This window comes from Hemicordylus capensis, chromosome 2 (genome assembly GCF_027244095.1).
Source record: "Hemicordylus capensis ecotype Gifberg chromosome 2, rHemCap1.1.pri, whole genome shotgun sequence".
Lineage (NCBI taxonomy): Eukaryota > Metazoa > Chordata > Lepidosauria > Squamata > Cordylidae > Hemicordylus > Hemicordylus capensis.
The window spans coordinates 157,759,738-157,820,685 of NC_069658.1; the positions used below are offsets into that span (position 1 = coordinate 157,759,738).

The window sequence follows — 60,948 nt, forward strand, 5'->3', positions numbered from 1 at the left end:
CTGATGGTTGTGAGGATAATAATCATCATGTAAAAATACGACGATGGATATTCATATATTGCTTTTCAACAGCAGTTCCCAAAGCGATTTACAAAGAGAAATAAAAATAAAGATGGATCCCTGTCCCCAAAGGGCTCACAATCGAAAAAGAAATCTAAGGCAGACACCAGCAACAGCCACTGGAGGGATGCTGTGCCTGGGTTGGATGGGGCCTGTTGCTTGCCCCCTGCAATGGTAAACCCAAAGAAAACCACAGGGCTCTGTGGGCGCCAGGAGTCAAAATTGACTTGACGGCACACTTTACCCTGCCATAGAAATATATGGCACTGTCTATATTGCACTGTCCTCTTTGCCTTCTCCATACTCCATAATCTTAATCTTGACCAATCCCAAACTGAAAGAAGTGTGCACACAAATTCTAAACTTCAGACAAAGATCTTCATAAAGAGAAGAATAGGCAGCAGACACTTACCCATTGTTCCAAGAAAAGAGGTCAATCTCTCTCTCTCTGTATTAAGATTAAGAGAGGCTAGAAAACATCCTGTTCCTTTTTACCAAGGCCCTCTTCATAACGTGGAGACTGGAGTAGCACAGGGCCAAGAGGCTGCACTAGCAGTCTGACAGCCCCCACTGGATGCTGCCTCTATCAGGAAAACCCCAGGGCCTCAGGCTTCCCATCTGCCAGAGGGACTTACCTACCCTATAGGGTTGATTTGCAGATTGAAACAAGAGACACTCCACACGATTCTCCTTCCCTCCCTGCAACTCCCATGGGCCTCCAGAGCATCTCTTCCCCACACCTGCTCATTTTGGTCCCAGACAGGGATTGCACGGCCTGGCTCAGATAAACCCTGTGCAGTAGTCCTGTTCAGGTGTTACATCAACCGTAGATGCTGAAACCAAGATGTACTGGTTTCAATACTAGTACTGGTTTCAGTGCTAGATGTACTGAAACCAAGTACAGCATCCTCTAGAGCAGAGATTCTCAACATTGGGTCCCCAGATGTTATTGGACTTCAACTCCCATAATCCCCAGCCAAAGGCCACTGGGCCTGGGGATTATGGGAGTTGAAGTCCAATAACATCTGGAGACCCAACGTTGAGAATCCCTGCTCTAGAATATGCTCTGTCCCTCACGTCCACACTCCATCCCCATACTATCCATGAGTACAACATTCAGATACTATAGTCACAGATTGTGTGGGCTAAAGAACACGTCAGTGTGAGGATGAGGTGTGCTACTGGAGAATGCTGTAGCTGGGTACAGCATCCATGCTTATATAAGACCTGTACAGGGCTAGTGAATACAGTACCTATGATGCAGAAACTGGCACTTACCCAGATCACAATGGAATGTGGAGAATCCATGCATCTTTGATTGTGTTGAAAATTAGGATATCCCCATGGAGATGGTGGGCTCTGCACTACTTCCTGCACATTGCTACATCCCTAAGGATGCTCTGGACACTGCTCTTAGACCCATCCAAAGATATGTTCTTGCCTAGAAATCCTGACAGTTGCATTTGTAAAACAATAGCAACAGAGAGATGGGAGGGGGGATAAGAAGAATGCCTTAGCTCAATGCTTTATCTGCAGACCTCCACCGTAGTTAGGGTACAATGTAAAGGGACTGAAGTGAAACTTCATTTACATGTCAGAAATGTGGTACTTCTCTAGGCCATGACTGGACACTAGGAACCAAGCAGGAATCTCCCACAGCTTATTTGGGGGTTCTCCTGTCAGCCTGCACAGCTTTTCTGAGGGAGAAGCGAGGCCGATTTTCTCCTCGGAAACAAGGGCTTTTCTGATTAGGGCTATCTCTAGCTGGGAGGTTTTTTTCATGCGAGTTTGCGTTAGCTTATGCAAGGAATGGCACGGGGAGACAAGACTAGGGCCCTATACCTAGCAGTCCTTGCACTGGTTTATCCCACTATGTTCTGTCCACACCAGGGCAAGGTGTAGGGAGCTTCTTGGGTTGGGGTTGCTCACCTGCTCCTCCCTTTGAGGTTTAATCTTTTAAAATTGAGGTATCTTGTAGGTAGGGATGTGCACGGAACCGCCAAACTGCGGTCTGGAACTGGGGTGGGGGTAGCTTTAAGAGCGGCGGGAGGGCTTACTTACTCCTCCCGCCTCTTTCCCGCTCTGGCGCCGTAAGTTTAGTAGTAATTGGGGCGGCAGGATACCTCCCTGCCGCCCCTTCCCCGCTGTTGCTGTAAAACTCCCAGGAGTCCTTTGCATGCACACGCGCACATTGTGCGCGCGCTTCACGTCTCTGTGACGTGCACGCGCGCAAAGGACTCCTGGGAGTTTTACAGCAACAGCGGGGAAGGGGCGGCAGGGAGGTATCCTGCCACCCCAATTACTCGTAACATTACGGCGCCAGAGCGGGAAAGAGTCGGGAGGGGTAAGTAAGCCCTCCCGCCGCTCTTAAAGCTACCCCCCCACCTGAACCGGAACGCCAAGGTCCGGACCGTTCCGGGCCCATCCCTACTTGTAGGGATGTGGATGAATCAAGATCTGTGCACAGATTCACAGCACCGTTTTGGCCCCTTTAAAAGGGAGGAGAGAGCAGGTGTCTGCCTATTCCTCCACCTCTCCATGCTGCTTCCTACTGCGATGGCGCTCCCCCCAGTCGCCCTGGCGCAGCGGTGCAGCAGCACAAGCAGCACACACATGGCCTCTGCACATCTTGGTTTGTGCACATCCCTAGTATGTTGCTGCCCCTGCTAACTGAGGAAAGAGGCACCACCTTTTCAAGAGGTGACTTGGTCATATTGAGCAGTGGGTGGAGCAATTCTTCCTATCCAATTCCAGCATAACACCCCTCCATAGTAGTAAACCACTATGGCCTGGTTTACACAGTCATTTGAAGCTAGGTTTAATGTGGGTTACCAGCATTGAAGTGATTGTGTGAACCAAGGTGTTAACCTGAGATTCCCACCTTGACATGGGTTCATGCAATCACACTAATGCTGGTAACCCACATTAAACCTAGATTCAGACTATTCTGTGAACAAGCCATATGTTGTTGTTGTGTTAAGATTTTTTTTAAGATTTTGAGCCCTTTGGGGAAAGGCAACCATCTTTTTCCTTTTTTCTATGTAATAATAATAATAACAATAATAATTCAATTTCTATACTGCCCTTCCAAAAATGGCTCAGGGTGGTTTACAAAGAGAAATAACCAACAAATAAGATGGCTCCCTGTCCCCAAAGGGCTCACATTCTAAAAAGAAACATAAGACACACACCAGCAACAGTCACTGGAAGTACTGTGCGGGGGGTGAATAGGGCCTGTTACTCTCCCCCTGCTAAATAAAGAGAATCACCACGGTAAAAGGTGCCTCCTTGCCAAGTTAGCAAGGGTTCCTTTAAAACCCTTGTTGCTCTTGTTGAAAAGTGATATAGAAATATTTGACATTGTAGTTGTTGCTGTGGACTTCTGGTAGTTCAGCCAATTTTGTTGCTCGTCTAGTCATCATGGTGGATGATTAGTGCTCGATTGTCTCTTATTTAGCCAGTGTCTTCATTATTTCCCCACTTTTATTTCCATTTTAGCAAAACAGTGCAATAGTGACTAGAACTCCCAGCATCATTTTCTTTTCTTTTTTTAATGTAGGAACAGAAGAAGCTGCCATATACTGAGTCAGACCATAGATCCATCTCTCTCACTATGGTCTACACAGACTGGCAGTGGCTTCTCCAAGGTTGCAGGCAGGACTCTCTCTCAGCCCTATCTTGGAGAAGCCAGGGAGGGAACTTGAAACCTTCTGCTCTTCCCAGAGCAGCTTCATCCCCTGAAGGGAATATCTTGCAGTGCTCACACATCAAGTCTCCCATTCACATGCAACCAGGGTAGACCCTGCTTAGCTAAGGGGACAAGTCATGCTTGCTACCACATGACCAGCCCACCTCTCTGTAGCTGCAGGATGTGTGGATTTGGATAGGGGCCAGGGTGCAGAGGGATGGGGATCCAGTCTTCTGCTCTTGTGCCAATTACCAGCTTAGATCTCAGTATTCATCACGGAAAGGAAAGCTTATGGGCATTTCCCCTTCAACAGCTAACAAATTCTGGTAGCAATTAGCATTAGGGCTGTGGATTTGAGGGGAAGCATTATACCCCTCCTGCACACTACAAATGTCATCCAAATCAGCCCCTCCCTTTGTGGCTTGCTTTATTGGAGGGAGGAGAGGGCATTAGGAGTTCCATAGAGATCCTGAAATACAGTCCTTCTATGTTCAAATACACCCCACCCATTGAGTATTTATCCTGTCTTGAGATTCAAGGTATAAAGAGAGTCTTTGGTCCTAGCAAAAATACATAATTTCTCCCTACAATCAGGCTCTGAAACTACAGGCTGCTTAGCTTAACTTCTGTGCCAGGTAAATTGATGGAAAGCATACTTAAGGACAAAATTGTTAAACAAATAGAAGACTAGGCCTTGCTGAATGAGAACAGGTTCATATGTGGTCTGGTAACAGAAGGCAGGAATAAATGGGCAGTTTTCACAATAGAGGGAAGTGTGAAGTGGGGTCCCCCAGAGATCTGTACTGGGACCAGTGTTATTCAACTTGTTCATAAATGATTTAGAAATTGGGGTAAGCAGCTAAGTGGCCAAATTTTCAGATGACACTCAACGATTTAGTGTAGTGAAATGCAAAACAGATTGTGAAGAGCTCCAAAAGGATCTCTCCAAACTGGGTGAGTGGGCGACAAAATGTCAAATGTGGTTCAATGTAAGCAAGTGTAAAGTGATGCATATTGGTATTTTAAAAACCCCAACTTGACATATACACTGATGGGGTCTGAGCTGTCAGTGGCTGACCAGGAGAGAGAGCTTGAGGTCATGGTGGACAGCTCATTGAAAGTGTCCTCAGTGTGCGACAGCTGTGAAAAAAGGCCAATTCTGTGCTAGGGACCATAAGGAAGGGGACGGAAAATAAAAATGTTAGTATTATAATGCCCTTATACAAATCTATGGTGTGGCCAGATTTGGAGTACTGCGCACAGTTCTGGTCACCGTCTTTTAAGAAGGACATTGTCGAACTGGAAAAGGTGCAGAAGAGGGCAACCAAGACAATCAGGGGCCTAGAACTAGGGGCATATCTAGGGGAAATAGTGCCTAGGGCAAGCACTGAAATTGCACTCCTGTCCAAACAGGGATGATGGGACTTGTAGTCAACAATATCTGGAAATGCCTGTTAAAAGGAACACTGTACCATCTAGAGTAGAACACTGTACCATCTAGACATGGTTGTTGATCAAAACCTGAAAACATGAGCCATCTCTGTAAAAGACTTAGAACAGCAGTCAGGAGTTATGTGAGGATTCCAAGTTTCATTTTCGGTCTCATCTCATGCTTTAAAAAAACAAAAAACAAAACCGTGACTTTGTCCTAGAGGATCACCTGCCCAAATAGCCACTAGCAAAATAGGGGAAGAAGAAGGTGTTGGTGGTGGTGGTGGGGTGTCTATAAACCAGTGAATGATTCCTGCCAGCCTTTGTCTTGTGATGACTGTTGGCTCATGATGGGGTATATGTGCATTCACCACACTAGTGCTTACTTTGGCACCAGGAGGGAGGAGGATACATTAGTTTGCCACACGAGACAGAGGAATTTGCATTTGCAACAGGAGCAGACAGCCAAGTTCTGGCAGGGCCAAAACCAGCCCCTGCCAGACTAAGAAATCATTGTCATTTGCCCCTTCCTGTCACAAGCAGTGTGCTGTTCTTTTATTATTGACTCTAACTCTCAGATATCCCAGTCATGGATGGAAAATTCAGGGTCAATTTACAAGAGACACATTTTCTACATGGAAGTTTCTTCTGTGCAGGTGTTGTGCAGAAAGTTTTGTGTAGTGACCACCAGGGGCATAGCAAGGTTGGAATGGGCCCAGAGATGAGATTTTAAAATGGGCCCCCAGCCCCTCAAAGTCCAGGGCCTCCACACATCCCAGGCCCCCAAGGATTAAGTCTGATATTTCAAAATAAGTATGCTGCCTGGAAATACATTTCACTGAATACACACACGCACACTTCACAGTATATAGTGATAGACATTGAGTACTATATATTTGTGCTACTTTTAATGCCTAGAACACACCAGAAACACTAATTATTAAAATGGCCTCCTCGCTGCAGATTAGCAAAGGAGACTTTCAACCATGCAGGGTGAGCCTATGTTTGTTTTCTCAGAATTCTTGAACAAATTCAGTCAAGTTTGATTCCAGGAGGTTTTTCACATGAGGCTTTTAAAGCCCTTTAACACACACCTCCTCTGGAATGGAGGTGCTGCATTCACATGTTGGCCAGATTTATCCTGAAGTCCCTACAAGTTATTGGGGAGCAGTTCACACGCAATTCAGGTTTTTCCACTGCTCGTTAGAGTGCAGCCTGATTGATATCCAGAGTATGAGAAGATGCTCTTATACAAAAGTTCTCATGTCTGAGCAAGTTACAGTCTTCATATGCTCATTGTAAGAGAGCAACTAATCATTGGTTTGACTCATGCTGTAGGACACTAAGTAAACAATTGAAGAGTATTTACAGACAGTATAGATCGGGCTCAGAACACTCCCACCAATCTATTTTTCAGATAAAGAAAACATACAAAAGCCATCTCAAATTTGCTAAACATCAAGCCTCACAAAATGACAATGGATATTCATATACTGCTTTTCAACAGAAGTTCCCCAAGCGATTTACACAGAGAAATAAAAATAAAGATGGATCCCTGTCCCAAAGGGCTCACAATCGAAAAAGAACCCTAAGACAGAAGCCAGCAACAGCCACTGGAGGGATGCTGTGCTGGGGTTGGATGGGGCCTGTTGCTTGCCCCCTGCAGTGGTAAACCCAAAGAAAACCACAGGGCTCTGTGGGCGCCAGGAGTCAAAACTGACTTGACGGCACACTTTACCTTACAAATGCCATCGGTATATAAATATCAGAGCATCAGCATTTAAAATGGTGTCTCTTTGCTCAGTTAGCTGGGGTAGCTGCTAATTGAGTCAAGTTAAGTAGCTAATTGCTAAACTTTATTTTCTTAAAACTACTTGCTTTCATAAAACTCCCCTGCCTTGTCTAGCACTCCTCTGTGTATATGGAGATTGTAGCAAATCCTAAGAGATCAAAGGTAAAGGTAGACTGTGCCGTCGAGTCGGTATCGACTCCTAGTGACCAGGAGTGGTTTACCATTACCATCTCCCATGCAGTACGAGATGATGCCTTTCAGCACCTTCCTGCTGCTGCCCCATATAGGTGTTCCCCATAGTCTGGGAAACATACCACCAGGGATTTGAACCGGCAACCTCTGGCAGTCATGTCATTTCCCTGCTGTGCCATTGAGTAGCTCCTAAGAGATTAGCAAAGCATAAAAAATCTTTCTCTATTTCACAGTGTTGAAGAACCTCTTGAATTTGTCTTCCCAGAAGATGGAGAGGTAAGTCTGACTCCTACCACCTCCAGAGGCCAGACTGTCAGAGAGCTACATAGGAAAAGACAGCAGTCCACAGATATCAAAGGTGTTGAAAAAGGAGCGTACTTCCTCTCTGTTGCTACTGAGCGCAGCACTGAACGCTGCCAATACGAGAATGCAGGTTTAGGCTAGGCAGTAGGAATGCTTTCCCAAATGGGAGAAGGGTTGCCAAGGTCACCTCATAGAGTCCTGGGCTCCTCTTTGCTGATGGTTTTCAGACAGAAGCCAGATAACGATGATCTCCAAGGAGCCTTCCCACTCTAAAATGCAAAGATTCTGCTGTGATCGTCACATTGAGTCTGCAAGGGATCTGCAAGTCCCGCCCCCCCGACACCCAGACTGATTCTATTTGCCCCCCAAGTTGACTGCAGTTATGAGGAAGCAGATTTAAGCTAAGCCTTGAGAATAATTTCCCACGGGAGAGATGTCTGCAGAGGCACACACAACCATCCCAAGTACAGATATAGATAGTATAGAGGTACACTCGCACATATACTTGTGAACACTTTTTTAATGTCAATAATTGGTAAAGAGGGACCAGTGATGCATGGATTTATTTTTCTGATTGAATCCCTTCCCTTGATGGGAGTTGCAGCCCAACAACATCTGGGACCAAGTTTGAGAATCTCTTGTCTGTTGGCTTCCCAGAGGCATCCAGTGAGCCCCTATGGGGAAACAGCATGCTGGATTAGATAGGCCTTGGGTCTGATCCAGCAGGGCTGTTAGGTTCTTAACAGTCAGGTATGATGGGAGTTGTAGTCCAACTTCTATTTCCAGTCATTCTCTTCAGCCTGACCTACTTTACAGGACTATTGTGAGGATAGAAGAATTGCATATTTGGAGGTCCCGGCAGTAAGGGCAGATATAAATTCCAGAAGCCAAGGGTTCTTAAAATTGGGTCCCCAGATGTTTTGGGACTAGAATTCCCATCATCCTCAGCTACAAAGCCTTGCAGGAGTATTGCATGTCTTGTTTATCAAAAGGGAATCATGCATGTTTGGAATGGAAGGGTCCTTGTAAGAGCCCTGAAAAGTTAGATTACACAGAAGTTATATTAGAAGTTACAAATATTTTAAAGTTGATGCTTATGCTTTATTTTAAAAATATTTATATATTTCATATTGAAAAGACTCTTGGTTAAAACAACGCAGGGTTGTGTACAGCCCATCGGATCCCTCTACTACCTCTTGGTTTCTCCCAAGACGTGCTCAAGAGAGATTTCCATAGAGATCTGCTTGCACAGACATGACACTTTCATCTTGCTTCTGAATCCTTGCAATAGCTGCCACTTGAAGCACTAGAGGGGTGGGGAGGGATAGCTATTCACAGCAATTAGCCAAGAAGCTAGGGATGACCCACCTGTAGCTCAGCAGCTGCTGTTGGACTAGAATTAGCATCATCCCCAGCTGCTGTGTTGAGACTACAGATGATCACCCCCATCAAAACAGGTGGCTGGGGATGGTAGAAGTTGTAGTATGGTGGGAGTTGTAATCCAACACAGTGATAACAAATATAGTCCCCTGATGCAAATCCATGGTGAAAAGCATCGTGAAAGAAAGCATCAGGGTTTGGGCAACAGCTTGTATAAGGGGGCTGGATAAAGAAATCAACATGAAAATAGGAAGGTTGAAACTAAGGGCGAATAAGGGAAGGCCATTAAAGTAACACATTGATCTGAATTTAAGATGCTATTACCCCAAATGATTTGATGTTAAAACTCAGGGTCATGACGTAAATTCAGAATCCTGCTGTTTTAGGTAAGTAAATGTTTAACATATATTAAACTGCCACCCATTCCTGGAGGGCCATTCGCCCGTTTGGCGTTCCCCCCTCCTGCCGGACCCCACAAGGCTTGGCGTTCCCCCCTCCTGCCGGACCCCACAAGGCTTGGCGTTCCCCCCTCCTGCCGGACCCCACAAGGCTTGGCGTTCCCCCCTCCTGCCGGACCCCACAAGGCTTGGCGTTCCCCCCTCCTGCCGGACCCCACAAGGCTTGGCGCTCCCCCCTCCTGCCGGACCCCACAAGGCTTGGCGCTCCCCCCTCCTGCCGGACCCCACAAGGCTTGGCGCTCCCCCCTCCTGCCGGACCCCACAAGGCTTGGCGCTCCCCCCTCCTGCCGGACCCCACAAGGCTTGGCGCTCCCCCCTCCTGCCGGACCCCACAAGGCTTGGCGCTCCCCCCTCCTGCCGGACCCCACAAGGCTTGGCGCTCCCCCCTCCTGCCGGACCCCACAAGGCTTGGCGCTCCCCCCTCCTGCCGGACCCCACAAGGCTTGGCGCTCCCCCCTCCTGCCGGACCCCACAAGGCTTGGCGCTCCCCCCTCCTGCCGGACCCCACAAGGCTTGGCGCTCCCCCCTCCTGCCGGACCCCACAAGGCTTGGCGCTCCCCCCTCCTGCCGGACCCCACAAGGCTTGGCGCTCCCCCCTCCTGCCGGACCCCACAAGGCTTGGCGCTCCCCCCTCCTGCCGGACCCCACAAGGCTTGGCGCTCCCCCCTCCTGCCGGACCCCACAAGGCTTGGCGCTCCCCCCTCCTGCCGGACCCCACAAGGCTTGGCGCTCCCCCCTCCTGCCGGACCCCACAAGGCTTGGCGCTCCCCCCTCCTGCCGGACCCCACAAGGCTTGGCGCTCCCCCCTCCTGCCGGACCCCACAAGGCTTGGCGCTCCCCCCTCCTGCCGGACCCCACAAGGCTTGGCGCTCCCCCCTCCTGCCGGACCCCACAAGGCTTGGCGCTCCCCCCTCCTGCCGGACCCCACAAGGCTTGGCGCTCCCCCCTCCTGCCGGACCCCACAAGGCTTGGCGCTCCCCCCTCCTGCCGGACCCCACAAGGCTTGGCGCTCCCCCCTCCTGCCGGACCCCACAAGGCTTGGCGCTCCCCCCTCCTGCCGGACCCCACAAGGCTTGGCGCTCCCCCCTCCTGCCGGACCCCACAAGGCTTGGCGCTCCCCCCTCCTGCCGGACCCCACAAGGCTTGGCGCTCCCCCCTCCTGCCGGACCCCACAAGGCTTGGCGCTCCCCCCTCCTGCCGGACCCCACAAGGCTTGGCGCTCCCCCCTCCTGCCGGACCCCACAAGGCTTGGCGCTCCCCCCTCCTGCCGGACCCCACAAGGCTTGGCGCTCCCCCCTCCTGCCGGACCCCACAAGGCTTGGCGCTCCCCCCTCCTGCCGGACCCCACAAGGCTTGGCGCTCCCCCCTCTTGCCGGACCCCACAAGGCTTGGCGCTCCCCCCTCTTGCCGGACCCCACAAGGCTTGGCGCTCCCCCCTCTTGCCGGACCCCACAAGGCTTGGCGCTCCCCCCTCTTGCCGGACCCCACAAGGCTTGGCGCTCCCCCCTCTTGCCGGACCCCACAAGGCTTGGCGCTCCCCCCTCTTGCCGGACCCCACAAGGCTTGGCGCTCCCCCCTCTTGCCGGACCCCACAAGGCTTGGCGCTCCCCCCTCTTGCCGGACCCCACAAGGCTTGGCGCTCCCCCCTCTTGCCGGACCCCACAAGGCTTGGCGCTCCCCCCTCTTGCCGGACCCCACAAGGCTTGGCGCTCCCCCCTCTTGCCGGACCCCACAAGGCTTGGCGCTCCCCCCTCTTGCCGGACCCCACAAGGCTTGGCGCTCCCCCCTCTTGCCGGACCCCACAAGGCTTGGCGCTCCCCCCTCTTGCCGGACCCCACAAGGCTTGGCGCTCCCCCCTCTTGCCGGACCCCACAAGGCTTGGCGCTCCCCCCTCTTGCCGGACCCCACAAGGCTTGGCGCTCCCCCCTCTTGCCGGACCCCACAAGGCTTGGCGCTCCCCCCTCTTGCCGGACCCCACAAGGCTTGGCGCTCCCCCCTCTTGCCGGACCCCACAAGGCTTGGCGCTCCCCCCTCTTGCCGGACCCCACAAGGCTTGGCGCTCCCCCCTCTTGCCGGACCCCACAAGGCTTGGCGCTCCCCCCTCTTGCCGGACCCCACAAGGCTTGGCGCTCCCCCCTCTTGCCGGACCCCACAAGGCTTGGCGCTCCCCCCTCTTGCCGGACCCCACAAGGCTTGGCGCTCCCCCCTCTTGCCGGACCCCACAAGGCTTGGCGCTCCCCCCTCTTGCCGGACCCCACAAGGCTTGGCGCTCCCCCCTCTTGCCGGACCCCACAAGGCTTGGCGCTCCCCCCTCTTGCCGGACCCCACAAGGCTTGGCGCTCCCCCCTCTTGCCGGACCCCACAAGGCTTGGCGCTCCCCCCTCTTGCCGGACCCCACAAGGCTTGGCGCTCCCCCCTCTTGCCGGACCCCACAAGGCTTGGCGCTCCCCCCTCTTGCCGGACCCCACAAGGCTTGGCGCTCCCCCCTCTTGCCGGACCCCACAAGGCTTGGCGCTCCCCCCTCTTGCCGGACCCCACAAGGCTTGGCGCTCCCCCCTCTTGCCGGACCCCACAAGGCTTGGCGCTCCCCCCTCTTGCCGGACCCCACAAGGCTTGGCGCTCCCCCCTCTTGCCGGACCCCACAAGGCTTGGCGCTCCCCCCTCTTGCCGGACCCCACAAGGCTTGGCGCTCCCCCCTCTTGCCGGACCCCACAAGGCTTGGCGCTCCCCCCTCTTGCCGGACCCCACAAGGCTTGGCGCTCCCCCCTCTTGCCGGACCCCACAAGGCTTGGCGCTCCCCCCTCTTGCCGGACCCCACAAGGCTTGGCGCTCCCCCCTCTTGCCGGACCCCACAAGGCTTGGCGCTCCCCCCTCTTGCCGGACCCCACAAGGCTTGGCGCTCCCCCCTCTTGCCGGACCCCACAAGGCTTGGCGCTCCCCCCTCTTGCCGGACCCCACAAGGCTTGGCGCTCCCCCCTCTTGCCGGACCCCACAAGGCTTGGCGCTCCCCCCTCTTGCCGGACCCCACAAGGCTTGGCGCTCCCCCCTCTTGCCGGACCCCACAAGGCTTGGCGCTCCCCCCTCTTGCCGGACCCCACAAGGCTTGGCGCTCCCCCCTCTTGCCGGACCCCACAAGGCTTGGCGCTCCCCCCTCTTGCCGGACCCCACAAGGCTTGGCGCTCCCCCCTCTTGCCGGACCCCACAAGGCTTGGCGCTCCCCCCTCTTGCCGGACCCCACAAGGCTTGGCGCTCCCCCCTCTTGCCGGACCCCACAAGGCTTGGCGCTCCCCCCTCTTGCCGGACCCCACAAGGCTTGGCGCTCCCCCCTCTTGCCGGACCCCACAAGGCTTTTCCAGTTGTTTTCTCAGGAGTGGGACAGGACTTCGCTAACTCATGAACCAAGGTTGTACCCAGTATTATTTCCTTTCTCATTTTGTCTTATTTTATTTCAATTCTTGTGTCTGTCCTTCGTTCCCTTTTCTTGTTTCCCCTGGAACTGTATTCGGTGCCCTTCAACTTTATTTGGGCAATGTCCCCCAGAAGTTTTGTATGTGAAATTTTTGTACTTTTAAATTGCCTCTCTCTTAAATGGTATCTTTAAATTTTTGTGCAGCCTATTGGATCCCTCTGCTGCCCTTTGATTTCTCTTGGACCAGCTTGACAGATGTTTCCATAGTAGTCTCTTTCCACATGTTTCATGTTTCTGCTGCTTGTTTGCTGTAGCTGCCACTTGAGCCCTCATGCTAAATATGCTAAATAAAATAAATGTGTGGTTTTGTGGGGCAGCGGGTGGGGCTATCTATTCACAGCATTTAGGCTCTGGCCGGGTGGAGTTGTGGTGTCAAGAGGGGGCAGGGCAGCAAACTGATTCTCTACAGAGCAGACATCCAAAAGCAAGAGAAATGGCACAGAGGAAGCCGAGAGGCTAGAGATTGCCCGACGCTCCCCAGCTCTTGTTGGATTACAACTCCCATCATCCCCAGCTTCTCTTGTTCAGGACTACAGCTCCCATCACCCCCTGCCATAAAGCTTGGCTGGGGATGATAGAAGCTGTCCTCCAATCACCCCCAGCCCCCTTGTATTGTGGCATGAGTTGATGGGAGTTCAACAACAGCTAGAGAACCTCAGGCTGGCCACACCTGCAATAACAAATACAGTCCCCTGATGTAAATCCAGATCTTCTTATGAAGAGAACCATCACGTTTTGAGCAATGGCTTGTTGGGTGGGGGGGCGGATAAACAAATCAACATGAAAACCAGGCAGTTGAAACAGAGGGTCGTGAAGAAAACACCACTTAAGTAGCTCACATTTGTTTCCTTTTTCTTCTCTCTCGGCTATACCAGCAAAGAAGAGCTTCCCTTTCAACATCTAACAAAGGATCCCATCCTGCTTCTGATGCACTGTTATCAACGCGAGTGCTGAGGGTTGCCTCGGCCGGGTAAATATGCATTGACACAATGACAAATCTCTCCGGTGGCTGAGCGGAATGGTGGGCCCTAGAGAAGGCAGGAAGAGGCTGAGGAGAGCAACCCCACAACAGATGCCCATTCCCTTTTTGACTAGGTTTGCAAAAGCCTCGTGTACACTCAAGGTCATGAGGCTTTTGCAAAGAGGGGGCATAGTTTCCCGGGAAACGACTTCACCCCAGGAGTGGAATCCACACCTTAGTTTACAGAGCTCCCTTCAAACTAGTTACTGAAGTTGCAGCCCAGGTTTGCACCTGTTCCCTCTGTCCCATCTCTTGATTCCGAGTCTGGGTCCCCAACCCCCCCTTCCCCTGGCTCCACATCCAGTGCGGGGTGCAAATGTCACGTCCAGTCCTGGCAGGGTGCAAGAAACAAGGCTGGACCCCACAGTGAACCATTCTGTAAGGCCAAGCAGGGGGGCAGAGGGTGCGCTAGTGAAAGCGATCCCCGCCCTCTCTTGGCCTTCTGCAGGGACACCTTGGCATCCACTCACCCCCCTCAGGTGACAGTGTGGGATTAGCCGGTCGCCATTTGGGGCCGAGTAGGAATTTTCCCCATCCACCCGGATTGGCCTGGAGGTGGCTGGTTTTTTGCCTACTCTGCACTGTTGCACTGGAAGGGATTTCTGATCTGGCGGATGTTAGGAGTGGTGCCGCTAAATAGTGTAGCCCCTTGGTCACCATGGCAGGTCCGAGGAGGGGATGTAGTGCCCCACCCCATTGGTGGCAGGTGCGATTTCCCCCAGCTACACTCTAGTTCTCTGCTAAAATGAGTCAATAAAGTGATGGCCCTAGTTTCAACCCATTTCCTGTGTGCTGTCGTTTATTTCTGGGTGTGGGTGCAAAGGGACTTCATGGCAGAACGCTTGCAAGACAGTCTCAAGTAGCATTGAGTGTGAGCTATAGATCCACAAAGGCAAGCTTTACAAAGAGGCAGAATCCGAAATTCAGGAGAAGCATGAGTTGCTCCTTCTGCTCTAGACAGGTCTTCTGCTCCTCCAACTCCACAAATGGGAGTCTGGTTCATACTCACACAATCAAGTGGCAAAGCTCTGCATAGACTGTATCACTTCAGGCTGCAAGTGGAAGGTAGGGTTTTTAAATGCTCTCCCTCATAATAGTTTTTTTTAAAAAAATAGCATGTTGGGAACAAGTGTTCAACTCAGGGGTGCAAACAGAGAAAAAGCTTAAGGAGCACCTCATTAATTTTATTTTGTGGATAGGTATGGGCTATTAGAGGCACAGTGGGGAAGTAACTTGCCTAGGGAGCAAGAGGCTGCTGGTTCAAATCCCCGCTATTTCCCAGTCTATGGGAAACACCGATATCGGGCAGCAGTGATATGGGAAGATGCTGAAAGGCATCATCTCATACTGCCGGGAGATGGCAATGGTCAACCCCTTCCCAATTCTACCAAAGACAACCACATGGCTCTGTGGTTGCCAGGAGTTGGCAGGTGGTGTGATAAAATGCAGGGGAAACTGCTCAATTGGTTAAGGGTGATGTGCACTCTTGGTTCAGTCTAACCCTTTCCCTTCAGAGCTATTTTTCGATGTGCAGGGATCTTCTGTGGGGAGGGATGCACAAATCACACATCTGCAGCTTGAAGTGATACAATCCAGGAAAAGGTTACTCAGTGATTTTGCTGAATGTTTCAAGTATTGTCAGCAGTCTGTCTGTGAGCACAGCAAAAAGAGAATCTGGTGTTTAGTAGGTGCCAGCATGAATTTGTCACACTGGAGTAATCTCTCCTCCTCTTTTAACAGAGTTACTAGTTTGGTAGAGGACAGGGATGCTGTGGACAAAGTGTGCCTTGATTTCTGCAAAGCATTTGACACAGTCCCCACAATATTCTCCTTGACTTCTGTGGAGAATGGGGCCAAAAACTCCATGTTGTAGGTTTGCTTGGTCTTTATTTTGATTTATATTTAAAATGGCTGTCCATTCCCCACTTGCGTTGCTGGAGTAGATGAAACCTTGACCTTTTCTCTACCCCAGGGTTGTCTTTCTGGCTGGTGTTCATCCCTGCCCCACCCCCCCTAAGTTCTGGTTTGTGTTTGCCCTGATTGGCTAATGCAGGGCGCTTTCCAGATTACACTCTGAAATTATGCAGGGATTGTGGTGTCACAACACAGGAAGTATGGAAGCACTCTGAGCAGATCTGGAGTGACACTGTTGTAGGGTTTAATCTGGAAAGCGCCCTCAGGAGGTGGGCAGAGTTCCAGGGATTCAAAGGGGAGGTTGGAGCAGTTTATGGAGCAGGAGAGCAGTTGGAGGAGCTGAATCGCAAAGAAGAGCTGAAGATCACACAGAGGAGCTGGATTGCTCTTGGAGCAGCTGGAGGAACAGATAGCAGCAGAACCAGACAAGGCAGCGCTGAGCAGAGAGAGAGAGAGACAGGCTTGCAGGGAAGCCAAGTGGGCTGACGAAGAGCTGCTGGTGAGGTGCCTCTTAGGGCCAGCGTGGAGTGTCCGATAATTGCTGGATGGGCTTATCTCATTTTCTTCTTCTTCTTCTTTTTTGCTCTTATGGTTGTTAAACATTGCAAAAGCTACGTTCAAATTGGTATTTTTCCCTCTCAAGTAAAGATTTCACCTCTTGATTAAATTCTGGTGTCGTCTCTGTCTGTGTTCTCCACCCCAGGCTTAAATGCCACACCACCCTGCCTAGATTGAGTGAGAGACGGAAGGCTGATGGGCTGCCAAGTGGAGACAGCCAGGAAACATAAGGAATTCCACTTGGGGTCAGCAGCAGTAAAGCTGGTCAAATCATGGGGCTGGTTGAGACCAGACCGTGACAATCTCTCTCATAATCTGATCTATTTAACCTAACTAGCCTTTGCCTGCTGCTGCTCCTACAATTATACTGGATTCTCTGGATAAAGCAGAGTGCAGCAAAATCCCCTCTAAAGCTTCCCTGAGAATTACTTGCCGCTTTCTGTAACAATTCTCTCTTTCAAAAACGGAAGACCAGAATGGGCGAGGTCTATTGGTATAAAATAGCACATGGTTTCCATAGATGGTGTGTGTCTGCCATCAGGGAGCATTTATGGCTCTAGTCTGGAGAGTGCCTTCAATAGGTGGAAAGGAAAAACACATCCACTCACTCATTTCATTCCACCATTAGTGGAGATGATTTTGTCTCTATGGCAATTACTACTGACTAATAACTTACTCCAGAGCAAGTGCACATAATGACATTCGTACCTGTAAGCCTAAATTTAATACCACAATTAGTGAAGAAGCTCTTGAAAGTTAGTTGGGTGGTAGAGCACATGTGCGAGGTAGCTTCAGACTTCAGTGTCTCCAATTCTGCACTCTCTCCATGCCCATAAAAGTACGGAGGCACCTTCAGATGTGATATTGTGCATATTTTTCAGTGTTGAGAGCCAGTGTGGTGTAGGTCTTAGGGTTTTGGACTAGGAATAGGGAGACAAAGTTTAAATTCCTATGCAGCTGTGAAATTCAGTGGGTGTACCTTCCAGGCTCATTGTGAGGACAGACATAACATGTACTCTGCTCTGGGATCCTTGGAGGAAAGCCGGAGGTGGGGGTGGGGGAATAAAAGTAAAAACATTTGCCCATCTTATCCATCTAATGTTGTATGCCTACAATAGCCCTGTAAGATAGTTTAGTATATTGCCAGTTGGGGGAGCCATGGCTAGTGGACAATGGGCTGCCAAAGGTCTGCTTCATGACTGAGTGGAGATTGGAACCAAGCAGTGTTCCCTAGAAGAGGGATTCCCAGATGTTGTTGACTACAACTCCCAGAATCCCCAAGCAAAAGCCATTGCAGCTGAGGATTCTGGGAGCTGTCAACATCTGGAAATCTCTCTTAGAGGGAACACTGCAGCCAAGGGTTTTTAGCTTGTGGTTGGAACCACGACGCTGCACCAATTCTTCTGCTTGGGTCCTGATTAGTACCTGGATCATCTGAGAAGCCCATACATGTTGCTCCAAGCTCTGAAGAGGTGGTCTGTTTTGGTATTCATTCAAGACTGAAAGAAGACGCCACGTAGCAAGCATAGGATGAAAGAAGTCCTGTGGAATGTGCAGGGCTTTGGGGAGTAGTGAGGGCGAAGGGAGGCAGGCCAAAGCTTAGGCTCGAGTTGAAGTGATTCCATCAAACAGGGCCAAAGCAAATTGGATTGCTCCCCTGAAGCATCAAACTGAATTGAGAACACATCTGAAGCACCAAGGTGATCCCCAAATCAAATCAGTGCTGATTAATTTGGCCCTGCTATCTAGCCCAGCATCCTGTTGCCCACCATGACCAACCAGAAGTCTACAAGCAGGAGGGAGAGGCTATATGCTATCTCTAGGCTCAGTAGGGTGCTGAATGGCAGTTGTGGGGAGAAACAGTGGAAGAAGGGAGGTATGCCTTCAAGACCAATATCCACGGATAGATGTGTCCTCCATGAATTTGTCTAATCCTGTTTTAAAGCCATCTAAACTAGAGACCATCAATACACCTTGTGGCAGCAAATTCCAAAGACTGATTAAGTGCTGCTGTGTGCATGAATACAGGGAAACCTCTCTATCTGCAGATCCAACACCCATGCTTTCGTGTCTCTGCTGTCAAGTCATTGACAGCCGACCTCGGCTTACGCAGGGAAAAAAGGTGAAGAACGGGTTTATTTTGCATGTCCAGGGTGGCTGGAAATGATCCCCAAAGTCATTTCCGGCTGCCATTTTGGGAGTAGGAGCCATTTTGTGGCTCTTTTTAAAAAAGAAGACAAATGGCCAATTTGGGACTAGCGGAGGGTGGGGGTGGCGGTTTTCCTGGAAGGCTGGAGACTTTGATAGGGCACTTACTTTTGCTATTTCCCCTCATTTCCTGCCATTTTTGCCCTTTCCCCAGCCTCCAGGAACCTAAGCCCCGGATTCCCATTGCCACAATACGCCGCTATCTGTGGATAATGGGGTGCACCTGTAAGTCCTTTTGTCTGTCCTAAATCGTATGCCAATCAGTTTCATGGAATGACTCCTGTTCCATTTTTTCAAAGTCCAGCAGATGGAAGTCATTAGAATAATGTTTAAAAGGATACCATTGCTCCTGTGCAGCAGGCCTTTTAAAATTGGAATCAAAATCTGGGGTCTCTTCATTCTCAGCAGACCAGACCTCACTGGGTAATGGAATGACATCTCTTCTTTGGAGGTGCACAAAAACAGCTGCTGTGCAGCCAGCTCAGGATCCAATACCCTTGAAGTAGATGGTTTTGCATTTCACTGAGGAGGACCCAGCTTTGCTAAAAGCAGGCCAAGAAGTCCTGCACAGAGAGGAGAATTGGGGGAATGTAGCTTCTCTGGCAACCAGTGGGTGGGACAGCAAGAATGATAACAGATTGCACGCAATATCGTCAGACAGAAACCAGCTTCAAAAGGTGGAAGGCAATTCAGCAATCAAGAGAAACTCCAAAAGCCAGAAGGAAACCAGAGATGTGAAGGGGGAAATCCATGGCTTGCCAGGGGGACAACTTTCATGAAATTCCAGTTCAGCAAGCAAAACAAATAGGAATGAAAAGGAGTGTCTACCCAGTGTGTGAGAAAAGCTTGAATCGCACACCAGACTTTAATGCCCATTGGAGAATGCACACAAGAGGCAGTATAAATGCATGGAATGTGAACATTTTAATTATTTTAATTATCAATCAATGTGTACACACAGAAAAGCCATATAAATGTCTGGAATGTGGAAAGAGCTTTTCTGATCAATCATATCTTCTTAAACAGCAAAGAATCTGCACATGGAGAAAACTAGATCAATGCTTTTTAAATTTTGTATTATACACTACATTTATAGACCACCCCATCCAAAGGCTCTGGGTGGTGCACAACAAATTTAAAAAGACATAAAACACCATCTAAAACACAGTACTTAAAACAATATAAAAACAATTGAAAAGCATTTAAAATCAATTAAAACACGCCCAAACAATTTAAAAACCTTGGAAGACCAGGCCAAACAAGTTTTCAGGGCCCTCTTAAAGGCCAACAGCGAGCCTAAATTGTGGCTATCTGCTGGGAGTGCATTCCATAGGCCAGGAGCAGCTGCAGAGAAGGCCCGGTTCTGAGTCGCCACCAGACGTACCGGTGGCAACAGGAGATGGAACTTTCCAGATGACCTCATCGTGAGATAGGGATCATACAGAAGAAAGCACTCTCTAATGTAACCCAGACCCAAGCCCTTCAGGGCTTTAAAGGTAATAACTGGCACTTTGTATTTTGCCCGGAAACATATCAGCAACCAGTGCAACTCTTTAAAAACAGGCATAATCTGGTCTCTCCAGGTTACCCCAGAGACCAGTCTGGCTGCCGCATTTTGAACTAACTGAATTTTTCGTACGAGTGTAAGAGATTTTTGACTCCCCCAAAACTCCTGCAACCAGGAATAAATGAGGGCTCCAAAAATCCCCACATTCATAGACGTGGGTCCTTTCTGATGGTACTGGCTGCCAAGAATCCCAAGACCCAAGAAGACACGAGGAGAAGTGAAGAGATTATATTTAATCAAAACAGATTTATTTTCTTACCAATATTCAGATGAATCACAGCATACAGCATGCAGTAAAATTACTTCTCTCACACAAAGCAGTCACAAAACTAACAGCCTAGAGACACTGACAGATCCGCCAGACCCTTGCGGTCACAATATACTATACCCCAAGGGAACCTCGACTTGTTCCTCTTTTTGCTAGATGCTTGGTGCCGTCAAATTGATTGATCGGATCAACTTCCTCCTTTCCTCCTCCTGTGTGCCATGCCTGAGCCACCCTCCCTGAGGGAGAGAGCCCCTTTTTTCTATCCTCAAATTAGGGTTTTAAGTATCCTCTCCTTTCCCACCTACGCATCTAATAGTGATTGGATGAAGAAGGGGTCTTGACCATTCATGACCCTCGGCTAACCTGTTCCATTTGACATTTAATATCATTGTCTAGGCGAGATGTGGAAAAGGAACAAGGCGTGGGCCAAGTGACCCCCCTTCAAATGGAACACCGAGCCTTGGCGTACTTTTGATCTGAGGTACTGAAAAATGAGGAAGTGTGCCCGAGCCGACAGGCCGATTTTCTCCAGTTTTAGACAGAAGCTCTAGATGGGGGCTGCTCTTGACAGCATGGAAAATTTGCTGGAACAGGGGAACTTGGCGTTCACTCACGGGTTCATGCCAAGATCAAGGCCTAAACTGTGTCGAGCAAACAGACTCAAGTTAAGCATCTATCTAATACAATATGGCTAACCTATCTATGCGCTAATTCAATATAAAATTGACCGGATTGGGCCTTACACTAGGTACATCACTGTTTTGAGATCATTCTCTTCAAGGAATGGACGCAGCTGTCGAATCAGCCCAAGTTGATGGACAGCACTCCTGGCCATAGCCTCCGCCTGAGATACCAGGATGAGGCCTGGATCCAAGAGCACTCCCAAGCTGCATACCTGTCCTTTCTAGGGGAGGGTAACCCCATCCAGCACAGGAAGATCTAACTCATCTCTCAGATTCCAATCCCCCACAATGAGCACCTCCATCTTGCTTGGATTCAGCTTCAATTTGTTATCTCTCACCCACCCCATTACTGCCCATAGGTACCCATTTAGGGAGTTAATGCCATTCCCTGATGATGATGATGATGATGATGATGATGACGACTGATAAGGAGAAATAGATTTGGGTGTCATCAGCATACTGATAACACCCTGCACCAAATCTCCTGAAGACCTCACCCAGCAGTTTCATGTAGATGTTAGAAAGCATAGGTGACAGAATGAAGCCCTGAGGGGCTCCATACAATACTTCCCATTTCAAAGAGCAACCACCACCAAGCTCCACCATCTGGAATGGCAGGAGCAAAACCACTGCAAAGCAGTGCCCTCTATCGCCAACTCCTACAGGCAATCCAGAAAGAAGGGGGAGGGCAGGAGAGGGTGGGGCAGGGGGAGAGGGGCAGGGGGAGAGGGGGAGGGCAGGAGAGGGGAGCAGGGGGGAGAGGGATGGAGGGCAGGAGAGGGTGGGGCAGGGGGGAGAGGGGAAGGGCAGGAGGGAGGGTAGGATGAGGAGGGAGGAGGGCAGAAGGGAGGGCAGGAGAGGTTGGAGCAGGGAGGAGAGTGGGGCAGGAGAGAAGAGCAGGGGGAGGGGAGGGAGGGCAGGAGAGACTTTGGCAGGAGAGACTGGGGCAGGAGGGGGAGAGGGGGTGGGAGGGGAGGGAGGGCAGGAGAGACTGGGGCAGGAGGAGGAGAGAGGGGTGGGAGGGCAGGGGAGATGGGTGGGAGGGGGACGGAGGACAAGAGAGAGTGGGAGGGAGGGAGGGAGGGCAGGAGGGTGAGTGAGAGGGGTGGGAGGGGGAGGCAGGGGGCAAGAGAGTGGTGTGAGAGGGAGGGGCAAGAGAGTGGGGCAGGAGGGAGGGGAGGAGTAGGAGGAAGGGGAGGAGGCAAGAGTGTGGGACATAGGGGGGAGGGAGAGGGAGAGTGGGGCAGGAGGGAGGGAGGAACAGCCAGCCCCAAAGAGCACACAGATGCTCTGTGCGGGTTGGCTAGTTTCCTTGATTTCCTGACAATTAGCTCCTTTCCCTGCCTCACAGGGGCTGAGGAGCCACTGGCAGGACTACATCCTCTGGCCGCCCAAGTGTTCCTTGAGCCCCTGATGTTAGCCAGTGGCTAACATTCATTGCTTCTTTTCAGCTGATATGTTTATATAGAGATGGAGATGCTGCATTGCTAACATTGAAGCCCTGGGTGCAAAGATTGTAGGGAACACAGCAAGTTTTGCAATTTCACTTCTCCTTATTGCATCTGTAAGTTTTGGAAACTTAGCTTCGATTCCTCTGATTAATATATGGTGATTGATTGATTAAGTGCCATCAAGTCAGTGTCGACTCTTAGTGATGACATAGATAGTTCTCTCCAGGATGATCTGTCTTCAACTTGGCCTTTAAGGTCTCTCAGTGGTGCATTCTGTTGGAAGTTAAGGACTTTGCACTGTCTCTTGTCTCAGACAGTGGAGGATAGACTAGTGAGTCAGAGGACTAGAGGGTCAAGACATTGGTCATCCCTTCTCTACTGCTCTGACACTATTCCTTTGGATATGTAGATTGCTAATCTCAGGGACTAGCTTCCTCTCTCTCTCTCTCTCTCTCTCTCTCCCCTAACAGCCCTTCTACCTTGCAACATGGCAAGCCTCTCTCCCTGCACCATGTGTGCAGAGAAGATGCAGAATCCATCTGCATCCAGCTAGATAGATAGATCAGAGATCCTAACTCCTCACTTTCCTATCTAGAATAGAGTTCCTTAATAAATGCCTTATATATTGATTTGAAACTATGAATTGGCTCCAAGTTACTTTACTCTCAGCATACACGCATGCCTAACTAAATTCCGCTGTGCTGTGCCTCTGTGCACTCTGCTATAATGAGAAAGGGATTCTCTCACCACAGAGAATTTCCAACACATTCATTGCTGTTGTCATCGAGTCCATCCGCCTTGCTGCTAGTCGTCCTCTTCTCTTTCCTTCAACTTTCCCCAGCATTATGTACTTCTCTAGGGAGCTGGGTCTTTGCACAATGTGTCCAAAGTATGATAGTTTGAGCCTGGTCATTTGTGCCTCGAGTGGAAATTCTGGATTGATTGATTCTATGATCCATTTGTTTGTTTTCCTGGCTGTCCATGGTATCCTCAAAAGTCTTCTCCAGCACCAAAGTTCAAAAGCGTCAATGCTTTTTCTGTCTTGCTTCTTCAAAGTCCAGCTTTCACATCCATAGAGTGTCACGGGAAAAACCACGGTCCGAACAATTCTAATCTTTGTAGGTGTAGACACGTCATGGCATCTAAATATCCTTTCCAAGGGCTTCATTGCAACCCTACCAAGTGCTAGTCTGCGGCATATTTCTTGACTGCTGGATCCTTTACTGTTGACGGTCGATCCTAAAAGGCAGAAGCTATCTACCACTTCAATGTCTTCATTGTCAATTCTGAGGTTGGTTGCTGTACCTGTTGTCATTAGTTTAGTCTTCTTTACATTTAGTTGCAGTCCCATTTTTTTCACTGTGCTCCTTGACTTCCATTACTAGAGCTTGCAGATCATTCTCAGCTATCAGGGTGGTGTCATCAGTGTAGTGCAGGTTATTGATGTTTCTTCCTCCAACTTTAAAACAGATTGGTCTCTGGGGCAACCCGGAGAGACCATATGATGCCTGTTTTGAAACAGCTACACTGGCTGCCGATATGTTTCCGGGCAAAATACAAAGTGCTGGTTATTACCTTTAAAGCCCTGAATGGCTTAGGTCCAAGTTATCTAAGAGAGCGCCTTCTTCTACATGATCCCCACCGCACATTAAGGTCATCTGAGGAGGTCCGTCTCCAGTTGCCGTCTCCAGTTGTCTGGTGGCGACGCAGAGGCGGGCCTTCTCTGTAGCCGCTCCTGGGCTATGGAATGCACTCCCAGCAGAAATTTGTAATTTGAGATCTTTGCTGTCCTTCAAGAGAGCCCTTAAAACCTACCTGTTTGGCTTGGCCTTCCAGAGTTTTAAAGGATTAACTGTTTTAAACTGTTTTAAACTGTTGCCCTGATTTTCAGGGCTTTTAGCTGTTTTATTGGTTTTATTGTGTTTTAATAGTTTGATTTGAATTGTTAATTTGTTTTAATTGTTTTTATCATGTTGTGAACTGCCCTGAGCCATTTTGGAAGGGCGGTATATAAATCAATCAAACAAACAAACAAACAACCACACTCATCTTCTTCCAATCCAGCTTCTCTCAGTCGATGCAATCAAAGGCTTTTCTGTAGTCAATAAAGCACATATTGAGTTCTTTCTGGTATTCTTCGGCTTTCTCAGTTATCCAGGGTGCTTCAGCAATGATGTCTCTTGTTCCTCAGCCTTTTCTGAAACCAGCTTGAACATCCAGCATTTCCCTTTCTACGTAGGGCTCTATTCTGCATTGGATGATCCTGAGCATTATTTTGTTAGCATGTGCTATTAAGGATATTGCGCGATGGTCTTCGCAATCTGTTAAGTCTCTTTTCTTTAGTAGGGGTATGTAGACTGACCTCTTCCAATCTGTTGGTCTCTAGGCATCTTAGAGTTCTTAGATCTCCTTGGGGACAGAATCCAGCTGCAGGACTTCCGCGGGTCACTACTTTTGCATTGATGCCTCCAGCACTGTCTGTCTGAGCAATTTTCAGCCCAGCCCAGAAAAATTAAAGCCTCACCTGGGGGATGGCTAAAAACAGGGGACAGGTCTGAGGAGATAAGGAAGCTAAAGGACAGGCAGCCCACAGGCAAGGAGGCTGAGGGAAGGGGGCATAGCAGGCAGTGAACTAAGGGCCGAACTACGTGTAGCGACGTGAGTTTTTGGTGGTATATAAGTATGGTAAATAAATGAATGTGAGAACAAGCATGCGATTGACCCTTGTGTGCCAGCTGTACAGCTGGGAAGGGCAGTCTGGCCTGGGGCCATGGTGTGTGGGACAGGGCTGAACTCTTTGCCGCTGCCACAGTTCCCATCCAGATCAGGCCCTCCCTAAGGCTGCTCTTCGCCCTGGGAAAGAAGTTCCCATTGGCTTCAGGTGGATGATCTTCACTGGGACTGTAGCGTGAAGGGAAATGGTTACGTATCCCCTTGCTGGACATCACTGTCCTGATTCTGGGCACCCTGTCAGATACTGTGTTAACTTTTAAAACAACAACAACAATTGCGGGGCCATACGGCGCATTACATTGACACACACACAAACATGGCCCTAAAAGCATGGGCTGTGAACTCAGAAATTCTCAGTCATAGCTAAGTTGAGATATGGACTTACTGGTTGGCCTCCTAAGAGGCTGAACTCTCCTGCTCAGGGCAACCCTCCTGCTCAGGGCTGAATATCACACACTTCCTCTGCTTGCAAATGCCACCCGCAGTTTGACACAGAAACCGGAGAAAGCGCGGTTCTTTTAAAGTTCTGCTTTAATAACAGGAATCTGACGGAGGGTGGTTGTTGTAGGGTCACTGGGAGAAGTTCTTTAAAACGGTCAAAGTGTTATAACAATACTCGTTAAAGTGAAATAACTTGTCCCAAAATCCATCTCTGTTGATCAGGCAAAATAAAAGAAGACGGGCAGCACAGGAAGATCTTTTATTGTCACAAGCGTACCTGTAGTCGCAAGTGGAGCAAACAAAACCATGATCTACAACAGATCATCATTCTCGGAACTCTGCTTGTTTTTTCAGTTAGATTGCTTAAATCTTAAATCGTGAAGCACCAATGTGTGAAGCAGAGAAGTGTGAAAGAACAAGGAGAGAGGAGAGGAGAGCTGGTCTTGTGGTAGCAAGCATGACTTATCCCGTTAGCTAAGCAGGGTCTGCCCTGGTTGCATATGAATGGCAGACTAGAAGTGTGAGCACTGTAAGATATTCCCCTCAGGGGATGGAGGTGCTCTGGGAAGAGCACAAGGTTCCAACTTCTAAGTTCCCTCCCTGGCTTCTTCAAGATAGGGCTGAAAGAGAGATTCCTGCCTGCAACCTTGGAGAAGCTGCTGCCAGTCTGTGAAGACAATACTGAAGCTAGATAGGTCAATGGTCTGACTCGGTATATAGCAGCTTCCTATGTTCCTATGTAGCAAGTGACACAAACCTAAATGGCCCTTCATTCTCAATTGATTTATTAATCATCAGCTTGGAGAACCTCCAGCTCTCAGCAGCTGCTAGATGTGATGGGCTTAGTGCTACCATGTGTGTCCAGGCAGGCACTAGATGGCCCGGTCCAGACCTTTCTGAACTGGAACCAGGACCGGCCTTAGGGGTGGGCAAGGCAACTGGTTGCCCAGGGTGTCAACTTTAAGCAAGTGCAAAGAGCTGAGTTTGCACAAGCTGCACAACTTGGCAACACTGAAAGACCAACCTGAGGGGTGGGTGTGTGTATATGTGTGCGTGTGCATGCCAAAAGCACTCCTCTCTCCTCAAAGGTGCTGTGTATGATAGGGCCAGCCCTACTCAGAGTACTGAGTAGTTAGCTTGTAAATATTTCCAAAAACAAATATGCAACACTCTGCGTGCAGGAGCGTGTATGTGGATGAACTAGGGGGGAAGGAAGAAGTTGGAAGATGCTGCAAGTCATAAGAGTCTAGGTCAGGGCTGCACAACTCAAATGCCCTAGTGGGCCAGAACCATACACAACTTGGCATGCAAGGGCCGAGGTCAATTTTTAGCACATTATTACCTTAAAATTAAAAATATCGTTAGTTACTTGTGGACCTATTCCCCCTGTCAACAGACCCATAGTTTTAACCAAGAAATAGTGGCCAGAAAATAGGTCCTGTCCCTGCTCAGTCAGTGGGGCCCCTGGAGTGCACACCGGCCCAAAATAAATGCCAAGTCCTCTCCTCTCCCTAAATTGTCATTGCTTTCAGGCTGCAATGCTAGGCATGCTTACATGGGAGGGAGTAAGCCTCACTGGGTACACCATGGAACATATTTCTGAGAAACCATGCATAGGATGGCGCTATAAGGCAGTTTTCAGCTCCTATGTTGCTGCAGGATACCTGGGGGCCAGTAAAATAGTCCCTACAGGCCGAATCCGGCCCCCGGGCCTTATGTTGTGCAAACCAGGTCTAGGTGGCTGCACACACACCTGCCCTCTTGTGCCTTAGCCAGATTGATTTCCAAATGAAAAGGGAGAAGATGTAGACATGCTGCTGACCCAAATGGAACCTCCCCTCCTGGACAATGGCAGAGAAATCTCTGCTGTGAGAAAAACCCATTTTTGGGTTTTTTTGGTCAGTATCCCTGCCTTGCCAGAGCACTACAGACTGGATGTGCAATTCTGTCTTCCCAAGACGTGTCTGGATGGGAGTCTAGACATGCCATCCTTGCTTCTCCTTATGCTGTTTAGAACCATATTTCTTTAGGGGCTCCATTTTGTATTGCTATCGCCTTCTTGGCTAAATGCTCTGGAATCTAACATATAGATGAAAACCATAGTCCACTGCCCTCTGCAGCACAGTGGACTATCAAGTTTTCATCTATATCTTAAATGGCAACTTGGATCACATTTTATTTCCCAACTCTGGATTTAGAGAGCCATCCCTTTTATTTGCCATTATGAGGGCATGTTATTCTGAATTATGCTCTCCCACAACTTACTTGGGTGCTCAAATGCATTCCCAGTTATACCTCAGAATGAAAGAACTGTTGGGAATTCTCTCTGGTAAGAGATACTCTCCTAATATAGCAGAGTGCACAGAGGCACAACACAGCGGAGTCTGCCCAGGCATGCGTGTATGCTAAGAGTAAAATAACCTGGAGCCAGTTCATAGTTTCAGATCAATATATGGAGCATTTATTAGTGAATTCCATTCTAGATAGTAAAGTGGAGAGATAGTATCTCTACTCTATCTAGATAGCTGGATGCAGATGGATTCTACATCTCTGCATACATAGTGCAGGGAGAGAGGAGCTTGCATTGCATGTTGCAAGGAAAAAGAAAGGAAAGAGAAGGAAGAGGAAGTGGCCAGCCAGGCAGGCAGGAAGTCAATCCCTGAGAGTAGCAATCTCCATACCAAAGGGATAATGTCAGAGCAGTAGAGAAAGGATGACCAATGTCTTGACCTCTCTAGCCCTCTGACCCACTAGTCTGTCCTCCTATGTCATTGAGACATGAGACAGCGCAAGGTCCTTCACTTCCAACAAGAACTTTAGTCTTGCAGAAGCATTATGAAGAATTGGTAGACGTGCATTTTACAAAATGTGCCCTCACTTGACTTGTATTTCTATCTCTGAATAAAGTGCTTCTTTTCACTCTTCCCTTCTTTTTCTCCTCTTCCCCCGCTCTGCCTCGCCCCACCCCCCACCTTTCCTGAAATATGTGGGACTGATCTGCTCAGATTCCGAGGTGGCTTGGATGTTACGAGAGGCCAGACAGGAACAGAGTCTGTCTACACCAATTTCCGGGGCAAGGAGATCATGTTCCATGTCTCTACAAAGCTACCCTTCACAGAGGGAGATGCCCAGCAGGTACCTGATGCTTCGTGGCGCTTAGGGAGCTGCAAACTGTGGACGGGGTGGAAGAGAGAGTGATGTATGAGCATCTAGACTGGTAGTGACATATAGATATTTTAGTGTTGATGGAGCATGCTGGGATTGGGCTTTAGAATGGATTCAGGTTTTCAACTGAGATGGGAGGCCGGTGGGGTTAAGTAGGCCATGTTGGGCTATTTGCTGTTTGGAAGAATAACTCCCTCTCTTGTGTGCTTCCTTCCAGCTTCAGCAGAAGCGCCACATTGGGAACGATATTGTGGCCATTGTCTTCCAGGATGAAAATACTCCCTTTGTCCCTGACATGATTGCCTCCAATTTCCTGCATGCCTATGTGGTAGTGCAGCTTCATCACCATGCCCTTGGGGAGACTCTCTACAAGGTAAAATGCACACCTGGGAGCCATAAACAGTTCAAAAGTAGCACCTGCTGCATCTCTGAACTTTTTCCGTTGCCTTAGCTCCTTGCTCCTGGCCACTAGGCCTGTGTAAATATTTGGCTCCAAGTAGCCAAAGTCAGATAATCCTCCGGGCCAAAGTCAAAGAACCCTTCCGAAGTGACTATCCCCATTGCCCACCTGCTCACAATGTTGTGCTGTTCCCCGCAGTGGTGGAGACCCTTAAAGATGCCGCTGGATGCTCTGGCAAACTCCAGTGGCATCTGGGAAGGCACGCAGGGAGCACTGGAAAGTGAGGAGTCCATGGGAAAGCACGGGAAGGATTCCACTTCCCAGACATTGCTGCAGCTCACCAGGGCACCTACTGGCCACGGTGGGGCTCTTCTGCTGTATTAGCAGCAGGGAGCGGCAGTCACGTGCCTGCATAACAGGGTCTTAATCTAAGTTGCACTTTGTCCCTCAAGAGGCAGGGATCAGATTGCTTTGTCATTGCTTAAAAGATGTGGAAGTAAAGCCTTTCGTGCTCACTGGTTCTGTGTATTTTGTTAAGGATGGCCAGTGTATCATGTGTGTGCCATTCTCCACCAATGCACAGGGTGCTGCTTGTTGTCCTCTGGTATCCTTAAATAAGTACCGAATTGACTTCTGTGATCACACTGGTAACGCTGACTCTGATTGGTGATAATGTGACCCATTCTTGTTTGGGGACAAGAACCTGGATAATGGCAGGCCGGTTAGTTTCTTAGTGCTGCATAAGCACCCAGCACAAATCCTGGAAGGAACAAGAGTGGGAGGCTGAGGTTGCCGAGGTGTTTTGCCACTCTGGTCTGCGATCTCTTCGAAAAAGCTAAGGAGGCTGTTCCCACGAGCAGCCTGGATAGAGCTGCTTGTGTGGAGCACCGGCGGTCAGAGCCGATCTTGGCGCTGCCCTGCCGGGTAGCCGAATTTCTGTCCTGGGGCTATTCTCGGGGTAGACTGGTACCCTGGTCATGTGTCTGCTGGGGCTGCCTGGGGTGGAAATGCCCCCAATGCGCCTGGCTCCTTGCGCAATGCATTGAGGGGTTTCTGGAGGCCAGGCTGTGTTCCCCAGGCCTCCAGATGGCTATACTGCCACGAGCAGCACGGCATGTGTGGGCCTGTGAGTTGTGCAGTCCGGGAAACAGTAAAGATCATCTGGGGAAAAGGTCAGATCGATCCTGCCTCCCCCCGACCGCACCCTCCCTGCCCTGCTCACAGGTTGTGAGAATGACCTGAAGGAGTTCCCTGGTGAAGAGAAATGCAGCTGCTCTGATCTCTTTAGAGTTATCAAGGCATTTTTAGAGCACTGCCTAGTAAACCACAAATAAGCCATTTTATATTATTATTATTTCTCTGTGTAAACCGCTTTGGAAACTTTTGTTGAAAAGTGGTATATAAGTATCACACATGCCATGATGTAAGCAAATTAGTCCGGTTTCATTGGTTGCTGACTCCCACTACAGTCCAGGAGCAGGCAGCACAGGTTTTTGGGGTGCATGGTATGGGAAGCAGGACCCCAGCCCTTGCCTATCATGTCACAGAAATGCCATGATAACCCCAGGCAAAGTGCCTCATTGTGAGCGGGAGGATTTGCATGGAACTTGTTGCAAGCGTGAATGGGATCAAGGCCGGAGGATTTCATACCCTGTTTTGTACAATGCTGGGGGAGTCCACAAGAAGAACCTTTGCAGCAGCCGCAGTTGTCAACTAAAGTGTTGTGTCCTGGAGCTGGGCACATCCACAGCCTTTGGGCACATCCAAGTTTGTAACTTGTCACATCACCTTGCAGCCACCTAATGACGCAGCAGGGAAGTAACGTGCCTAGGGAGCACGAGGTTGCTGTTTCGAATCCCCACTGGTATGTTTCCAAGACTAGTATGGGAAACACCTGTATTGGGCAGCAGAGATATAGGGAGGTGCTGAAAGGCATCATCTCACACTGCGCGGGAGATGGCAATGGCCAACCCCTCCTGTATTCTCCCCAAGACAACCACAGGGCTCTGTGGTCTCCTGGAGTCGACACGGACTCGACGGCACCACCTGACTTTCCTTGACATCCCCTGGGCAGTTTCCATCTTGCTTTCCCAGGCTTCGATGGAGCTGCCCCTGCCCAGGACTGGAGAAATGCTTGTGGGGCTTCCTTCCACTGGCCGAAGATCTGAGGACAAAGGTCTGTGGGGACCGAGTTCCTTCTCTCCAGATGCTTCTGGGCAGACTCTGCGAGTAATCTTTACTTCAGCAAGAAAGAGAGGTTTCTAGTCCCTCCCGGTAGTTGTAGATATTCCTCTATATTCCAAGCTTCTCTTTCATCCGAAAAGAGAAGCTTGGTAAGAGGAAGTCAAAAGCATCCTTGAAGAAGAGAGATGATTTTTTCATACTTACAAGCCCCTCATGGCAGTTGCAACTTCTCCTGCAGAAAGCTCCTGTTCCAGCCATAAGCAATGGCAGCTAAATCAAGCCTCCATGGGCAGAGACAGTATTCTTCAGAAGACCAACTGCTGAATACCAAATACCACAGAACTATCACCTTAAAGGGGTGCGGGGTGGGGTGGGGACACCTAATATTCATTCTCTCTGCCCTTAAGTTTTTTGTGTTTTTTTAAAGACTGATCCTCCGGCTGTTACCGGCAGTGACTAACCAATTGCACACAGACAGGCAGGTGGGGAAACAGCCCTCCCTTTTGGTTTGTCCCCAGCATTTGGTATTCAGCAGCATACTGCCTCTGCCCATGGAGGCTTGATCCAGCTGTCAGTACTGTTGGTGGAACAGGCAAGAGGAGCTTTTAGTGGGTAGAGAGAAGTGGATGGAGGTGTGGGAGTGGCTTGTAGCACCCCCACATTTTGGAGGCCCCAGCTGCCCCTGGCACAGGGAGGGACACAATGGTTTTGCAAGACCAACACCAAAAAATTAGGAACTAGATCAGTGGTTCCCAACCTGGGTCCCTCCAGATGTTGTTGAACTAAACTCCCAGCATGGGAGTAGCTGGGAATGATGGGAGTTGTAGTTCAGCAACATCTGGAAGAACCCAGGCTGGGAACCACGGATCTAGATTAAAGGGAGGGAGGGGGAGCATCAGTGGGAGGAGGGGTGCTGTTCTTACGAGCGTGTTCTAGTCTGCTCCTCCTTCTCTCGCTACCTCTCCTGCTGGCCCTGCTGCTCCACCTGGACTTGAGAGCGCTGTGAGCCAGACTGCAATGCAAGGGTGATGGAGCTGAGGGAGCTAACTGAGCCAGGAAAAGAATCAAGTAGGGAGTAACCTAATGGTCCAGTGGGGAAGTAACTTGCCTAGGGAGCAAGAGGTTGTTGGGTTGAATCCCTGCTGGTATATTTCCCAGATAATGGGAAACTCCTATACTGGGCAGCAGCGATATAGGAAGATGCTGAAAGGGATCATCTCATACTGCTGGGAGAAGGCAATGGTAAACCCCTCCTGTATTCTACCAAAGAAAACCGCAGGGCTCTGTGGTTGCCAAGAGTCGACACTGACTCAATGGCACAACTTTACTTTAAGAGGAGATAGCAGCCAAGTCTTCTAAATAGCAGCATGGGGGAAGAAGAAATCGGCTCCATTGTTTTGGCAGGAAGCAGCCTACCTGCTAGTCATGATGAGGTCAGATGCCACTACTGTCTGAGTGCCTTGCCTCGGGGATGGGATCACATATCTGTTATTCTTGATGATTTCTGGAGTGTAAAAGGCAGGAGCTTGAAAGAAATGAGAATATTGGACAGGAAATGATGTAATGCCCTGAAGCATGCAACTCCTGCTTTTTCATGATGGTTGGCAATCATTTGGCACTCCCCCAAAAGGTGCAGAGTTTCAGGGGCAGCACTAAAGGGTTTAATTTCCTTTGGATGAAAAAGAACACAGGAGACTTCTCTTGTCTTGGCAGTAATTGCTTCATTTACAAAAATGCAAGCAGAGTATTATGAAAGCAAACGAATGTTCTTATAGCAACAGCAGATCCAGTAACCCTCAGCCAGAACCTCAGAGAGAGCCTGTGTGTCCCAAAATGCTTCAGCCAATTTATCATCCTGTTTCTCCTGGGCGCTTTCCAAACTAGCTGCTCAACAGCAGCAAAATGCCTCTGTTCAGCAAGTTGTATTCGGAATGTAAACAGCAGGGAGAGCAGTCTTGCAGAAATTAACAACCTGAAAAAACAGCAACTTTCTTAAACCGGATATGCGACGTCATAGCACTATATCGCAGTGATTAAATTCAAAACAAGCCACTGGAAATGTGAACGGCAGGCACCCTCCTGTCCGCATAGGGACTGCCGTGTCACGACGCAGGAAGTGTGGAAGCACACTTCAGAGATACGCCGTGACCCCGTTGCAGGGTCTAATCTGGAAAGTGCCCGGGATTCAAACTGTAAACTGGTTCCAAATTGTTTTCTCTGTGCCCTGGCAACAGTTAGAAGGTATCGCCTTTCCAATTCTGATGGCTATTGCATTCCATGGACTGGAGAGAGACTTACAGATGGAACATTAAACATCCTTCTGCTGTTTAGATCCCTGACTCCTTGGTTAGACACAATAATAATTATCCCTCTCTCACTGCACTAGAATGAGGGGTCATCCCATGAAACTGAATGCTGATAAATTTAGGACCAACAAAAGGAGGTACTTTTTTTACACAGCACATAATTAATCTATGGAATCCTCTGCCATGGGACGTGGTGATGGCCACTAGCTTAGATGGCTTTAAAGGGGCTTAGATAAATCCAGGGAGGTGAGGGCTATCGACGGCTACTGGTCTGAGGGCTATAAGCCACCTCTAGCCTCAGAGGCGAAATGCCTCTAAATACCAGTTGCAGGGGAGCAACAGAAGGAGAAAGGGCATGCCTTCATCTCTTGCCTGTGGACTTCTCAGAGGCGTTTGGTGGGCCACTCTGTGAAACAGGATGCTGGACTAGATAGGGGCCTTGGGCTTGATCCAGCAGGGCTGTTCTTATGTTCTTATGAGGATAGACACATACACAGTAATCAAGATGACCAAACTTACAGCAAGACTTGTAGCCCAGTCACCCAATGGCTATGTTTCCCACAATGTTATAATCATCCCGAAAACAGTGATGTAGGAAGGAATGCAGATACTTTGCAATAGAAAAGCCAAAAAATGTCCAAGGAAACCCATCTTATGCAATATGTGTACATTACAAAAGTGAAGTATGTATTCCCGTATTCTGCACAATTTTGTTCTGATTTTGCTAGAAGCACTGAGCCATGCAAGGCATTGGAGCCCCCTTTCCTAGCCCACGAGCATTCTACTGACAACTCTGCCCCCGTTCCCTCTACCTAGCCTGGCTTTGGGTATCTCATGAGTAGGCATTGCCTGCTTGACTGATCTGGCCAGCTCTAAGGCTCTGAAACCTGCTTTTCTGTTCACAGAGATGATCAGGATGCTGAATTCCTGCCAGTACCAGATCTTAGCAGCTTGTCTGTACTTGCACAGAATTGTGGCGCTCTGAGTAGGCCCTCCTACTGCAGGCGTGTCCATAACACATATCTAGACCAGGGCCAGACAACTTCCTGCCCTCCAGCTGCTGTTGGACTACAATTCCCATCATCCCTAGCCACAGTGGCCAGTAGTCAGGGATGATGAGAGTTGTACTCCAACAGCTGGAAGGCTGCAGCCCTAATCTAGAGAGTACATTTTAAACCCCTCAACAAGCTCCATCAGACCCTGTGGTACTTCTGCAGGAGATGCTGATATTTCTGCTTAGCTGTAGCTAGGGAAAGGGATCAGGCAAGAATCAATGAGGCAATCTGCATTACTGGCTTTTCACTAAGAAAATGAGGATGGGAAGCAGCTCAGGGCAAAGGGTCTCTTTCTATGATGGACTCTTTCCCTGCCTCTGATCTGGAGAGAAAAAAAGCATAATCAATACCCTCATTCAGGGTATCAATTGTTGGGATGCACCACTGTGGAGTGTGGGGAATGCGGGGGCACTGAATCTAGTGGCAGACCATATCAACGCCACTGACTTAAATGGGTTTGATATTCATTTCCCCAGGGAACCCTTAGAAATGTAATTGTTTCCCCCCTGGAGTGAGAATGGAACCTGTCCAGTGCATGAGATTATTGATCCTGTAACATGTGAAATGTCTATATGAGGAAAGAGGCACCTCTTCCCAATGGCACCAGATTAGTTCCCGAGCTGGCCACCCTGTTTAGCGAAACTCAGGGCTGACAAAAACCAAGGAGGCTGGCCACAAGCTCTTCGTGACATCTGCTCTTGTGATATAGGTGCTGCAGTCGACAGCACATCCTGTAACCTGCCGCTGTTTAGTGCTCTCCGTCTTGGGGCTTTTTGCAATATAGACACATCCTGAATTCTTCTCTCCTTTGTAGAAGATCTGTCCCACTCAGGTCTGGTGCTTATTGATGGCCCATATGTATAATCACTGACTCTGCTTTCTGCTTGTGCTGTACATGATAGTCCATGGCTAAAGTTTCAGTCCTAAGGGCATTTTCACTTGAAAGCAGATTCCATTCAAAGCAAGGAGACTGAACCACAAATGTGCTTAGAACTGGGGTACAAGCAGGAATGGGCTCTAGAGCTGGTAAGATTCTGGACTGCATGACTTCTGTGGCAGGTGAAGATTTGAATGACTTTTCACTTAACAAAACAGAACCACCTCCCTCTATCTAGTATACTAGAGTCACAGGGCAAGGGTTGTGCTGAACTTTACTTTTACTGCCCTATATCCTATGAGTGCGCATGCATGGTTCGGGTTTTGTTTTGTTTGCTGTGGGGTGGGCCGCATTCAGACATGCAATCCTCCACCTGCAGTTTAAAGTGGCATAATTCTGCCACATCAGTTCTGTCACCTTATTTTGCATGGTGTGGGCCTGGTTTCCACAACCAGCAGAATATAGAATCCTGAGATGACAGAGTTGCCTGTTTCTCAACACCCCTGGAGGTACGCAAAACACAGGCAGGGGTATGGGACGAGGAGAGCGGGGAAGAAGCTCAAGAAGGAGGGTAGAGAGGAGAGGGCCCAGTTGCCTTTGCTGCTCAGTCTTTGCTGCTGTTTTTTGCCTAGAATTAGTCTCGCTTTCTCACAGCCTTATACACACAACCCTTCTTCCATCATATGGCACCCGTTATTGTGAATATAAAATCAACTGGAAAATTGAGGTTCTACTTAAATTTCTCAGAAGGTAGGGGTTCTCTCTACTTAAAAGGCTGAAAGACTTGGGCCTGTATAACTTGAGGTTGCAAGATGCGATTTTTGAATCCTCCTTCACCTTAAACAAACTTTCTGCAAGTAAAAAGCACTCTCTGCTACACTGCGCATTCAACAATGTGATTGTTCCATCTGCAGCCCACTTCCTCATTCTGCTTTATGTGCAGACCAGGTCATGTAGAACGATTCTGAGGGGCCTGGGCATTTTTCACACAGGGCTTTTAAAGCCCTGTAGCTGAACGCACATCTCCTCCGGAATGGAGGGTGTGCGTTCACATATCGGGCAGATTTATCCCGAAGTCCCTACAAGCTATCAGGGAGCACTTCACACACAATTCGGGGTTTTCACTGTGTATTAGAGCATAGCCCAATTTATATCCCAGGTTAAAAAATCCACTTTTTGTATCAGTTTTTTGGAACAACTTGGAGTTTGCAGTCAAGCTTGCTGTGTGAAGGATGCCCTGGGAAGTCATCACCTTTTTGACTCTAGATGGAAAACCTTGATTCTATTTTTGATGGAATATCTTCATTACAGTAATGAGAGCCTACTCTCTCAACTGGTGCTGGTGGCTCTAGATAGCAGTGGAAGATGTTGGGTTTGTGGAGAATTGGAATTATGTTGGTGAGTATCTCTTATTTGCAGGAGACTGAGAACAAAGACTTTGGCAACACTGCTAAGGATGATCTGGATTAGATCAGTCCAAGTAGCTTCTGTCCAAGGAGGTTCAGAAAGCAGTACCTTCTCTGCCTGAGTCTTGGCGATGTAACCTTAGTTCCCTCGGCGATGTAACCTTAGTCTTGGCGATGTAACCTTAGAGTCTTGGCGATGTAACCTTAGTTCCCTCGGCCTCCCTCCCCACTACCCTCCGCTGTCTTGTGGTGCTCTTCATGATGTCCTTCTGTGTGTCTGTGAACCTGTCTGTGTCTGTCTCCCTGTTGCCCTCTCTCCAGCGGGTGATCCGGGGCCGTAGCCAGAGCCTGGATACCATGGGAATAGCCGTGAGGAAGCAGCAGCAGCAGCCGCCATCCACTCCGCCCAGCCGCCCGGCTACTGCTGGTCTTGCTCTCAACCAGAGTGTCGCCGAGGGCCCCAAGGCCATTGCTGCGGTAAGGTATTGGGGAGGTGGGGGTCACAGTGTGGAGAGTACCAGGTCTTCAGTGTCCCCTCCCCTCATTCCCCTGGACCTGCTACTCTGTTGACATTATCAGCTCTTGGTTGCTCCATGTTTGCGTTAAGTGCAGCAGGGTTCATCTCTGTGTTCATTTCCCCATCTTATTTCCCCTCTGTCTGGACCCGAATCATTTATGTGCTGATTCTGACTTTGACACACAACTTGAGGAATGGGGAATGCTTCACTTCTATGGGGTTGAATATTGTAAACTTTAGAGACCCCTCCCTCCTTGAGCATGGCGAGCAAGGACTCTCTCGGCTGCTTGGGAACCTTTTGGGGCATTGATTCTTCACATTCAATCTATCCAAAGTAATTCTTTCCCTAAATGCAGATGTAGGAATTTAGTTTAATATATTTATTGAAGTTAATTTTCCATCTCAGCCTTGCCTGACCAGACCTTGGCTGTTGGGTTGGAATTGTCCACTGCTTCAGGAATGGAATACAAACTCAAGAAATCAAGTTTAAAAGTTTATTTCTATCTTATCAACTTCAAAACAGCAATTGCAAATGTAGATTAGACAAACCATAAAAATCGCAAACATAATTCAGACAGACAGTACACCCAGAGTCAATTGACCGTTGCCTGTGGTAGGTTACAGTGGACAGTACTTGTATACTCCACCCACTTTCAGAAAATCCTCCTTTCTGTAGGAAACAGAATCCATTTTAGTCTGTGATAGGCTATTACAAATAGATATTCGTCTACCTTAAGTGGTGCAGTGGGGAAATGCTTGACTAACAAGCCGAAGGTTGCTGGTTCGAATCTCCACTATATCAGGCAGCAGCGATATAGGAAAAATGCTGAAAGGCATCATCTCATACTGCGTGGGAGGTGGCAATGGTAAACCTCTTCTGTATTCTACCAAAGAAAACCACAGGGCTCTGTGGGCGCCAGGAGTCGAAATTGACTTGACGGCACATTTTACCTTTATTCAACATTACAATATATCCTCTCCCAACATGAATCAAGCACCCTCTATATTTTTGTGCTGACAACCAATTGTTTTTGCTGATAGGTCTGTCATTCTTTCTCCCATTTACGCCCTGTAACTACTAGTAGCACATCGATATCAATGGCTTTGCTTAATTCCCCTTTTCCTACAGCCAAGATATCCTATGCTTAAAGCTTATGAAGGGCTACCCATGCTAACTAATGATGCTTGCTGTAGGCTTGGTGGTTCTGAATATATATTGACGATTGATTAAGCCCCCATATATATCTTACATAGTAAAGTGAAATTTTGAAACTCATTTGGAGGCTTGCGCTTGGGCAAAACCCCCCTACCAAACCTAATATCTGAAGAATTTTGAGAGAAGTAAGAGTTTTGATAATGTTTCTAGAATTTTAGGGCTATCTGTTCTTACATGGGCCCCTGCATAAAACATATAGCTCAGAATATTTAGTGCTGCTGAGTAAGAAATGACACCCGGAATCCAGGTAGACAAAACACCTGCATTAAAAATGTAATGTCAGTGCTTCATCGGGTTGTGGGTATAGCTGCCTTTCAGCAGCATTAAATTGTCCTGTTAAGAGTCCAGAATTGGTAAAGAAGTCTCCCATGCAATGAGCAAACTTGAGAAGAATAGGGATGTTTGCTGCCACCCCCAATCTCCCCCCACCCCACTCCCTTCAGTGCTGACGTGTTGAGGCCACCCCCAGACCTGGAGTTGACCTTGGCCACCGTATTTCTTGAAAGTGAAATTTTCTGGGAGAAACTGTCTGAGGAGTTCTGAGGGAAGTAAACATTTCTATAAGAGTAGCAAAATTTCTCAGGGTTTTCCCCACTTACAGCAGGCAATTTGCTGAGGATATTGTATCTGCAATGGGTATTGTTTGCATAGCAGGGCCAGTCTGTTCAATGACTCACTGACTGCTGAGTGTGATGAAGTGGTGTCTGTCTAGAAGCTAGACTAGCTGGAGATGCTACATTGGCAGCTGTTCTTTCACTTGGCATTCATGTAACTGTTGCTTGATCAGATTTGGGCTGAGCTTGTTTGGGATGGCTTCTAATGAGACAAGTGAGCATTTCCTCTCTTGCACAGGCAAGGCTTTGGAAGGACAGGAATCCTAACATCTTTTTCAAAAAGCCACAATTGGGTGGGTGGCGTGATTTGGAACAGAACTGCACAAGGGGTCGCCTAACAGTTTGTCCCACCTTGCCACAGCTCTGCTCCAAATCACTCTCTTGGCAGTTGCTTTTTGAAAGAGAAAAAGTCATCTGGAGTTCCAGTTGCAGAACTCCTGCAACACGTCTACTTTGGCCTTGAATTACATGTGAAGAAAAAGCTGTTCTGGAGATAGTCCAGTCAGCTTGAGGCTTTAGTAGCAACCAGAATGTGAAAAGCCTGTCTGTGTGGATTTGTTCTCAGACAGGGCTTAATTTGAGCAAGGCATGGTCCCTGAAGACTCCGAGAACTGTAGTCAAAACCGGTGTTCAGTCACTGAACCATGTCCTTCCCTTTAGTAGTAGAGTGCATGCTGTAGAATACCTTTTCCTTAGGTCGGAGGCTGTGGCTTACAGTTAGTCTTAAGCCATGATACCACTGCCCTCAGGGCTCCAGAACATTCAATCACATCTGACCTCTATGTTGCCGATATCACGTGTGCAAGAAGGGCAGTAGCCAAAGGAGAAATGGCAAGTTGATTTTCTTTTCCTTTCTTTTCTTGCAATGAGATTACAGTACATAAACATGGTCAAGGATGATGATAATAATGCATGTGAATATAATGGCGGGGGGGGAAGGGGTCGGGGAGAAAAAACCCATAAACATAGCTTAAACATAGTAAGATACAACCAATGCAGGAGAAAAGTGGGGGAGGGGGAGGGGGGATCGCCTTCTTCAGGAATATATATCTTATATTTCAAAGCATAAACAGTTAATTAAAGTTCAGCCAGGTCGCTGAAAATTCTCCTTTACCTTGCCGATGAAAAAAGACCCGTTCAAATGCTGACAGAGAACACATACCAGTAATCCAAAGTAGCAATTCAGGAGTGAATTTGTCCTTCCAGTGTTGTATTATAATCCTTTTGGCAACACCCCAAGTGCAAAGAATCCACAGTTCTTGATATAGTTCTAGATTCTATATGCTGGGGATGTACCCCAACAATATGTGAACATCCTTAAAGGCATTGATAATTGCAATGTCATATTAACTACCGTATTAATTTCAAGCCAAAATGGCACAATAACTGGATAGAACCAAACCATACGCTTAAGTGTACCCTCATACAGATTACACCAACATCTAGCAGTCTGCAGCCATCCTTGATTAACATTGATTTAAGGCAATGGGATGTGCTGCGCCTTTTCTTTTTTCTTATCCTCTGGACCAAACTAGACGATTATAGTAAATGTTCAGGTACTCCACACACACTGGCCCTCACACACCTAGTTCCACCCCCACCTTAGTCTTGCCGAGTAGAACTGTTCCTGCCATTACATCATGACATCCCACGTTCCGCATCCCTGCTTCACTTCATTGGCTTCTATGACAGAGAAGGAAACGTGTCTCAGGAAGTTCTCGTGAATTTTAGGCAGGAAGGTGGAGCTTGACACCAGGGTGCCATTTTCAGCCACAACTACACATCTCTCAGAGTGTCCCACTTGGCCCTCTGGGGATCTGTGCATCTACCTTTCTGTGTGTTCTCTTCCCTGGATCTATATCTCCCCTTGTTTGTGCTACTGTCACTCTCCCACCCCCATACTTATGGAGTTCTGACTACTGATGTTTGTTCCATTCTGTCCTTAGTGTGCTCCTCTTTCTCGAGATTCTTCCCTTTCTCCTTTCCTGTTCTGTCAACCCTTGGCCGCTCCCTCATCCTGCTCACCTGGTACCTTGTGAGACTGGACAGGGCTGGATCTGTTGGCACTGAACAGCAGTACAAGGACAGAGCCTGGACTCCAGGCCTCCCCCTAGTCTTCCTCTTCCAGCTCTTGTCTTTGTTTCCTTCCCTTCCTTTCCTCCCTCTAGTCCTTTGCCCTGCCTGGGAGAAACCCGTCGCGCAACCGGGGCAGCCGCTTCAATGGGAGACGCAGTAGTGCCATTGGCATTGAGAACATCCAAGAGGAGAAGAGGTATGGCTGTGCGAGGGAAAGGGAAGGCTAGAACGGGGGCTCCTGGGCGGGGGGTGATGATGGCAGCTCTCTGGGTTGTGCGAACCTATTTCTGTGAGAGCTGTTACTAGAATGAGTGGTCATCGGCGCTTGCCATTGCAGAGCCCGAAGTGAGGTGACATTTTTTAAACTGAGGGGCTTCATCCTTTTTAGTCATAACCTTCACTCACTGCTGTGAGCTGTGGGCTCTGTCGGCCCCCTCTTTCCCCCAAGAGCTTCAGGCCAACCAGAAGAGGCACCAGCTCCCGATTGCCACTCGCTGGCGACACATCACCCCTGGGAAACGGGTCTCTCCCCCTTTGTATGCATCTTAATCACTGGGCATTTGGGGGAGGTGATGTGTCCAGTTTTAATTTCTGTAGTCAATTATTTAAAACTTGCATGTGGCACTTTTGTGCAGGTTTTTGCTATTTACATGTTTAGGAGTTCTCTGACTTGGCTAGCTTTTCTGTATATTAAAATGGGGGCGGGGGGAATAGAGCAATAACCGGAGAGAGTTGTTAGTATTGTGTGATCTTGTTTCCAAATTGATGACATGAAAAAAAAACCCCTAGAAAACCAGTTCTAGATAAAATAGGATAAGATGGCACCAGGTGGAACTGAGAGTCTGGATTTGGGGGAGAGAGAGGGGAACAAATGGCTGGGGCTGAAGAGAAGGCAATGGTTCCAGTGTTCCTTCTAACAGGGATTCCCAGCGGTTGTTGAGTACAACTCCCAGAATCCCCAGCTGTGACAGTTTCTGCTTGGGGATTATGGGAGTTGTAGTCAACAACCTCTGGGAATCCCTGTTAGAGGGAACACTGAATAGTTCGTAAGAGAGGTGAAGGTGGTACCAATAGAAGATCATTCCCCATAATCTTCCATGCTCTTCTCTTTTATCCCACTGTCTTCTCTGGTCAAACAGTGGCAAAATGACAGTGCATGTCATGGGCAATCATAACGATTGTACCACCTTCTTTTTGGATGAAAAACAACCGCCTATTACATGTTTTCATCCTAGGAGATGGAAAATGATGCAAAAGTGGAAGATAAGTCCAAAGAATCAAATTTTCTCAAATGGTGAAGGGATTTTGAGTTTTATGACGGGAAGAAGGACATAGATAATCTGTATTATAATTTGTGGCAAAGTTTGACCTTTCCTTTTTGCAGCTGACCAGAATGGGATTGTTACTTTCAAATTATACAATAACAAAAGTTTCTGGTGAGATTGAAGCACGCTATGCTAAGTAAAGAGGCTTTTCCAAAGTTTGCAGCTGCGATTGTAAGAGTCTTTTGTGTGTGTGCCAGGGAAAAGTGATATTCTGACTTAATAATAGCCCCATTTGCTGCACTGCAAACAGCTTTGGAAGGGTCTCAGGAGTTTTTAGAAAGAACTTGTACAGCAGTTCAACACCACACTGTGCTCCTGAAACTTGCCCCCTTTCTCTGTCATACATCTGTCATCTCATGGATTAGGGTTTAAGAGTATACTCAGTAATAGTAAGCAGGGGCAGAATGACCCTTATTTTACTCACAGTCCCTTCCCAAAAGTGTGTTGTCATCCCTTTGCCCCACCTATGGGCAAAAATGGAGGTTTTTTCATTTGCTCCAAGAGCGACAGAAGTAAATTAAGATTCCTGTTACATGGGCAGTAACAAAATAGCAAAATTCAGGCATTATATGGCCTTCCAAGTCCCACCACCACCACATATTTATTTTCATTATGTGAACAACACATAGTGTGAACAACACATAAGAATAGCTAGAGTCTGTGGAGCAAACTAGATAAGAGATTGAAGACACATGCAGCATCTGTTTCAGTTTTTTATTTTGAACTAAGTGTAAACTCCCAAGTTTGATGAGAGCAGCAGCAGGGGGAAGAAGGGGTGTTTAGCCCTTTCCCTGTGGTCGGTTTCCCCATTCTCAATTCTGCCCCTGCTTACTTTCTCCCAGCATCTCAGATCACCAGCGGACATCCTGACTAACGAAGTGTGTGTGTGCTTCAAGGGACTGAAGGGCAGGTTGGGAGCCCTTGAAGAGTTCCCCCCTTTCCTCCTGCACGCACCCTGTTGATCCAGAGCCCTTAGAATCCAGAGCACTCCCCACACTCCAGAAGGGCTCTGCAAGATTGGAAACGCATTGCTGGCTGGGACTTGTGTAAGGGCTCCCGTCATGGCCCCACAGTCTCTTGAAGTGTGCGTACTTCATTAGTGGGGATGTCGGCCACTGTATCTTGCCCAGCCAGAAAAAAAGCAACTGGATAGAATGTTTTTGATCAAGCAAAGGGCCTGTAGGGAAGGCGTTAATCACCCCCTCCCTCATTGCTACTGCTCTGATCAAATTTAAATTAGGAACATAGGAAGCTGCCATATACTGAGTCAGACCATTGGTCTATCTAGCGCACTCAGTAGTGTCTTCACAGACCGGCAGTGGCTCCTCCAAGGTTGCAGGCAGGAATCTCTCTCAGCCCTGTCTTGGAGAAGCCAGGGAGGGAGCTTGAAACCTTCTCCTCTTCCCAGAGTGGCTCCATCCCCGGAGGGGAATATCTTACAGTGCTCACACATCAAGTCTCCCATTCAGATGCAACCAGGGCAGACCCTGCTTGGCTAAGGGGACAAGTCTTGCTTGCCAACACAAGACCAGCCTTCCCCCCTTGGCAGCATTAAAGTAACAGAGATTTCTCTTGCATCACTTCTAATTTGACCCTCCACTGTGACAGTGGAGTTTACAAACCAAAGTTGCAGCTGGCCTGCCTTGCTCTCCAAGAGTAATGCTCAGTTTTAGCTGCAAAGAAAGTACGTGTGTGTGTGTGTGTGTGTGTGTGTGTGTGTGTGTGTGTGTGTCCATCCCTTCTCCTTAGAGTCATGAGGGCTGGAATATCTAAATCGGATCCACCTTGTATTATGTCAAACTTGTGTCTTGTCTGACTGTCCATGAGAATGGGGAGCAGTACAAAGCCAAATTTCTGGCTACATGTAACAATTTCTGGCGTACTCCTAACGAGTAGAGTGCATTTGCCCTTCTTCAGCTTAATTGGAAAGAACAAACGGACAAAGCCAAGAGAGTTTTAAATGACCTTTAAACAAAACAACAACAACCCTCTTCCCTACCAGTCAGGTTTCCTCTCTCTATGGTACCACTAAACACATAATTGCAGAGAGGAAATGTGACTATGTGGCTCTTCTTCTTCTTTTTTTAAAAAATTAAATTTTTATTAATTTTAACAATAATCAATCACAACACATTAAACAAATATGGACTTCCCTCTCACACCTCCTCGTGAATCACCAACTATAGAGTTAACCCTTGCTATAATAATAATTCAAAACATAGATTTAAACTTTACAAACACAATTTTGATCTGCTCAACCTGATATTATTACTAAATTTCAAACCCTGTTGTAAAATCAATATTTTACAAAATAGTTCTTTAAATACAATAAAAATGGTTTCCAATCTTCTTTAAAACATTCTAAAATTTGGTCTCTTACCAATACTGTAAGTTTTGCCATCTCCGCATATTCTAAAATTTTTATCAGCCAATCTTCTTTTGAAGGCAGTTCATTGCTCTTCCATTTCTGTGCATATATTATTCTGGCCGCCGTGGTAGCGTACATAAAGAATGTTAAGTTAGTTGTAGAAAACACTCCTCGTGTTATTCCCAGCAGGAAGGATTCTGGCTTCTTAGGAAATGTCATTTTAAATATTTTCTTTAACTCATTATATATCATGTCCCAAAATGCTTTAGCCTTTCTACAAGTCCACCACATATGAAAAAAGGTTCCTTCAGAGTGTCCACATTTCCAACATTTGTTTGAAACATTTTTATACATTAATGCCATTTTTTTAGGTGTCAAATACCACCTATACATCATTTTATAATAATTTTCTTTTAAAACATAACATGCAGTGAACTTTAAATCAGTTTTCCATAATTTTTCCCAGGCTGCCATTTCTATATTGCACCCCACATCTTGGGCCCATTTTACCATAGTCATTTTAACCACTTCATCTCTTGTCTCCTCCAAAAGCAAGAGCTTATACATTTTAGAAACTAATTTTTCATCATTTTCACACAGCTCCTTCTCAAATCTCGACATCTGATCCTCAAATCCAACTTTAAGATCCTTCTTATAAACTTCGTTTAGCTGATGGTACTGAAACCAATCACTAACCAGATTTTGTACTTCAGTTATACTTTTTAACTTACAGCCCTTTCCTTGAAAATATAACAGATCCCTATAAGTACCCCATTGCGATTGGATATTTACCTCTTTACGTGCTAAAGCTTCAATCGGAGATACCCATAGCGGAGTTTTAGGTTCCAGCCATTTTTTATATTTTACCCATACCCTCATTAGACTCCTTCTTACATAGTGATTCAGAAAGTCTTTATGTATTTTACTTTTTTCATACCACAAATATGAATGCCATCCAAACCTTCTATCAAATCCTTCCAAATCAAGTATTCTAGGATTTCTTAATGTTATCCATTTTTTCAACCAGGTCAAACAAAAAGCATCAAAATACAACCTTATGTCTGGTAGGGTAAGACCACCTCTTTCCTTTGCATCTGTTAAATTCTTAAAATTACTTCTTGGTCTTTTCCCTTGCCAAACAAATTTAGTTATGTCCTTCTGCCATTGCTTAAAACAAGTTAAAGTATTGATTATAGGAATAGTCTGAAAAAGAAATAACATTTTAGGCAAGACATTCATTTTCACCACTGCAATTCTTCCCATTAAAGACAAATTCATATTAGACCATCTTTGTAAATCAGTTTTCACTGTATTCCATATTTTAATATAATTATTTGAGAACAACAAAGAATTATTATTTGTCAGCCAAACCCCCAGATATTTAATTTTCTTCTCCAATTTCAACTCACTTATTTCAGAGAATCTATCCTTAGATTTCTGATCCATATTTTTAGTCAAGACCTTCGTTTTAGTCTTATTTATATAAAACCCAGCCAATTGGCCAAATTGTTGTATTTTTTCCAAGAGTCTTCCAATCTTGTCCAATGGATTTTCTAAAAAGAACACAACATCACCTGCAAAGGCTCTTAGTTTATATTCTTGTTTCCCAATTTTCGGGCCTTGTAAGCTCCACACCACAACTCATATATCTTTTCACTGCCAGTTTAATTTTCTCACGGTAGAGTGGAACGCCTTCTTCCTTTAATTGGCTGACTTGATGATAGACATATTCAATAGCAAACAGCAAAACGCTTCTTTCATAGACTTTCTCAAACAGCAGTGGGGGGAAAAAGCAATAGTAATTCCCACTAATATAGGTTTTTTTAAAGCTTTAAAGCTTTTAGACATCAGTTCAGTTCTTGAATCCCAGTATTTAGTAAGAAGATTGAATTTCCCTCCTTGATTTATAGTCAGAAAACCTACAGCAACGGCTTGAGTTCTGTGAAGTCCTTCCAACAAAAGCAGGTGCGATTCCAGCAAGTTATCCTTAATCACGCTGAGAGGTGAGCTTCTTGAACTTTAAGTAATTAATTAAATCCAAACCATAGAGATTAGATGCCAACCAGCTTCAGTCGAAAGGATTTCCGATGTAGGAGGAGTGAGCTTGATGTCTCCCAGCCCCCACCGCTCTACTTAAAACAGAACTGCGCTCTTCAACACAGCTCTAAATTAAGGAGCCGGCTCAGGGGGAATCTGTGGGAGATCTTGATCCAAACCCTTTAATCCAGGGTGGCATGGGGGTGGTGGTTATGAAGCCTCAAAACCCCCTTAAATTGCTCCTCCTCGGTCTTCCCTGTCGGGAAGCGTGTAGCCTCGTTAGCTATCCAACCGGAAGTCTGACTATGTGGCTCTTCTGACAGATTAGCCCGTATCAAAATTGTGGTGTCTCACAAGCAGAGAACTGGAAAGTGCTGCGATGTTTGTAGTGCAAGGAATAATGATAGAAAATTGTGCTGTTTGCTACAGAAAAGGGTCAAGAATCCTTGAGATCACTAGTCAAACTAGTGAAAAGGGGAGTCATTTCTCTGGCCTTGAGCTTCTGGAGAATCTAAATGGTCCCTACACAGCCTGGGCTGGAGGAGCGTCTGCTGATGAGCCTTATAGAAATTGTTAGCTCTTTTGGAAGGACTCCTGGCTCTGTGTAGTAAACTGTTTCTCATTTCTCCTTAGCAAAGACGTTGCTGAAAGAATACAGGAGGTACTGGAGAGTCCAGGACCCTTCTTTGACCTCAAGTCAGATGGTTCCTCCAGTCCCAGTTCCCCAGAATTCCTTAACAGGAAGTGCAAGTGAGTTCCAACAAAATATTGCTGTGAAGGGAGAGGCTGGAAAAGGTTTCAGTAGAGCATAGAAAAATTGGTCATCCCTACCGTGTTGCTACCTACCAATACAGAAGACATTGGCTGACATGATGTGCAGCCCACCAACCTCTGTAAGGATGCGTTGTGGGCTCTTGCAGTCGCAGACTTCAAAGGAAGCTCCAAGGTTGCCCTGAGGCAGCAACTGCGGAAGCTATGTTTCCACAGGTTTCCCCAGTTGGCACTTCCTCTCAAGGCTGCAGAGCCCCACAGTGGATCCTCCTTATGGAGGTGGTAAGCTGCGCACCATGTCAGCCATTGAGCATAGTAGCTAGAGGCTTGAGCAGTTCTGTTCTCACAGAATAGACTTTAAGTTCTATATACAACAGGAAAGCTTTGTTGTAGAGATGTGCGTGAAACGGATTTTGCATTCTGTCCCAAGCTCGGAATGGAATGCAAAATTCCTGGAAAGTTCTGTCAGAACAACCAGTCGTGTCAGTTGTTCCGACAGAATGACCCTGTTTTGATTCAGAACGCTCCGAGCACCATTTTCAACTCCAAAATGGTGGTGCTGACCACAAAAATGGCTGCCATGTGTGTGCAGAGGCCAGAAGAGTGCCATTTTGCTTGAATGTTTTGAGCTCGAGTTCTTCTGTTCTGAGCTCATTTGAAGGCACTCTGCTCTGAGCTCGGAACACTTGAAATGGCTGGTTCCCAGTCAGAATGTTCCGACCATGATCCATTCTGCATATCCCTACGTTGTTGTAAGGGAATGTAACATTTTTTGATCCTGTGTTATTACAAGGGGGGTGACTGGGGCTTCTGTTCTTTCCGCAGAATCCCCTCCAGCCAGACATCCGAATATTGTGTGATGCAGCCCCTGTCCCACTCCTCATCCAATGTGAGGAGCTGTTGCAGAAGAGTGAGTGAAAATGGAACGTCTGAGGAGGAGGAGATTGAGGCGGTCAGTGTGGGGTCTTCTGAGCCCCTTTCACTCTAGTAATTCCCCTGTCTCAACTGAGTAGATACAGCAACCCTAAAAGCTCCCTCTTAACATCTAGTGATGGGGGCCTCTTTCCCGTTTCTTTTGTGCAAGAGTTGATGTGTTCCCTTGAAGGTCCCCAGAAGCAGGACACGCTGGCTCAGAGTGCATGGTTGGCCGATAATGTCTGTACACCCAGCAGTACCAGCTCACCAGGTAAAGACAGCAGGAATTCTTGTGTGTTCTTGGTCAGACTGTACATTCCAGGGGCAAGGATAAGAACATAAGAACAGCCCTGCTGGATCAGGCCCAAGGCCCATCTAGTCCAGGATCCTGTTTCACACAGTGGCCCACCAGATGCCGCTGGAAGCCAGAGGCAGGAGTTGAGGGCATGCCCTCTCTCTTGCTGTTACTCCCATGCAACTGGTACTCAGAGGCATCCTGCCTTTGAGGCTGGAGGTGGCCCATAGCCCTCTGACTAGTAGCCATTGATAGACCTCTCCTCCATGAAGTTATCCAAACCCCTCTTAAAGCCATCCAGATACAATGGATAACTTTGTGTCTAAATGGACATTGTTTGTCCAGCATTGGAATGGGAAAGTCCAAGATTCTGTACATGCTTATGAATGGTTATCAATGCTATGATTTGTTAATTGAATAATTTTGATATTTCAATTTAAACAAACTTCAACAGATTGTTCAGGTCAACTCATACATTACTCTGGCAGTGTTGTTGATGTGCAAAGTCATGGCAGGCCTCATGACACTACAATGATGACAGGAATCTTTATATTGCACAAGAAGATTTGAATCATATGGGAACCTTGCTGCCCTGATGGAAGGAGGATACCAGCATGGGAAAGACCCATGGGTGTCCTGGCTTATTGGCATGGTGTATTCCCAATTCTCCCTTCAACCTCCGACATTTAGGGAGGCGACTGAAACCTTAAAATAGCAACACTTCTTGAATTACCCCATAAAAGATAAATAGGGTCAGCAATTTTCCAGGGACTAGTACCAGAAGATTGGGACTGTCTTGGGCAAATTTAGTTAGCAGGTGATTATGATTCAGTGTCACAGTTGGGAAAAGGATGAATCTAAAGCTCCCAAAATAGGTTGATTTAAAAACCTGCTTTTTTTAAACCCTTGGTTCTTTTTCAGTAACTCGTCTGCTCCCTTCCGGCAGCGGTGCAGGCTCCATGGAGAAGGGGAAAGGTGGCAAAGTGGATGCTCAGCGTTACAGCCCAGTATGTTTCCGTTTTTTCCATGACATTCAGGAGGCAGGGAGGTGATTCGTGGGTTCTTCATATCTAGGAAACCAGGGGCAAGGGGAAGAATTTTTAAGAAACTGCCACTTCCTTGTTCCACAGGCCTCCATTTTGTGCTGTGTGTGATATCATCACTGGAGGGGTGTCTCAGTGCATGCTGGGTAACGCACAGGTAATCCACACCCTAGGGGGCCTTGGTGCCCTAGGGTAAGGGAATAAGGGCATGTGGGGAAAAGATGACGGAAGGGAAAGGGGCTCTGCCATTCCTACACAACCTGGTAGGAAAATGTGGGCTGGAATCGAAAGTAAAACATCTTTGGGTCTGTGTTCTCCTTTGCCCACAGCACTTCCCCATCCCCTTTCCTTGACCCTCTTGCCACACTATGTGGGCCATATCTCGAGAAGATGAATATGCTCTGTTCCCTACCCAGCACCATTCTCTCACGGTGTCTCCTGCATGCTTCTAACAAGCTCGGTGAACCTCTTGGCTAAATTCTCCCCCAAATCTCTGTTCCTTACGATGCCCTTCCCCGCTCCGTCTCTCTGTGTTGCTGTGGCTTGCTGCTTTTCTGAATCATCTCTCTGCTCACTGGCTAGTTTTGTGTGTGTCTGCCTTTGCTGCTTTCTGTCTCCTGTCATTAAGGTTGGTTGCACCCTTTTGTCAGTTTCCCAGTGTGTTTAGGGAAGTGTAAGGTGTTGAGGTCAGGAGAGGGGCAGCCAAGGCTAGGGAGGCTTTCGAATGGCCTCTGCAGCTTCTTTGATCTGTAACTCGTTTTCCAGGCAATGTGCTCTTTGACCCCTGAATACTTCCTGATCTGGCACAATATTGATTTTTCGGTCTGGCTTTGCAAGAGACAAGCAGAGCGTCTTGCAGCACAATGGATGCCAGGCTATTGTGTGGGCTCCATAGATCAGGACGATACAGGAAACCCAGCCCACCGGACCCTCGTCACTTAGGGTCCATCACTTAGTCCATCACTTACCTCATCACTTAGCTGCTTGTGCCCTAACAGGCAGTGCTTTCTGCTTTGCAGGATCAGCCCCAATTGAACCCACAGTGTTGATTCTGAAATCCTTCCACCATCTTTCTACCCTCTGAATATCAAGCAATTGATTCATATGCCCACATGCAGCTAACATGCTGCTTGGCTCTGCATAACATTTGGTAAATAGCAGTCACAGGGGCCGGTGTCCAGAATGGGGCTGTGGCATGTAGGGAGGGGGATTTTATCTTTGATCATGATCCCAAATCCAAGTTGCAGGCTTGCGCAACTGCTATTCAGTAAACAAACCACCACGCAAACAAGATGCTTAAAATCACGTCTAGTTTGGCCCTGGTGACCAAACTTGCCATGTGATGGCATTGGTGCATCCCTGCAAACAGTCCAAATGACCTGAGTGTTTATTGCTGACTTGTGTATCAGCCCAGAGTGAGTGTGTGAATTGGTCTCCCAGCTGCATTCATAGTAAGTGCCATGTTGTTGTTCTTCCTTACTTTCTACCCACAGTCTCTTCCTCCTCCTCCTCCTCCAGCACCAAAGGGTGTTCCCTCCAATGGGATGAACATTCTGGGGAGCCTCTGAGCAACGTCATTTTCCTTGTAGGAAAAACCCCGTGGAAGGGGATTCTTTCAGCCTGGCTAAAAAGCCCACACAGATCTCTACAGAAACCACTTGCCCCACTTGTTACCCCTGCTTACTTGGCAAAGAGGCACCTTTTAACATGGTGATTCTCTTTATTTAGCAGGGGGAGAGTAACTGGCCCTATCCACCCTCCAGCACAGTACTTCCAGTGACTGTTGCTGCTGTCTCTCTTATGTTTCTTTTTAGATTGTGAGCCCTTTGAGGACAGGTTGTTATTTCTCTGTGTAAACCGCCCTGAGCCATTTTTGGAAGGGCGGTATAGAAATCAAATAAATAAATAATAATGAATAAATAATGAATCTATTTTGGGCTTAAAATAAATTTTAAAAATGATTCATGTATAGCTTCCTCAGCTGGTCACCTGAGTTTTTTTTTACTCCCGCCACACACGTTGACAAGTCTGGATTCTTTACGGAGGCTGCTGGTAACTGAGAGGTCACTTTCTGGCTTCTCTGCTGCAGTGCTGTCTAGTGTAATCTCCAAGAGGGGAGGGCTTTTTCTGTCTACCTTATTACAGCTAAAGTAAGTGTCCATGATCCAACATGGAAGGACTCTTGTACCCAACTAAGCCTTCTCAGGAAGGCAATGTCTGTGTCCCAAATTCACTCTTCAGACTCCAGGCCTCAAAAACTGAGTACTGAAAACCTTATCACTCCAAAGATTATACCCGATTTGTAAGAAGGCCTGCTCCAACAGGTGCTGCATTATGCAGCATAAATACATGTGCATATTTATTTATTTTATGTTATTGTTAAATTTATATACTGCCTTTCATTAAAGCAATCCCAAGGCAGTTTACAGCAAAAATTATTTTAACACAAGATGGTAAAAAAGACACAATTAAAATATTAAGTGGGGGGGGATATTAAATCCAATTAAAAAATTTAAACAAAAAGCATAAAAGCAATAAGGATTATAAGGAGCAGCAGCAGAGAATCAAATAAATGCCTGGGCAAAAAGGCAAGATTTGACTTTTTTTCCTAAAAGCTGTGATGGAAACTGAGGAGCGAATAGCCACCGGGAGAGCATTCCAGAGTCTGGGGGCAGCAACGGAGAAGGCCCTGTCCAGCGTGCAGGGCAAGAGTGTCTCCCTCATTGTCGGCACCCAGAGCAGAACCCCCTCAGATGATCTCGTCAAGCGGGCAGCAACCCTTGGGAGCAGGCGGTCCCTCAGGTATCCCGGGCCCAAACCATTTAGGGCTTTAAAGGTCAAAACCAGCACCTTGAATTGGACCCGGAAACAAACTGGTTGCCAGGGCAGCTCTTTCAAAATGGGTGTGATGTGCTCCCACCGGGCAGCTCCGGATAAAACCCTAGCTGCCGCATTTTGCACTAGCTGCAGTTTCCGGATGTTCTTCAAGGCAGCCCCACGTAGAGCACGTTACAGTAATCCAGCCTTGACGTGACTAAGGCATGCGTAACTGTGGCCAGATCTGCCTTCTCGAGAAAGGGACGCAGCTAGTGCACTAGCCGAAGCCGTGCAAAGGCACCCCTGGCCACCGCCTCCACTTGAGCTTCCAAAAGCAGAGCCAGATCCAGTAATATCCCCAAGCTGCGTACTTGTTCCATTCAAGGGGAGGACAAATCCATCCAGAACCGGTAAAATCTCCTCATCCCGATTGGCTCTCCTACTGACCAACATTACCTCCGTCTTGTCTGGATTCAATTTCAGTTTATTAGCCCACATCCAACCCATCATGGCCTCCAGACCCTGATTCAGGACATCCACCGCCTCCCTAGGATCAGGTGACAAGGAGAGATAGAGCTGAGTGTCATCCGCATATTGCTGACAACTCCGTCCAAGTCCCCGGATGACCTCTCCCAGCAGTTTCATGTAGATGTTAAACAGCATGGGGGATAAAACTGAACCGTGCGGGACCCCACAGGCCAACGGCCACGGGGCCGAGCAGTAGTCCCCCATCACCACCTTCTGGACCCTCCCCCCAAGAAAGGCCCGGAACCACTGCAACACAGTACCTCTGATTCCCATACTCGAGAGGCAGCCCAGAAGGATACCATGGTAGATGGTATCGAACGCCGCCGAGAGGTCCAGCAGAACCAACAGGGACGCACTCCCCCTGTCTAGTTCCCGGCGTAGGTCATCCACTAGAGCAACCAAGGCAGTCTCAGTCCCATATCCGGTGCGAAAGCCAGATTGAAAAGGGTCCAGATAATCCGTATCATCTAAGAACCTCTGCAGCTGGGACACCACCACACGCTCTATCACCTTGCCCAAAAAGGGCAGATTAGAGACCAGTCTATAGTTGTTCAGGTTGGAGGAATCAAGGGAGGGCTTTTTTAATAATGGTCTCACCATCGTCTCCTTGAGGCATGATGGCATCTTGCCCTCCCTTAATGAGGCATTGATAATCACCTCCTACCATCTACCTGCCCCCTCCCTGGCAGCTTTATTAGCCATGAAGGACAAGGGTCAAGAGCACACAATGTCACCCATACACTGCCCAGCATATGATAGCAGGAGGGGTGTGTGTTCCATTTCATAATTCATGGGACTCCTCAGATCTATGGAATTTCACTGTACATACATGTATACAGGTGAAACTCGGAAAATTAGAATATCGTGCAAAAGTCCATTAATTTCAGTAATGCAAATTAAAAGGTGAAACTGATATATGAGACAGGTGCATTACATGCAAAGCGAGATAAGTCAAGCCTTAATTTGTTATAATTGTGATGATCATGGCGTACAGCTCATGAAAACCCCAAATCCACAATCCCAGAAAATTAGAATATTACATGGAACCAAGAAGACAAGGATTGTAGAACAGAACAATATCGGACCTCTGAAAAGTATAAGCATGCATATGTATTCAGTACTTGGTTTGGGCCCCTTTTGCAGCAATTACTGCCTCAATGCGGCGTGGCATGGATGCTATCAGCCTGTGGCACTGATGAGGTGTTATGGAAGACCAGGATGCTTCATTAGTGGCCTTCAGCTCTTCTGCATTCTTTGGTCTCATGTCTCTCATCCTTCTCTTGGCAATGCCCCATAGATTCTCCATGGGGTCAGGTCAGGTGAGTTTGCTGGCCAATCAAGCACAGTACACTGTATACTTTTCAGAGGTCCGATATTGTTCTATTCTACTGCTCTGACACTATCCCTTTGGAATGGAGATTGCTACTCTCAGGGACACTTCCTACCTGCCTGCCTTGTCACTTCTTCTCGCCCTTCCTTCTCCCTTGCAACATGCAAACTCCTCTCTCCCTGCACCATGTGTGCAGAGATGCAGAATCCATCTGCATCCAGCTAGAGAGATAGAGATCCTATCTCTTCACTTTACTATCTAGAATGGAGTTCACTAATAAATACTCCATATATTGATCTGAAACTATGAACTAGCTCCATGTTATTTTACTCTCAGCATACATGCATGCCTAAGCAAATTCCGCTGTGTTGTGCCTCTGTGCACTCTGCTATCGTGAATAAGGGTTTCTCCTACCAGAGGGAATTCCCAACAGCACTGCTGATTCCTTGCTGTGTATGTCAGCTTGATTAATTTCATGTGTTACATTATTGTGAAATAGAAAAGAATAGAAAACATTACAAAATTGAAACAATATAGGTCTCAATATTCTACTACCAGAAATATATGACTACCCCACTTAATATGTCAGTCTTTCTTTCTATCTATAATTCATCATATTTCTGCTTATATTACAGTTCAAGAGAAATCTATTCAACACATTGAGATTATTGTTATTCCTTCTTATCCACCCTTCTACATAAGAGGTAAATTTCAAGAAGTTAATAATACCCTAGCCATTATTTTTCCCATTATTAATAATTGGAGTTGCTTTTTGTTTCCAGCATTGAGCTCCTAAACTCCTAGCTGTCACAAGCAAAAGAAAAATAATCTGTACCTCTTGTTTTCTTCCCAGCTAATCCTAATGGCCCAATACTTGATGTTTAGAATCTAGTGGAATAAGAACGCTCACTATCTTTTGGATTCTATCTAGTCATGGTTATGTTTTGTTAACTAGACGTTTGTCCAAGTGGGGATCCTGCGGGAGTGTTGGGGGGGGGGGGCGGTCAGGAACAAAAAGGAGGGAAAGGAGAAGGAGAAAATTGAGTTGTTTCTGAATAAAGACTTAGTTAAATCTACATAAGAATGTTTTGTGTTTACAAGGGAAGCAATTTTAAAGTATTTGGTGAATTTTGAGCCAGCTATGCGTGCGAGCCTGCAAAGCTTGTGACTGTCTCTGCATCTTCATTTCATTGCATTACTGGGCCGACATTCCTGAACGACTGCATTCTACTCTTGGGAATGCAGGAAATACTCCTGGCACTGCCATATATTTACAAACAGCACAAATGGAGTTAGCTAGATTCAGAAAATGAAGCTACAATCCACAGACAGACAATCCAATTATGCCCCTAAAATATATATTAATGGAATGTATGCCATTGGGTTGGTGTCAGGTATAGTGGCAAGAGTGATTAGCCTGGATCAAATTGACCTGGTTTAAGTTGCTGCTCTATCAAGTTGCTTGCTGAGTCACCTTCAGCAAGAGCTTTTTCAGGGAGCATCTTCACTTTGGGAGGGTTAGTGTGCGGCCACATATCGGCCCGATTAACCCAAAGTGCCTGAAAATTTTCAGAGAGCACTTCACACACCATTCAGGGGTTTTCCTCCATATTGCAACCTAGCCCGGTTTATGTCCAGGGTTAAAAACTCCTCTTCTTGCACCGGCATATCCGTTATGCCCCAAACTTGCAGTAAAGCCTCGTGGTAAGGCCTGCTGTCTAAAAAGCCTCCCGGATGCTTTCCAGACTGGACACTACAACAGTGTCACCACATGGCCATTAATTGTCCTTCCGCACTGTCTGGGTTTCTGCATCGCAGTCCCTGCGCTGTCAGCAAGGTGCTGTCCACATTTCCAATGCTTTCTTTCAGGTTTTCTCTTTGCAATACAGCGCTACAACCTTGTAAATAGATAGCTGTATTTTCCCGATGCAAAAGTTTAATGCAAGCTAGAAAAGACTGCTCCCCCTGGTGTTGAGTTTGCACAACAACCTCTATTTACGAGTTCAAAATGATTTTGCTAAGCTGAAGTCAACTACCGCTGTTCAGTGGGTAATCTGGAAAATGCCCTGGGAGCTTTCCAGATGACACTCTGTTCAGCAGTAAAATGCTTCGGCTTCAGGATCATTTTAAAAATGAAAATAGCTTGTGCAACCCTCCTACAACGGGAAAATACAGCTATTTATTTGTGATGCGCATGCAACATTGTAGGACTAAAACAGAAGGATAAAATCCTAAAGATGTCATGGGAAATGTGAATGGCACCTTTCTGACAGCACAGGGTTTGCAGTGTTGAAACACAGGCAGTACGGAAGCACACTTAACAGACAGTAGTGACACTGTTGTAGTGTGTCATCTGGAAAGCACCCTGGTCAATTTCTCTTCCTTGCAGTCTAATTTCTCTTGCAGCATTGTTGTGAGGATAAAGTTGAATAACCCTGTATTCTGCACTGAAGTCCTTAGAGGAAGAGCAGGCTATCAGTATGAGAAATAAAGAAGGAAAAATTAAACATTTTCTTTGAGAAAATGAGTTTTTTTTCTTTTTAAAAACAGGAAGCAAAGCACAGATGTAGTGGAACATGAGCATAAACGAAAGTATAACTAGCATGTTTTTGGAGAGGTTTGCCAAGTCTTTACTCCAAAGAAGAGAAACTTGAGCTGCTAACTATTTATTCCATGTTATCCATGTCTGTGTTCAAGACTGTGTTCCAAATGACTGCTATATGAATGAGATTTTCTCAATCAAAGGATTTGATAGAAGGTTTGGATGGCATTCATATCTGTGGTATGATAAAAGTAAAGTGCATAAAGATTTCCTTAATCACTATGTGAGAAGGAGTCTAATGAGAGTGTGGGTAAAATATAAAAAATGGTTGGAATGTAAAACTCCATGATGGCTATCTCCAATTGAAGCTTTAGCACGTAAAGAGATCAATATGCAACCTGAATGGGGTACCTATAGGGATTTGTTATGTTTCCAAGAAAAGGGCTGTAAGTAAAAAAAACCCTAACTGAAGTACAAAATCTGGTTTCAGTATCATCAGTTAAATGAAATCTATAAGAAGGATCTTAAAGTTGGATTTGAGGATCAAATGTCAAGATTTGAGAAGGACCTGTGTGAAAATGATGAAAAATTAGTTTCTAAGATGTACAAGCTGCTGCTTCTGGAGGAGACAAGAGATGAAGTGGTTAAAACGACTATGATAAAATGGGCTCAAGATGCGGGTCATAATATAGATATGGCAGCTTGGGGGAAATTATGGAAAATGGATTTAAAGTTTACCGCATGTTATACTTCAAAAGAAAATTATTATAAGATGATGTACAGGTGGTATTTAACACCCCCAAAATTAGCATTAATGTATAAAAATGTTCCAAACAAATGCTGGAAATGTGGACACTGTGAAAGAACCTTTTTTCATATGTGGTGGTCTTGTGGGAAGGCAAAGGCTTTCTGGGATATGATATATAATGAGTTGAAGGAAATTTTTTAAATGACATTTCCTAAGAAACCAAAATCCTTCCTGCTGGGAATAACGCAAGGAGAGTTTTCCAGAAGAAATTTAACAATTTTTATGTATGCAACCACGGCGGCTAGAATAGTATATGCACAGAAATGGAAGAACAATGAAATGCCCTCCAAAGAAGATTGGCTGATAAAAATTTTGGAATATGCTGAGATGGCAAAACTTACAGTACTGATAAGGGATGAAAACCTGGAATGTTTTAAAGAAGATTGGAAACCATTCTTACTATACTTAAAGAACTATTTCTCTAATATTGATTTTTCAGCAGGGTTTGAAATGTAGTAATAATAGCAGGTCGGGTAGAGTAAAATTGAGTTTGTAATGTTTAGGATATATGTTTTCAATTATTATAGCAATGGTTGACTTGTCTACTGAATGAATCACACAGACTGGTGAGTGGGAAGTCAATATTTAAGATATTGCAAAAACCAATAAAATTTTAAAAGCAAGAAAACCAGGAAAACAACACTTGTGATGTACCATATGACCTAATTTCAACTTATACGATAAATCCATTCTTTTATAGGTTGAAGAAAATGTCCGTTAAAAAATGTTGTTAGTTTGTACATTCGATTACAATTAAAAGCAACATACCTATCCGAGAGAGAGAGAGAGAGAGAGAGAGAGATTTTCTCAATCGATGTTTGCTGGAGAAAAGTATGTGGATTTTGTCTATAAAAATAAAAGCTGTGCATTGAATAAAAATTAAGCAAGTACCTGGATTATCTGTGCGTCTGAAAGATTTAACAGATTCCATTCAGATTGTCTGCTGCTTCAAACTGTCATCAAGATGCAAACAAAATATGGGAGTTCAGTCAAAGCAGAGTTGTCACAACCAAAAGATGCTTTTCATCTAGAGGTGTTGCTGCAGTTCATATTTCCTTCAGAAATATGGGCCCTGGGAGCTCCTAATGCTCACATCAATCATTTGAATCTGAGGCAGGCATTTGAATCTGAAGGGGAATTTCCCCCGTCCTTCCAGAATAGGCACCTTCTAACCCCAATAATTGTTGCAATCAAACTTGCAAACCAACCTTGGCTCATGTTAACACCTAAAGACCTGTGGCAACAGCAGGTCCTATCTTCATCCATGATGCAAGATAAGGTCTGCAGACCTCTGTGGGGTTGACTGTAGGTGAGGAATAAAGCTGGTGATCTAAACCTAAAGGAAGGTGCTCAACCACCCAATCCCTGATTTTCACCCAAAACACCAACACAAAGTAGCTTGTGTCCCTGCTGAGGAAGTACTGAGGAAGTACGTGGGGCATGGATAGCAAAAGAAAGTCAACCACTAGTTTCAGTACCCCCAAATAACTTCAAAATCTTTTACACTCTCATTTTGTGAACTGCAGCTGCAGAATACCTCACAATGATAAGACCTAAGAACTCAGCACAGTTTCACATAGGACTAAAAAAAAGAGTTCCAAGATGGTCCTCATGATCCGCGGTTTCAACAACCCCGGATCCACATATCTGTGAACGGGTCTTAGAGAAAAGGTTTCTTTAACTGTAGTACAAAAATAGACTAAAATCCACCAATTCGTCATTTTGAGGGGCAAGAAATGACCCAGAAATTACCAGAGGCGTAACTAGGGAAAATGGCGCCCGGGGCAAGCACTGAAATGGCGCCCCCCCACCGCGCCCCCCCCTGCTCCCCCAACATACTACATTATACTTAGGTTTTTCCTCACAAGCGCCTGCTGCCGCCGCCAAGCCAGGCTACTGACTGGCCGCCAGGCGCCAGCAAAGCAATGGGGGGGGCGCAGGTGGCGGGGAAGGGACCGCTCGTGGGGAAGGGGGCACCGACGCGCTCCCTTGACTGCTGCAGCGCTGCTGCACTGAGCAGGAAACATTTGTATTAACAAAAAAAATTAAAAAAATAAATAAAAATTGGTCATTGCGGCGCCCCCCACGTGACCAGAAAAGATGGCGCCCGGGGCACGTGCCCCCCCTGCCCCCCCTATAGTTACGCCTCTGGAAATTACTTCCGATGGCATTTCGGGCCACTATTTTACAGGGCAGAGCTATTTTGTGTGTGGAAATGGGGGGTTTGGGTGGGCATTGCTGGAGACCTGGAGAGCAAGGTAGAGTACTTTATTTCTCTTATTTATGCCCCCCCCCCATTATTAGTCTTTTTTGGTGTTTGGGAACCTAACACACAACCTCCAGTGATTAACCCTCTACTTCTAAGACAATGAGGCGATTCTTACGATTGCAAAAAAAGTGGGCTAAGGGAGCCTAGCCCAACTTTTGGCGAGCGTGAGAACCACCAGGCGAGCCCAGTGTCCTCAAAGCGGGTAACCCGCTGAAGGAGCCCTCCCCTTAGACGAGGTTAGTGGAGCAAGTGCTCCGCTAAGCCCATCTATTGGATTGTGTGTTGCCACGGCACGGCTCTGCGCCACGACAACACACGAGGAGACCCCCGCCAGGAGGCTGAAAGAAACCTCCCACACTTGTGTGGGTCATCCTGGAACTCCCAGGGGCTGCGCGACCCCCAATCCCCACAGCCCCCTCTCTTATTTTTACTGATAACATAATTTCTAATCAACATTTTCAAAATGC

The 60,948-nt window shown here is 47.2% G+C and overlaps 1 protein-coding gene and 1 long non-coding RNA gene across 5 annotated transcripts in view; both read left to right on the forward strand.

Annotated features, from left to right (window-relative positions):
- The window catches only part of LOC128346954 (uncharacterized), an 18,401-nt gene extending 3,826 nt beyond the window's left edge, over window positions 1-14,575 (forward strand). For all 4 annotated transcript variants that reach the window (XR_008317315.1, XR_008317313.1, XR_008317314.1 and 1 more), the window contains 2 exons: window positions 7,397-7,439; window positions 13,649-14,575. This is a non-coding gene — a long non-coding RNA (uncharacterized LOC128346954). The remainder of the gene's footprint in view (window positions 1-7,396; window positions 7,440-13,648) is intronic.
- Window positions 14,576-27,465: 12,890 nt separating this feature from the next.
- On the forward strand, window positions 27,466-59,220 carry LOC128343696 (ral GTPase-activating protein subunit alpha-2-like). Its single transcript, XM_053293131.1, has 12 exons — window positions 27,466-27,485; window positions 28,623-28,752; window positions 29,000-29,155; window positions 41,526-41,629; window positions 47,037-47,129; window positions 47,797-47,913; window positions 48,760-48,886; window positions 49,040-49,120; window positions 50,066-50,151; window positions 50,275-50,344; window positions 55,498-55,566; window positions 58,913-59,220. Exons 1-9 carry the CDS (start codon window positions 27,466-27,468, stop codon window positions 50,066-50,068), a joined length of 831 nt encoding a protein of 276 aa, XP_053149106.1. The 3' UTR covers window positions 50,069-50,151; window positions 50,275-50,344; window positions 55,498-55,566; window positions 58,913-59,220.
- The last annotated feature ends 1,728 nt before the right edge of the window (window positions 59,221-60,948 follow it).

Coding starts and splice junctions, on each gene's coding strand:
- LOC128343696 (XM_053293131.1), top strand. CDS start 27,466: ATGGCAGAGAAATCTCTGCT. Junction 27,486..28,622: donor ATGGCAGAGAAATCTCTGCT/GTGAGAAAAACC, acceptor TGATCTGCTCAG/ATTCCGAGGTGGCTTGGATG. Junction 41,630..47,036: donor AACATCCAAGAGGAGAAGAG/GTATGGCTGTGC, acceptor CTTGATTTATAG/TCAGAAAACCTACAGCAACG.